Source organism: Eriocheir sinensis, unplaced genomic scaffold (assembly GCF_024679095.1).
Source record: "Eriocheir sinensis breed Jianghai 21 unplaced genomic scaffold, ASM2467909v1 Scaffold842, whole genome shotgun sequence".
In the NCBI taxonomy this organism is placed as follows: Eukaryota; Metazoa; Arthropoda; class Malacostraca; order Decapoda; family Varunidae; genus Eriocheir; species Eriocheir sinensis.
In genome coordinates, this window is record NW_026112211.1 from 64832 (window position 1) to 136920 (window position 72089).

General features: G+C 47.0%; 1 protein-coding gene and 1 long non-coding RNA gene across 2 annotated transcripts; one reads left to right on the top strand and one right to left on the bottom strand.

Moving 5' to 3' along the window:
- The first annotated feature begins 7582 nt into the window (after positions 1–7582).
- On the top strand, positions 7583–18821 carry LOC126994647 (uncharacterized). Its single transcript, XM_050853950.1, has 7 exons — positions 7583–8326; positions 8524–8622; positions 9217–9492; positions 12896–12963; positions 16398–16621; positions 17002–17520; positions 18663–18821. Exons 1-7 carry the CDS (start codon positions 7674–7676, stop codon positions 18819–18821), a joined length of 1998 nt encoding a protein of 665 aa, XP_050709907.1. The 5' UTR covers positions 7583–7673.
- A 5202-nt stretch (positions 18822–24023) lies between these two features.
- LOC126994649 (uncharacterized) lies at positions 24024–35563 on the bottom strand. The gene is made up of 3 exons (XR_007749376.1): positions 35246–35563; positions 25083–25362; positions 24024–24246 (listed from the first exon to the last, which is right to left on the bottom strand). It is a non-coding gene; the product is annotated as an uncharacterized LOC126994649 (long non-coding RNA).
- Between the last annotated feature and the right edge of the window lie 36526 nt (positions 35564–72089).

Sequence of the window (72089 nt, forward strand, 5' to 3'; positions counted from 1 at the left end):
TACCCAGCAAGTGTTAGAAATTGGAGCTGATGCTGATGTTGGCCTGGAGGGTGAGGGAGGCTGTGGGGCTTATTGGGCATGTCAGCCGTGATGGTAGGGGCTGAGGCTACTTGTAGTGTAGACTGTTTCTCCTGCTGACATTGGTGAGTTGAAGGCAAGAAGCAACACACACCTCTTGTTAGCTCATCAGGCATTGTTCTGTCCCTGCCCTCCCCTTACTTTACTGTCTCCTAGTGTTCATACTCCGTGGAGGGGACTCAGGGTCTACAGTGGGGCCCTGGCTCTAGTGATATTAAGAGGCTGAAAAATGTCCAACCATTTCAAATGGTCCGTTTGGGCGGTAGATTCCTGGGTCTTTCTCCCTCTGCTCTGCCACATCCCCAACACCTGTTTGTCCCTCTCCTATGTTACCTGTAGCTAACACATGAGAGGGAAAAACAGGTGTTGGGAGTGAGCGGCAGAGCAGAGGGGAGGAAAGGACCCAAGAAATCCGCCGTCCAAACAGACTATTTGAAATGGTTGGGTTTGGGTGAAAATTTTGAATAAAAAATAAAAACAGACAAGAACTCATTGGAAAATGCCTTTTTGTGCTCTGTCTCATGTGCTTTAAACAACCCAACCTACATTTATAGATGAACATAACCACCAATAAGGAAAGGCAACGAGAAAGCTCTGACTGTTTGTGCTCTATTGAATACAGATGTTGGGAGTGTTTGCTCACTGAAAGCCCAGACCTCTGCCACTGTGACCACTGCCACCCCCACCACCACACCCAGCGAGACACGGCAGCCCCTCTGGTGCTGCAGCAGCCCTGCCTCAGGCTGGCCTGTTGTTGTGCAGACGGGGCAGTGTTTGTACATAAGGCAGACGATGTAGTTATGTGAGTGGCCAGTGACACCTTTGCAGCACCTTCTACAAATGTTTCCTTTGACTGTGATTGTTGTTTTCAGTAAAGGGTCGCCTATAAGAGCTGCTGAGGGAACACTGTGATGGGGCTGCTGTGTGGAACGCTGTGTTTGGTGCGCCCAGCTGATCCAGTGTCAGTGTGTTTCACCCCACACCCACGGGGAGCTGTGTGACTCACCAGTGGACGGAATGCACCACTGCAGCGGTCAAGTCCTCTGGTCTAGCAGGCTGCTGCAGGGGCAATGTCACACACCAGCACTCAGTTGGCCTGAGCCGCATAGCTCCCCATGAGTGGGGCAGGCCAAGCGGGACACTGGATCACCTGAGAGCCACAAAGCTTCATTATGAGGTCACCAGGGCTTACCAGTAGGGGTCATCCTGGGTCACAATGTGCAGGATGTCCAGCTTGTTGAAGGGCAGCCCGGCTTCCTTGCAGGGAATGTGCTTGTTGTCCTCCTTGGGGTCATAGTGGAAGTAGGCGTGCACCCTCACCTTGCTCTCCCTGAGGTGCACCGAGCTGCTGGCCGGGAGCAGCCTGAAGGTCATGGTGCCCTCCGCCTGCACCTGGAAGGGGACAGGAGGTGGGCTGGTTACTTGTGGGCTCGGAAAAATAAATAATGATATTAATAATTGTAATGATAGCTTTATTTCATCCAGAGCAAGTATACAGGAAAAGCAAGGCAAAAGAGAGAATAAAATTTGACCAACAGTTATCTCTCTCTCTCTCTCTCTCTCTCTCTCTCTCTCTCTCTCTCTCTCTCTCTCTTCCTCCCTCTCCCTCCCTCCCTCACCAGCATCTTGTGGACATCCGCCGGTGTCTTGCCCTCCACATTGAAGGTGTTGACCCCTGCACCTCGTCGGCAGCATGGATGAGGCCGGAGCAGTCAGCCATGCATGATGCGGGTGATGATGATGGCTCCGGAGTGGTCGTCCTGCTTGATGGTGGCTCCCTGGGGGTAAGTAAGGAAGGGACGTGTTAATGTTGAAGACACTGCCATTGCCTCCACAATTTTTTTTTGTTTTCTGTTTATTGGGGGCAAAGGAGGGAGTTCAAAGGCAAGATAGACAGAGAGATAGAAGGAACAGAAGGCAGGGAAAGGAAGGGAGGAAAGAGAAAGAAAGAAAAAGAACAAGAGGAAGGAAGGAAAGAGTTTACCAGCAGAAGGGATGAAAGAATGAAGTTGCTGGTTAACTCTTGCATAAAGGGTTTGGACAGTATAGGGATGAGCAGGAGTGGAAATACAGACGAAGGAAATACAGACGAAGGGAGGCTGTTCCAGAGTTTACCAGCGAAAGGGATGAAAGAATGAAGATGCTGGTTGACTCTTGCATTAGGGATCTGGATAGTATAGGACTGAGCAAGAGTTGAGAGAGGAGGAGGTATGCAGGTGAAGGAGACAAGTAAGACACACACCCAGCCACTACATCTACACACAAATTCCACAAAACCAGTCTTTCTACTCCCCACAATAGGCTCTGCTCCCTTTCCCTCCTGTGGCAAGCACTGGGCAAACACCAACAAGGGTCAGGGAACTCAACACAGACTGAGGCACAGAAATACAGTGTCTTACATAATGATTCTTAAACTGGGTGGCCATGACTTCCATCTCGACCAAAGAAAAAATAAATAAAAAGAAGGAAATGCCAATCTTTTCAAGTGCACTGCCTCAGATGACTGTTGTGAGGTGCTGGCTGTCTCTTTAAAACACTGAATCAGCCTGTACTCGCCTAGAATATTTATTACATCAGAATATTGAGAAGCTAACCTAACCTAACCTAACAAAACCCCAAACAGTTACTATAGGTCTTGCCTCAGAAAATTCATACATGCTTCCTTACTAATGAGACTCTCTACAACAAAGTGAGGTCATCCTTAACGTGTCAGGCTCCCACCATGACTGTTTCCCAAGGCCACAGAAAAGACTAACCGGGTGTTCATTGGTGTTTTCCCCGCTCAAGATGCAAAAGCCATGTAAAGCCATCACCAGGATCACGAAACACTCCATCAAAGTCCCAGCAGCAACTTCTATGACAAGAGACTTTTCAAACAGGGTAAGTGAAGGGCAAATACATTTAAGATACAGACAGAGAGACAAGATTCCTACCATTGGCTCATTGCTCTTCACCCACTGCACAATCTTGACTGTCTCCTCATCCTCATCACCCTCGACGGGTGTTTCGGGCAGTGCAGTGTGAAGTCCTTGGCGGCAATGCTGGCGTGTGCCTGGAGAACTCCCTGCTGGATGAAGGAATGAAGATGCTGCTGCTCAACTCTTGCATAAGGGATCAGGATAGTATAGGGATGAGCAGGAGTAAAAATACAGACAAAGGGAGGCTATTGCTGTTTCAGAGTTTACCAGTGGAAGGGATAAAAGAATGAAGATGCTGGTAAACTCTTGTATAAGGAATTTGGACAGTACAGGGATGAAATAATGAAGATGCTGTTTGACTCTTGCATAAGGGATTTGGATAGAATAGGGATGAAAGAATGAAGATGGTGGTTAACCCTTGCATAAGGGATCTGGATAGCATAGGAATGAGCAAGAGTAGAGTCATGACAGTGAGGGGGACTTCAGGATGGCAAATATCAAGCTTGATGTACAAACAAACCTAAAATTAAGACACAGAACTGAGGAGAAAATGTACGGTTCCCCCCCAAGCCACGACCAACCTGGAGGTGTGGCGACTACAGGATGGCAATAGCTTGCTGGCGTCCGGTGAGGGTGTGGTGCGGTTGTGTGTCTCCCTCATGATAGGAATTCCGATCTCCTCCACACTGGACATCAGAGCCTGGCATGTCTTGCACGTGCGGTTGGTCTGAGAGGAGGAGGAAGAGGAGGAAGAAGGTTTAGTGTTGACTTCGGCAAAACCTAGTGATCTTATTTGTTACTGGGGGAGCTTTGGGGGTCTTGGCAAACCTGGCGTGTTCTCATTTTTTGTTGATTTTTAAGGTTAGGGGCAAGACAGAGCTAGTTTGTTGATTGTGACTTTGAAAACATTGTTCTAGACCCATCATCATCATCATCATCATTTCATCGACGCCTGCTCCTAGGAGCTCCCACCAGGGGATGGCCATGGCAGAAGAGCTTCCAACTTTCTCTATCCAGACACTCCCTCCTTGCCTGCTCAAAGTTTCTCAAAGATCTTTCCCCCCTCTCCCTAACGTACTCTTGCACCCTATCCCTCCATTTCACTGGAGGTCGTCCTCTAGCATTCCCTCCCTCTATCTCACTCACATACACCCTTCTGGTTATCTTACTCTCCTCCATTCGCTCCATGTGGCCAAACCACTTTAAAGTCTGTCGCTTCACTTCTTCCACCACTCCACACTTCTTCCCTTCACCCCTGTGACACATTCCAAAATGCTCGTACACACTTTCATTACTCATTCCATCCATTCTACTCACACCACAAGCACTCCTCAAATAACTCATTTCCACTGCCTGCACTCTAGACCTCTGACTTTCATTCCAGGCCCACGTTTCACTTGCATATGTGAGGGTTGGTACTATTATTGTATTTCTCAAATCCCTCTTTACCTCCATGCTCACACTTCTGCCATTCATGATTCGTCCCAAAGACCCTACCACCCTTCTTCCTTGCAATGCCCTTTCTCTTGTCTCTCCCTCCATACCACCATGCTTACACATAACTGATCCAAGGTACTTAAACTCATTGACCTCCTCCATTTCTTCACCATTCAAAATTATTTTGCATTCTTTTTCACATTCAATTCCCACTCTATATGGGCATACAAAATCTACAACCTCACTTCTACTTCACTCACAAACCATCACTTTACTTTTGTTGACATTTACTTTCAGCTTTCTCCTGTTACACTGACGGAACACCTTCCTCTGCAGGGACAGGGGCAGGCTGCTGTTACAGTGACCCAGGCAGTGTTTGCTGTGTACAAACACACACCCCTTAGAGAAGTGTTTAGTAGTACATATTTATGTTTGCACTATTAAACAATTACACTGGTGTCATTTCTGTCTTTTATTTACACATCATTACTCCAGGAGCATCAAGTGGGAAAGGTGAGCTATACTTTAAGACATAGAAGGAAGAAATTGGTACTGGCAAAAAATAATAATGAGGAATGCAACCTTTGAAAGAGTAGACACACACAGCAACCAGTGTGCTCCCTTGGTGGAGAGGTTGACGGCTAGCTATGAACACACCGGTCTGGGTTATAATGACGACCCACCCAGCTGTTCATCCTGCCTTTTGGGTTGGTCTATAAAAGGGAACCTGGGCAAGGCAGCTGTGGTGACCCAGATACTGTAGTGGCCATGTCCTGGGGCTGAAGGGTCCTTACCCGCTGCTGGCTCAGGGGCCAGAGGGATGGAGATGAGCACCACAGCCAGGCACACTTGTAACATGTGCCCCAAACTTTACCTAATTACTGCAAACCAGGCCTACAAAATGAATAAGAAATCAGGAGAGAAATGGAGTGGAACAATTTTGGTAAACATTGTATTATTATGACTATAAACCTGCCCCTCTCCCTGAGGAGAAGGGTGCAGTCTGTGCATATTCCCAGCCCTAAAATGTGCTTCATAAACTCTGCACCTCACACAAGATCCAGAGAGAAGTTAAGAAATGTGCCAAGCTGAATGGAGAAGAATGCCAGGCACAACATGGGGAGACAGGCCTTGAGTGTCCTGGACCAGGGAACAGACAAAGGTTAAAGGTGTCCTGGTGCCTATGAAAGGTGAGGCTTGGACTTGTGCACTTCATCTCATGCACCTCACAACAGCTGAGGAACCAAAGCACCCAGCCAGCGTGTAAGTCAGGGCAGACAGAGAAGCAGGACGTGAAATTAGAAGCTTTGTGGGGCAGGATGAAGTGTATTAACATCAGACACAGAGACAAATGGACTTTGTTTTCATTAAAGGAAGCAACTCCAGGGGGAAAAAAACACTAATCTCTGCTCCAATAAAATAAAGTATAGAGGAGCTGCCAAAAAGAGTTGTGAAAGACCTTCATCCTATAGCAGAGAAATAATGGGCTGTATAACTCAACATTTTGGCACCCAAGCACACATACTTGGCAAGGCTTTCATAGGCATTTTGGGCATTTCCAAGGACAGTTTTATGACCCTGGTGGTAGTTTGACCCTTCTTCTGTACCATGAACCTAAAAGAGCACTCATGAGAACCCAATTTATCTCCTGTTTGGCCTTTGGAAACAGTTGATGTGATGGACGAAAGCGTTTGATAATACCGACCAATATATGACAATGACGATGACGTGTGTACTGATGCAAAATTGAGTATATATAAGAGTGAGGAGACCTTAGTGAAGCCACAGTGAAGCCTGCCATTCCAGAGTCCCATCCAGAGGTGTTTGTGGTCCCTGGCCTGCAGGCTGGTGGTGGTGACCTGCCCGCGGTGCTTCAGGCCGCCGGCTTCCTTCAGGGAGGGCGTGAAGAGTGACTCAACAACCTCTGCAATAAGAACAGTCTCACCATTACCGGCATTTGTTGGGCTCGGATAACTTGAACAACTTTGTGGAGTGTGGACAGCCTCAGGATGTTTGTACATGTTTGTGTTGACTTTTGTAGTGACATGAAGAGGGGCTCAACAGCCTGTCTTAAGGAGAAATAACTACAGCATTACTTGTTTGGCAGACTCAGAAGAGCTGGACAAAATCAAGGCATCCTGACAGTCAAAACATATGTTTACACCTCCCTCCCTTCCCTATCACCCCCTTGTTCATCGCCGACACTTTTTATCATTCTTTTCACCCTTTCGTTTAAAGCCCTTCCCTCCACCTTCCCTGGCACACTGAGTCACCTTATTCCCCGTGACTGCCACAATCATCCCTTCTTCCTTCCCGTTTGTTCAGTGGCACAGTGACGGCCCTCCTCCAGTGTTCCGGCACCTCACCCTGCTCACAAGCTTGGCTATGTGAGGCGTTTGGTGTAAAAGTTGTGACAAACCAATTAAGGCAGTAGTACTGTTTTTGGCGGCATCTGGCACCTGAATTCTTGCTGCATTGTGTGGTGAAGCAAGTTTCAGAAAAAGCAGCCTTAAACCAGGTGATTCATAGGCCTACAGTTGTGTGACTTCTCCGTTGAAGTCCCCAATTTATCTCGACTTCTTTCAGAAAGCTTTTTGTTCTCTAAACAGTTTGTTGATGTCACTCTACCAAAATAGTCATATACTCTGTCTACTTTCCCTACTGTTCCTTAACTGTCTATTTTGTATCGTCTGTCCAGCATGCATTCCCTCCCTTCCTCTTCCACACACCTTGTGTCCCACTACGTCCCAGGCTGCCCTTGACACTGAACTCTTCACTGTTATCCTGGTAACATACAGTACCAGGTCTTTCTCTGCCTCTGTGGTGGATAGTGGAGTGTTTCCCATGTGGTATTGGTGTACTGGATATCCCTTCACTGTTATCCTGGTAACATACAGTACCAGGTCTTTCTCTGCCTCTGTGGTGGATAGTGGAGTGTTTCCCATGTGGTATTGGTGTGCTGGATATCCCTTCACTGTTATCCTGGTAACATACAGTACCAGGTCTTTCTCTGCCTCTGTGGTGGATAGTGGAGTGTTTCCCATGTGGTATTGGTGTGCTGGATATACCTTCACTGTTATCCTGGTAACATACAGTACCAGGTCTTTCTCTGCCTCTGTGGTGGATAGTGGAGTGTTTCCCATGTGGTATTGGTGTACTGGATATCCCTTCACTGTTATCCAGGTAACATACAGTACCAGGTCTTTCTCTGCCTCTGTGGTGGATAGTGGAGTGTTTCCCATGTGGTATTGGTGTACTGGATATCCCTTCACTGTTATCCTGGTAACATACAGTACCAGGTCTGTTTCTGCCTCTGTGGTGGATAGTGGAGTGTTTCCCATGTGGTATTGGTGTGCTGGATATCCCTTCACTGTTATCCTGGTAACATACAGTCCCAGGTCTTTCTCTGCCTCTGTGGTGGATAGTGGAGTGTTTCCCATGTGGTATTGGTGTACTGGATATCCCTTCACTGTTATCCTGGTAACATACAGTACCAGGTCTTTCTCTGCCTCTGTGGTGGATAGTGGAGTGTTTCCCATGTGGTATTGGTGTGCTGGATATCCCTTCACTGTTATCCTGGTAACATACAGTCCCAGGTCTTTCTCTGCCTCTGTGGTGGATAGTGGAGTGTTTCCCATGTGGTATTGGTGTGCTGGATATCCCTTCACTGTTATCCTGGTAACATACAGTCCCAGGTCTTTCTCTGCCTCTGTGGTGGATAGTGGAGCATTTCCCATGTGGTATTGGTGTACTGGATATCCCTTCACTGTTATCCTGGTAACATACAGTACCAGGTCTTTCTCTGCCTCTGTGGTGGATAGTGGAGTGTTTCCCATGTGGTATTGGTGTACTGGATATCCCTTCACTGTTATCCTGGTAACATACAGTCCCAGGTCTTTCTCTGCCTCTGTGGTGGATAGTGGAGCATTTCCCATGTGGTATTGGTGTACTGGATATCCCTTCACTGTTATCCTGGTAACATACAGTCCCAGGTCTTTCTCTGCCTCTGTGGTGGATAGTGGAGCATTTCCCATGTGGTATTGGTGTGCTGGATATCCTTCACTGTTATCCTGGTAACATACAGTCCCAGGTCTTTCTCTGCCTCTGTGGTGGATAGTGGAGCATTTCCCATGTGGTATTGGTGTGCTGGATATCCCTTCACTGTTATCCTGGTAACATACAGTACCAGGTCTTTCTCTGCCTCTGTGGTGGATAGTGGAGTGTTTCCCATGTGGTATTGGTGTGCTGGATTTCCCTTCACTGTTATCCTGGTAACATACAGTCCCAGGTCTTTCTCTGCCTCTGTGGTGGATAGTGGAGCATTTCCCATGTGGTATTGGTGTACTGGATATCCCTTCACTGTTATCCTGGTAACATACAGTCCCAGGTCTTTCTCTGCCTCTGTGGTGGATAGTGGAGCATTTCCCATGTGGTATTGGTGTACTGGATATCACTTCACTGTTATCCTGGTAACATACAGTCCCAGGTCTTTCTCTGCCTCTGTGGTGGATAGTGGAGCATTTCCCATGTGGTATTGGTGTGCTGGATATCCCTTCACTGTTATCCTGGTAACATACAGTCCCAGGTCTTTCTCTGCCTCTGTGGTGGATAGTGGAGCATTTCCCATGTGGTATTGGTGTGCTGGATATCCCTTCACTGTTATCCTGGTAACATACAGTCCCAGGTCTTTCTCTGCCTCTGTGGTGGATAGTGGAGCATTTCCCATGTGGTATTGGTGTACTGGATATCCCTTCACTGTTATCCTGGTAACATACAGTCCCAGGTCTTTCTCTGCCTCTGTGGTGGATAGTGGAGCATTTCCCATGTGGTATTGGTGTGCTGGATATCCCTTCACTGTTATCCTGGTAACATACAGTACCAGGTCTTTCTCTGCCTCTGTGGTGGATAGTGGAGCATTTCCCATGTGGTATTGGTGTGCTGGATTTCCCCTCCCAAGGTGCAGGACTTTACATTTTTCTTCACTGCATTGTAGCCGCCACTTTTTGCTCCCGTCCTGTAGCTTGGTGAGGTGTTCTGGCAGGAAATCTGCAGCCAAGGGGTTAAGACTCTCACATCCTCACTCACTCCAGCACTGTGTTTCACTCCTACTCTTGCTCTGCCAAATACTTCCCTCACCTTCCTTCTGTACCTCTGCTTGTACCAGTCTCTCACTTGACACTTCCTTCCTCACATTAGATCTCTTCCTATTCCCTTAAATTCCCACTCGTCTCTCATCCTTACATTTCCTAATACCAGACTGTTGTGCCTGTCTTCCAATCACTGCATCACAATTCCCACGTTCAGTTTCCCAGATATTTTGTGTGTACTTTATTTTGCCCTGGCAGGAGAGGCAAGATTTCAACCAATATCAGACACAGCTTCTATCTTACTCCCCTGTTGGTGGGAGAATTAGTCCAAGAAATCACGGTGACACTGCATACTAAATCACGGTGAATGGTCTGAGAGGTGGGATGAGTCTTGGCTGTGTGAAGTGTTGTAGTGAGGAGGGGAAGACTGAGGTGGTCTGGACAGGAGGAGAGAATGGGTGAGGGTGAGCGACACAGTAGATTATGGGTAGTGTTAATGGAGGCAGACCAAAGAAGACACAGGATGATACAGTACAGAAAGACCTACAGATCCTGGGTACACTGAGGTGCTTTGGCTGTATGGATGGAGAGGAGGAGTGAAGGGTGAGGGAGGCAGCAGGTGATGGGTAGTGTTGGTGGAGGCAGACCAAAGAAGACACAGGATGATACAGTACAGAAAGACCTACAGATCCTTGGTTACTGAGGTGCTTTGGCTGTATGGATGGAGAGGAGTGAAGGGTGTCAGGGTGAGGGAGGCAGCAGGTGATGGGTAGTGTTGGTGGAGGCAGACCAAAGAAGACACAGGATGATACAGTACAGAAAGACCTACAGATCCTGGGTACACTGAGGTGCTTTGGCTGTATGGATGGAGAGGAGGAGTGAAGGGTGTCAGGGTGAGGGTGAGGGAGGCAGCAGGTGATGGGTAGTGTTGGTGGAGGAAGATCACAGAAGACACAGGATGATACAGTACAGAAAGACCTACATACCCTTGGTTACTGAGGTGCTTTGGCTGTATGGATGGAGAGGAGTGAAGGGTGTCAGGGTGAGGGTGAGGGAGGCAGCAGGTGATGGGTAGTGTTGGTGGAGGAAGATCACAGAAGACACAGGATGATACAGTACAGAAAGACCTACATACCCTTGGTTACTGAGGTGCTTTGGCTGTATGGATGGAGAGGAGTGAAGGGTGTCAGGGTGAGGGTGAGAGAGGCCGTACAGTTTATCCTCATCTTACGCAGAGGGGGCTTCGTGGTGCAGTGGTTAGCACACTCGGCTCACAATTGAGAGCCCGGGTTCGATTCCCGGGCGGAGTGGAAAAATTTGGGCAGCTTTTCCGATACCCTACGCCCCTGTCCACCCAGCAGTGAATGGGTACCAGGTATTAATCTGGGGTTGTGTCCTGTCTCCTGGGATCTGTTCCCTTCTATAATTCCTTCCCCCTCCTGTCTCTCTTCGGCATATGACCACAGATGTTGCGCCGACTAAACAAAACTTTTCATCTTACGCAGTTTATTGTAACGGGAAATTCGTCTAACCCGGGCATGATTCCACGGTAGGGAACTCTAACTCAACCACAGAAAAATTACTGTAACGCTTGATGTCTCTCGCTCTCAGCCACTAACTAATCAGCACCCCGCTCCTCCTCGCCTCAGGCCGCCCCTTCCCCACCCTGCCGCCCCTCCCTGCTACTCCCAGGCCCCTTTTCTGGCAAACACTGCATTGTGGCTTCAGCTTCTGCTGCCCGAACCCTGCCTGGATGTGGTGTTGTGACGCTGGAGGAGGGGAGGGAGCTTGTGAGGGGATGACATTTCTGTTAACACCATTATGAAACAAGACAGGGAGGAAGAGGAAAGAAAACAAGAGGAGGAGGAGGAGGAGGAGGAGGAGGAGGTGGAGGCCAAGACTATGCTTCCTGCATCCCATTCTGAGTCATGTGGAGTGCCAGAAGGTGTTGATCACAGCCAACAACGCTTCCCAATGAGGTGGTGAGGCAGCTGGAAGAAGCAGTCTCAGTCTACACTTGCATGGACACAGACCAAGGAAACCAAGGCAGACAGGCACCTGCCACTTTGCACATTAACCCCTTGACTGGGGATTTCCTACCAGAAGACCTCACCAAGATACAGAAATGGAGCAAAAAGTGGCTGCTACAATTCAATGAAGAAAAATGTAAGGTCCTGCACCTTGGGAGGGGATGTCCAGCATACCAATACCACATGGGAAACACTCCACTATCCACCACAGAGCCAGAGAAAGACCTGGGTGTGTTACCAGGCTAACAGTGAAGGCAAAATCCGTGACAATCGCAGTGGACGGGTTAAGAGAAACATCCTGCAGCAGCAAGAAGAGGAGGCAATGCAGAACACTAGTAAGTTAATGAGATGTGTTGTGAGTTCCCTCAACTTGGAAGGTTTTTAGCCAGTCTCTCCCTCCCCTCAGGCTTGGTGTGTGCGCGCTTCTCTCTTGAGGTCAATAAAGTGTTGTTTTTCTCAAATTCCACTGTGCTCACATTGTATTTTTCTAACTTAGTGAACAGCAGCAGAGTGTATTTTCTAATTTCTATGTGGCTACGTAAGGGCACTCAGGAGTAAAGGGGAGAAAAAGAGGGGATTTAGGGAAGGGGCCAAAGAAAAAGTTTCCTCTAGTCCCTGCAACACAAACTTTCTCTAACAAGTTGGAGGCACAGATACAAAAACCTACATTAGACGAGGATACACTGCAGCTGAGGTGGAGGGTAACTAAGGCAGACATGATGACACAGTGCAGAATGGCCTACAGACCCTGGGCCTGACCAGAGGGGCTGCTGAAGCCTGAACAGTGCCTGCAGGCAGAGTGAGGCTGGCTGGACACACTCAGAGACTTGGAAAGGACTCTACTTTCTCTGAGAATGATGATGATGGTGATTTTTTTACGGCAGTGGAAGCCACAAAAATGAGACAGAAGACTATCAAGCACTGCTCCAGCTGAAGGAAGGCAGCACAGGAGGCCAAAAAGAGAGGGCCAGTTTCAATTGGAGAGGCATCTTGATACTCTTGATGCTGACGATGATGGTTATGATGATGATGACGATGATGGTGATGATGATGATGATGTAGATGATGGTGAAGATGATGATGATGATGATGATGACGATGATGATGATGATGATGACAATGATCTGTCTACCTAGGAAAAAGCAGGCTGTCGGGCTGCACATATACCCACCTTGAGGGGCAGTGGATGAGATTCTGTTCTGGGAAGTGTGAGAAGTGTGCCGGGAGGTTCCAGGGCAGCAAGGCGACCCTGCAGGGGAGGTCAAGCAGCATGCCCCCCAGGTAATGCCTGCAACAACACACAGGGTCACTTCCTCACACTCACATCAAATATCAATACATTCAGTTCTGTACAAGAGGAGGGAGAAGGTCTGCTTGCAGGATATGAACCAATGAATGACTTGGAGGAATCAGGTGACACAGACCTATTACTGGAAAGGGTAGGTGAAGATGACACAGACCTATTACTGGAAAGGGTAGGTGAAGATGACACAGACCTATTACTGGAAAGGGTAGGTGAAGATGACACAGACCTATTACTGGAAAGGGTAGGTGAAGATGACACAGACCTATTACTGGAAAGGGTAGGTGAAGATGACACAGACCTATTACTGGAAAGGGTAGGTGAAGGCACAGAGTCAGGAAGTCACAGGAAGGAGGCGGCAAAGAGTGTGAGGAAGCTTAAGGAAAAACTGAACAAATACAGACGTGGAGACAATAATTAAATAAGACAATAAGATACTAATTCCCTGCAAGGTACAGCCACTACAGTCTGAATGTATCTGTGAGCCACGGCACATTACCCAACACAGTTATTATTATTATTATTATTATTATTATTATTATTATTATTATTATTATTATTATTATTCACCGATGCCAGAGCCTGATAATAGGCCTTCCCCAGCCCTGAAGACTCCCCTACACCCGTACACCCTCATACCACCCCCTCCCCCAGCCAACTACCCTGTGTGTGTGTGTGTGTGTGTGTGTGTGTGTGTGTGTGTGTGTGTGTGTGTGTGTGTGTGTGTGTGTGTGTGTGTGTGTGTGTGTGTGTGTGTGTGTGTGTGTGTATGGCAATGTTGTCACATGTGGTGCAGGCTCCTTCATTACCTCCACAGCCTGCTGCACCTTCCCTGGATGTGGCAACATTAAGGTAATGCTTCCCTACAAACCTAAGGCCAGGCCCTGCCCTCCCTCACAGCTCTGCTCTGCTGGCTGGACAGACACACACTGATAGGCCTGGAAAACCTTGCTGAGTCACCCTAAGATGGGCCAGGACACCTCCCATCCACCATCCACCCATGCAATGGCAGGAAACAATGCGGGAAATAAATTGGTAAAGTTTACCCCCACACACAACGCCCCATTGGCCGGCACAAGTATGAGCACACTTTGCCCACACAACACTGTGCGGCTTAATCTACAGACTCCCCTCAACATTTTTATCTGTTCTTTCCTTTTGGCTAATGTGCAGACCACTGGTGTAGCCAGACACACTCACCACTTAGATCTGATGCGCTTTGTCCATTTTTTCCTTGGAAAGTACATTTCCTAATTTCTAAGGTACCGTGTGTCCCGCCACATAAGATGCACCGGAGTATAAGACACACCTATAATTTAGCAAGATGTATTTAGAAAAGTAAAGTCTGTGTGTCTGGAGGTGGTGATGTGACGCTGGAGGAGGGGATGGAGCTTGTGAGGTCACGGATGACATTTCTATCAACACCATTTTGCAACAAGACAGGGAGGAAGAGGAAAGAAACAACAGGAGGAGGAGGGCAAGACCCACAGCATGCTTAGTTATTTCATAGTTCAAAGAGTTAAGAATAACATCTAATTTAAGTGAACATTTTTTAAATAAACTTTGTACCATTCCTATATGTAGATTTCTACCCCCAAAGTTTGTCCGGGATTCTGGACGTCGCTACTACAGGCACGTGAGGCTAAAAACGCTTCTATTTCAGGGTAAGAATACTTAGTGTTGCAGAAAAATATTGGCAGTAGTTGAGGAAGTCTCTCTCTTACCCACAAATCCCTTCCTCGCGTGACCCTTGCCTGCAGGGAGGGACGCTGCCTCCTGAACGTGGTAAGCTGTTCGACCTACTAATATACTTGTCACAGGCTACGGTGCCAACACACCACCAAGGCTCCATCAACGCCAAGGCACCTCGTTTCCTTTCTGTTACTTGCTTGCAGTAAACTTTAGACGATGGAGAAAATTAGTGCAAAGTAATGACGGGGAGGTGGGAGGGGACACTGATCCCATTACTCGCCCTGCTGCTCTCTTGTGTTAACACACACACACACACACACACACACACATAACCCAGCCCCGTGACCCCTCCCCCAGCCCCCCTTCCATATCACACCGCTTTCTCACCCCCATCCCTAGACAACCCAACCCCATACCCTCCCAACCCCCCTCGATGCTTTTGACCAATCCCACAAGTATTACTAATAAATTTGAAGAGTTATGTCTGGTCGCTGAGCAAAAGGATCCCGATGTTATCACAATAAGTGAGACCTGGTTTTCAATCAATAAACCATCATTCATGTACGAACTTAGTAACTATGATTTGTTTCACAAACACCGAGGCAGCCGTGGTGGCGGCGTGTGTGTGTACGTAAGACAACCCATGAATGCTGTACAAGCACCAATCGCTGTTCCTCCACAGTTAGAGTGTTTATGGGTGCCTTTGAAAAGTGTTAGGAGAATAGGACAAATATTATTGTGTGTATTATACTACCCACCAGATTCCCCTGTCCATGACGGACTGACTAACCGTGTGGTGTCTAGTGTTGATTTATTCCGTTCAACGCACACTGATTGCAAGGTGGTTATTGCTGGTGATTTTAATGGTCTTGATAAGAACAGAGTGTGTGATGCTCTCCATATACGAAACCTAGTGACTCAGCCGACCCATGAAAACTCAGTGATAGACTTGATTTTAACAGACATGCACTCAGATTATTGTTCTCCCGAATATCTGCCCCTATTGGTCTTAGTAGACATAAATGTGTTTTGGTAAGACCTACGGCACTACCACCTCCCCCACAACATCGCACCCTCCAATACAGACCGTTCAAGGATTCGTCCGTGAGGAGCTTCGGATTCTGGATCACGGCAGTGGACTGGTCGTTCTTACAAATAATGCCAACCGTGGAACAACAAGAAAATGCACTGTTCGCCGTCCTGAAGCACCAGTATGAAACACATTTCCCCTTAAATCTTGGCGCAAACGAGATAATGACAAACCGTGGATGACCCCAGAGATAAAACGTCTGATAAACAAAAAGCGCCGTGCGTACAACCAACATCACACAGAGCGATATCGTGAACATAATTCTGCTTCAAAAAGGAAAATCAAACAAGCAAAGGTTGAATATTTTTGAGTCAGTGCAAAATGAAAGTGGTCTTAATAAATGTATCACAATGTTAACTGAACCTAAACGCATACCAGTGAATCTTTCGGCTTTTAACCTTGATGACCATCGACAAATTGCAAATATGATTAACGAACACTTCGCTGCCATATGTACAAACTACCCACCCATCGGCCCAGGTGTAGTACCGGCCCACCAGCCATCGCTTCCTCCGCCTCGTTATTCTAAACTACACATATAAAGACTTAAAGAAAATAAAAACAAGGAAAGACACTCCCCCGGTGAACTCCCGTTAAAACTAATAAAGGAGTTTGCGTATGAACTGTGTCAACCTTTGGAGATCATGTACAACAGCTGCTTACCATCTTGCCCTACGCGATGGAAGAGCTCGACAGTGACAGGACTCCCCAAAGCTCCAAATGTTACCAGCCTTGGACAACTACGGCCTGTGTCACTCACAGACACACTCGGAAAGACGTTGGAGGGCCACGCAGCAAACCTGGTTCTTGCAGACATTCTACACAAAATCGACCACCAGCAGTTTGGAAACTTGAAGGGGCGCTCCACCACGCTGTACATGGTGTACCTCTTGGACGCCATACTTAAAGGCTTGGAGCAAAGAGACACTGTAGCCCACCTGTGTCTCATTGACTTCAAAAAAGCATTTGATAACGTGGATCACAGTGTAGCAGTGACCCACCTACACCACCTCGGATGCAGAACTTCACTGCTGCTGTTCATAACATCCTTCCTTACTGACAGACAGCAGTGCACAAGATATTACGGCGAGACATCTGAGTGGCTGCCAACAACCTGTGGAGTGCCCCAGGGAACATGCATTGGGCCAGTCATTTCCCTAGCAGTTATCAACAGTCTTCTGCTTCAGTCATCGTGTAAAGCCAAGTTTGTTGATGACGTCACTGTATACGCAGTGACCAAAGCAACCGACCTGCAAAATAACCCAGTCCAAGAACAAATCACCACAGCTCATCTTCAGTGTGAGGAGCTTAAACTAATACCAAACCAAAGCAAATGCGAGATCATCAATATCAGCCTCCTCAAGAGGGACGTGGCGTTCCCAACGTTCTCATCGACACCAAGGAATACTTAAGCAAGATTGACAACATCCTCAGCGACACAACCAAGTTTAAGAAAATAACAAGAAACCCGACGGAAGCCCTCAAGAAAAGACTCAACAAACTAATAGCGAAAAATAACTCCACCTGCGACGTCAAGTTCGACCGACTCACCGGCGAATATGAGATGGGAAACTGCTATGGCAATGTCAAGACTCACAAGCCAGGCAACAAATTGAGACCAATAATATCTCAAATCCCAACCCCTACCTACAACATCGCAAAGAGATTGTGCGCCCTCCTTACACCGTACATCCCAACCACCTATTGCCTGCAGTCAGCAACAGACTTCATCGACATTCTCAAGAACAACAACGCGGGAGGAAGAGTTGCTTCACTAGACGCCGAATCCCTCTTTACGAATGTCCCCGTGGACCGCACCATCAACTACATCATCGACCTTGTTTATAAAAACAACTCTACACCTACCCTCGCCATCCCAGAAGCTGTACTTCGAGAACTACTGGAATGCTGTACAAAGGAAGCACCGTTCATCTGCCCCCGGGGAAACAAATACTGCCAGGTAGATGGCGTAGCCATGGGTTCTCCTCTTGGTGTACTCTTGGCAAATTTTTTCATGGGCTGCATCGAGGAGGAAGTTTTCAAGATAATAGAAAAGCCAGATATATACTGCCGGTATATTGACGATATATTCATCAAGACAAAGGATGCCACCGAAGCAGAACGCCTTAGACTCCACCTCCAAGAAACCTCCGGACTGAAATTCACCATGGAAAACAGCGAAGACGGAGCCATGCCTTTTCTAGACGTCCTCGTCCAACAAGAAGACGGAAGATTTACCACCAGCGTCTACACCAAACCAACGAACCCAGGATTTTGCTTAAACGGACGAAGTGAGTGCCCCACGAAGTACAAGGATTCCACCATCTGCGCCTATATCAGAAGAGCGCTCACACACTGCAGTACGTGGAAGCAAGTCCATCAAGAAATAGAGCGCTCAACTCAAGTTCTGATAAACAACGGCTTCAGCGAAAAGGACATCAGCCGCCTGACGAAGAAGATCATAGACGGCTGGCACAGCAAGAAGCAGAAAGAGGAGAAGAAAGAAGACATCAGCATTTTTTACAAAGCGACATTCTCTACCGCCTACAAAGAAGATGAGAGGGTCATTACACAAATAGTAAGAAGAAACGTCAAGCCATCCGACCCCAACAAACAAGTAAAGCTGGTCATATACTACAAGACCAAGAAAACCAGCCATCTCCTTCTGAAAAACACCCCCTCAAAAGAGATAGAGAGCCTACAAAAGTCGCATGTCATATATAGGTTCACGTGCAACCAAGGAAACTGTGAAGTCCTTCCCTCTACCTATGTTGGCATGACGACAACAAGACTCTCGCGACGACTGACATTCCACCTCGCGTCAGGAGCACCCAAGAAACACCTGAAGGAGCAGCATAGAATCAACATCACAAGAGAAATGCTGGAAAACAACACGGAGATCCTGACAACATGTCCTGACACAAGACGCCTCCCCATCCTAGAGGCACTCTACATCAAAACAACAAACCCGACATTAAACATGCAGGCAGAAGATCTACAAGCCCTACCAAGTGCGCGAAGAACAAGTTTGACGAGTACCCCCGCGCAGCCCGTAGTAACACCTGCCAGCCAATCAGAGACCAGGACGCGCAGTGGGACGACCAACACAGCGGTATAAATCCACCCCCGCTCCCCACACAAGCCATTCTCTCCGGTATCCTTACCAAGGAAAGACCTTGCTACTGAGGAAGGGTCTAGGACCCGAAATCGCGATCTAGCGAACATGACTAGCTTCGGCGAAGTCATACAGCCGATTAAGAAAGAGTTTAAGACTATCATAAGATATAAGGAGAATATCTTAAGAAAAATAATCAATGCTCAACTAGCTATCACATTCAATGATATATATATATATATATATATATATATATATATATATATATATATATATATATATATATATATATATATATATATATATATATATATATATTTATATATATATATATATATATATATATATATATATATATATATATATATATATATATATATATATATATATATATATATATATATATATATATATATATATATATATATATATATATATATATATATATATATATATATATATATATATATATATATATATATATATATATATATATATATATATATATATATATATATATATATATATATATATATATATATATATATATATATATATATATATATATATATATATATATATATATATATATATATATATATATGTATATGTACCACACACCATCCCACATTTGTAACAATATATCTATCTATCTATTCATATCTATCTATCTATATATCTATATATATATATATATATATATATATATATATATATATATATATATATATATATATATATATATATATATTTATATATATATATATATATATATATATATATATATATATATATATATATATATATATATATATATATGGGTGGCAAATGATCGGTATATGGGTGGCAAATGATCGGTATATGGGTGGCAAATGATCGGTATATGGGTGGCAAATGATCGGTATATGGGTGGCAAATGATCGGTATATGGGTGGCAAATGATCGGCATATGGGTGGCAAATGATCGGTATATGGGTGGCAAATGATCGGTATATGGGTGGCAAATGATCGGTATATGGGTGGCAAATGATCGGTATATGGGTGGCAAATGATCGGTATATGGGTGGCAAATGATCGGTATATGGGTGGCAAATGATCGGTATATGGGTGGCAAATGATCGGCATATGGGTGGCAAATGATCGGTATATGGGTGGCAAATGATCGGTATATGGGTGGCAAATGATCGGCATATGGGTGGCAAATGATCGGCATATGGGTGGCAAATGATCGGTATATGGGTGGCAAATGATCGGTATATGGGTGGCAAATGATCGGTATATGGGTGGCAAATGATCGGCATATGGGTGGCAAATGATCGGCATATGGGTGGCAAATGATCGGTATATGGGTGGCAAATGATCGGTATATGGGTGGCAAATGATCGGTATATGGGTGGCAAATGATCGGCATATGGGTGGCAAATGATCGGCATATGGGTGGCAAATGATCGGCATATGGGTGGCAAATGATCGGCATATGGGTGGCAAATGATCGGCATATGGGTGGCAAATGATCGGCATATGGGTGGCAAATGATCGGCATATGGGTGGCAAATGATCGGCATACTACGTTGGGCCTCCATTAAAACGATGACCATAAAGGACATCGGGCCGACGGAGTTTTGCACCGTCGGGCCGCTACAACAACACACGTCGGGCCGCTGGAGACCCGACGTACTTGTGTTTGCTGGGCAGGATGTAGCTAGGCAATAAATGTAGTCACTGTGCAATTCCAAGGAATTGTGAAAATAGTTCATCAGTGATTATTGTTCAATAACACTGAGTTTAATTCAATATTGAAATGCTTATTGTTGATGAAAAAATAATACAATAAAATACTAAGGCTATTTAAACATATTTCATTTTGTCTGAGGGTCAAAATAGGTTAAGAGATTATTAACTGTATAAAAATGTCTTCACCATATATAATGACATTGGTACCCAAGGAAATGAAGACTGTGCAGCCTTATCCATTAGGCTGTTAGATAAAGAGGGACTTGTAGCTCTACCTGGAGGAGCCTCTGGCTGAAGAGCCGTCACATGAGCAAGTAGTACCTAGCCCAGCACTCTCAAACACTAACTTTACCCGCATGTTAAAATCTCTGAAACGAGTAATAATAATGGAAACTGGTATCAGAGTAATGCTTAGTAAATATATCTAAAAAAAGAAAGTTTTAACCATTAGAGTGAGTTGGGTGTGATTCTGGAGTTTTACCAAGATGAATGGCATATCGGAAGTAACATCAATTCTTTTTATCCAAAAACTTGTAACACGTCCAGTCCGTGAGACTGCCATTTATGAGACTGTGAAATATCCATTATGGGTCTCAAGCCCTGTGGGAGAGATCACACCCAATAATATTGGACATATGGGCGACAGCTTCCCTCATCAGCAACCATGTCTGGACCTCTGGTGACAGTGAGGTGAACGATTGTTTCAGTCCTTGTAGCATTATCTCTCACAATAATCCCCATAGACAGTACACAGGGAGGGCAGTTATTATAGCAAAACACACACACTGCATATCTGGCATCAACCTGACCAACAAGATGGTGTCCTCCCGAGAAGACTGACTTTGTTGGCACAACTCTATCTTCTCAGCAGACTTGCTGGGAATTTATAAACTTTGTTTCCCCTCTCCAGCCTGTTACTACAGCAGCAAGCCTGGTGGAGAGGCATTGCTACATTAAAAAGCAGCCGTGTCCACTCCATAAATAGGAAAAAACTATGTCTCTGATACCTCAGTTCAAAGTTGGCGCCGTGCTCGAGGGGTTGGTTTGGGCACAGCCCGGCACAGGGTCAGCAGACCATTCGTGCCTAGTGCTCGAGGGGCCAATAATGGCGCCCAGCAGCCTCATACACAGGGCCACCTATGTACTCTCTCTGTCAAGGAACTCTAGCCTACCTTGAGGGTTAGTGGATGAGGTCCTGTTCTGGGAAGTGTGCCGTGAGGTTCCGGGTCAGGGGAGGTCAAGCAGCACGCCCACCGGGTAATGCCTGCACAAAACACAAAGGGTCACTTCCTTACACTCACATAAAATATCAATACATTCACTTCTATAAAAGGGGAGAGAAGGTCTGACTGCAGGATGTGAACCAGTGAGTGACTTGCAGGAGTCAGGTGATAAAGACCTATTACTGACAAGGGAAGGGAAGGCAGAGCTAGGAAGTCACAGGAAAAACATGAGGAAGGGAACATGTCATCATGATACTAAGGACTACAGCTTTCCAAGGAGAAACATAAACACTGGGAATGACTTAAGAGAAAAGGTGATGGAGGCAAAGAGCTTGTGGAAACTTAAGAAACCTGGATAAATATGGATATGGAGACAATAAATAAACAAATACAATAAGGTACCAAGTCCCTGCAAGGTGCAGCCACTCCAATCTCAGTTTAACCATAACCCACGGCACATTACCTAACAGTTATCATTACTATTATTATTCATTTTATTTATTATTATTATTATTTTTTTTTTTATGTGTCAGCCTATAGCGGCAGTAGGCTTTCTTGAGGGGCCTGGATGGTGGTTTGATTGGACCTCATTACTGGAGTGCCCATGAAGGTTTTGGGGCCGACTCTGATGAATGTGGTGCTCTGAGGATGACCATCTGGAAGCACCGGCGTATATAGGGGGGGGGCCACTCGGCCATGGCCCCCCCCTTTGGTTCAGTTTTTTTTTTTTTTTCATCCTGTTAAAATTTGGCGATTTTTTTATTTTTTATTGATATTGATTATTAGTTCTCCAAGTCTTCAACATCAGTAATGTGCCCTTCAGAGCCCCCTTCTTACATTAAACTCATATTTAGGCTGATGCGGACCTATTTATAATAGCTAAATTATTTAGCTATTATAAATAGAATAGATCCCCATAGAGCCCCTACAATTTTCCGTTCTCTTTCCTGCATTACTTCTCCATACGTTTTCTATCATAAGAAAACCAGCCCATAAAACAGTGTTCTCATTACATACTACATTAGTTAATTCCGTTCTTAAACTGATAGAAGAAAATAATAATAGACTGGAGAAATGTGTTTTCCTGATCTAAAAATGAGTGAAGAGAAGAGCGAAGAGGTGGGATCCGATGACAGTTTGCTGACATCGGCTGACTTTTATGAAAGCTCTAGTTTCTAGGAATGGAAGGCCTGGGGAGGAGCACGAGCCAATCAGAATTCAGAGATTACCAGATTTTCATGTTCCTATTGGCTGGTCGGTTTCAGGAGCGGGCCGCCGGAGGAGCTAAGTCAGTGTTGCCACGCGTAGGGGAAAATCCCTACGGTAGGGGATTTCAGGGCTTTGTAGGGAGTAGGGGGCACCTACGGTGAAAATCGTCTTTTCGTAGGGGAACGTAGGGGAAAAATTCAGAGACAGACAGACAGACAGACGGCTGACCATTGACGTCTGTAAAGACATTGGAATCAATTATCAAAACTTCTGAAAGCTTTCCCTCAACCTTTGATGTGACATCGTCTTAGGTTAAACATTATTCTTGTGCAAGGTCAAGATACTTTGCCAAATACTCAGAAAATGAAAGAAATGATGTTCTCGCAGATTAGACCCAAACATCCTTCTAGAAAGTCCAGTGGCAGTATCGTGAATGTAAGTATAATTTAATAACTTTTGTTCATTATATTGTAGTATATAATTCTATAGACTCTACTTTTACACACACACACACACACACACACACACACACACAATATATATATATATATATATATATATATATATATATATATATATATATATATATATATATATATATATATATATATATATATATATACTATGTATTTTATCAACTTTCAGTCTTTCATACATTTCTACCATACGTAGTTAAATATTGGAAACGTCTCTCTCTCTCTCTCTCTCTCTCTCTCTCTCTCTCTCTCTCTCTCTCTCTCTCTCTCTCTCTCTCTCTCAATTCCTTAATCAGGTGAAATTTAGTTTTATATATGAGCTGATTTAGCAACTGGAAACTTAATATAATCTCATCAGGATATAATATGAAGTTTCAATTGAGATTTTAGTGAAGGACAGTCCTAGGATGTCTAGGGTAGAGGAAGAAGACAGTTGTGTGTCATATATATATATATATATATATATATATATATATATATATATATATATATATATATATATATATATATATATATATATATATATATATTTTTTTTTTGTTTCCCCAAATACAAATTGTTCAAAAACTGTAATTCTTATTTTACCCGGTATGTATAGGTATACGTAAGCTTCTTTAAATTGGTTTACCATTAATATATATTAATTGTGCAATATACCGATCTTGAGACTACAAAGTAACCCTTAAAATGGTTCATTTTAAAAAATATTCACCAAACCCCCAACTCTAGGGCTCGTTTTGGTCGCTGCTCACACATTGAAAAATCCTAGATTTATTCCTATGGGCCGGGTGACTGTGGCCCCCCCCTCTCCATGGATCTATATACGCCACTGTCTGGAAGCACTGCCGCCAGTGCTGGAAACCACAGAAAAAATATAAACAAATAAATAAATAACCTTAACTTACCTAACAACCTAAAATAAAATAAATACTAACTAATCTAACCAGACCTAAATATACCTTGGTAAAAAACTGCCCCTTGAATATTAGAGTATATTTCATAACAACCTAAATATTCTTGATAAAAAAGCCCCCCCCAAGAAAATAGTACATTCTATAACCTCACTTAAATATACCTTGATAAAAAAAACAGCCCCATAAAAAAATACTGTACATTTTATGATCACCTAAGTCAACCTTGATAAAAACAGGCCCAACAAAACACCTTGATAAAAACAGCCCCATAAAAGATTACTGTACATTCTATAACCTCACTAAGTAAACCTTGATAAAAACAGCCCCATAAAAGATTACTGTACATTCTATAACCTCACTAAGTAAACCTTGATAAAAAACAGGCCCAAAAATACACCTTGATAAAAAAAAGCCCCATAAAAGATTACTGTACATTCTATAACCTCACTAAGTAAACCTTGATAAAAAACAGGCCCAACAAAACACCTTGATAAAAAAAGACCCCTAAAAGATTACTGTACATTCTATAACCTCACTAAGTAAACCTTGATAAAAACATCAAAAAAATATACATTGATAATAAAACAGTATATACAACGCCTAAATATACCTTGATAAAAAACAACCCATAAAGTATTGAGTACATTCTATAACCTCGCCTAAATATACCTTGATAATAAAACAGCCCCAAAATGTTACAGTACATCAGCTAAACATACCTTGGTAACAAAAACAAGCAATAAAGCATTAGAGTACATTCTATAGGCTCAGCTAACCTGGAGCACAGCATAATTACTGCTCAGGGAACAACACACCCGGCACAGCATCACCAGCTGGGGCGCCTCGTGGGTGAACACTGCCACGGACAGCACATCATCATTGCCCAGGGGGAGGCCGGCAGGTACCGCCCCCCTCCCTTGTTGTGCATTCATTCCTGCCATTGTGTCTTTATCGTTTCTTGGTACTGCCTCCACATGTATTACTAGTTGTATAATCACACTCTGTACTGCCTGGGGGTTGGGATGGCATGTTCCTCCCTTCTCCTTTGTTGTTTCCCTGCAACAATAAACTATCAATCAATCAATCAATCATTACCTTATAATAATTAGTAAAATTACAGAAGTACACCCACCGGGCCGACGACCACCTGAGACAACAACAAACAATGCAGCGACAAGCTAGCAATGTATTAATCATGAACAACTAATTAATCTAACCTGACTTAACCTAACCTAACATAACTTACCTCGATACAGTATATCCCATGCAAGATAATATTTATTTCTTTATCATAAACAATTAAACTAACCTAGCCTAAGCTGGCTCTACCTAACCTAAACCTGGCCCATGCCTCAATACAGCATATCCCCCCAAGATAATATTTATTTCTTTATCATTAAACTAACCTAACCTAAGCTGGCTCTACCTAACCTAAACCTGGCCCATGCCTCAATACAGCATATCCCCCCAAGATAATATTTATTTCTTTATCATAAACAATTAAACTAACTAAACATAGCCTGGTCTGTGCTCTGCTGCCAAAATTCAATAAGAGGAAATATATACCTCAATATATCCCCCAGACAATATTTATTTACCGTGGACAATCAAGCAATCTAACCTGACCGAATCCTAACATAGCCTGGCCTGTGCTCTGTTGCCAAAATTCAATATGAGGAAATAAATACCTCAATATATGCTCCCAGACAATATTTATTTATTTATCATGGACAATCAAGCAATCTAACCTGACCGAATCCAACTACAACTAACCTAACATAGCCTGGCCTGTGCTCGACACATGCCCCTCAGACCACATTTCACAGTACTAATATATAACGAACAAGTGACTTCCAACAGAGAGAAGCGCGGCCGTGTGTTGAGTGTGCACGAGGCAGCTGCTTCACACTGCAAAAAGGTGTCCCTTGCAGCGAGACGGCTCAACTCATGGAATATTACCACAATTTTGAATAATATTTCATTTATGGCAATTATTTTGAGAAAATTTAATACTGACACTGTTGCCTTTAGATCTCTGAGTGCAGTTCCTAGGGGGAACAAAAACCATAGCAGTGTAGGGCAGGGACAGAAGGGGAGGGAGGCAAGGGAGCATGGGAGGCGTCTGGGATGCCTAAATGTTAGGGGACGGGGAGTAGGGAAGTTAGAGGACATGGCTAAGGAATTGAGGGAGTGGGACTTCCATGTGGTGGGGGCTACCGAGACCCAGCTGAGGGAAAGACTAGAAGTCAGGTCAGGGGACTACAATTTTATAGCCAAGGGAAGGAGTACAAACCCAAGGAAAGGTGGGGGAGTAGGTTTATTTATAAAACAGGACTCGGGCTTAACTTTTGAGGAACTAGATGTGGGTAACAGTGAGGCAAGCGAGGATAATCAAGCAGTGAGAATAGGGTACAGGGACAAGGGTAGGTTGGAGCACCTAATCATAGTAGTGTGCTACATGACAGTGGAAGGGACGGGTGCAAGGGTAGAGAAGGAAAGGAAGTATGAGAGGGTAGGGAGGGTAATAGCAGAAAATAGACAGGAGCAAGTAATTGCCATGGGAGACATGAATGGACATATTGGTATCCTAGGAGAGGAGATAAACAGAAATGGGACTTTGTTATTAGAGTTTGTGGAGGAGCATGACTCAGAAATATTAAATTTAACCATAGCGGAGGGAAGGGTAGCCTGGGCAGAAAGGGGAAGGGAGTCAGCTATAGATTATATCCTTGTTAACGAGAAGGCTAGGAGGATGGTTAGGGATATGTGGATAGACGAGGAGGGGCTCACAAATATAGTAAGTGACCACAATATGATGGTCTTAAAATGTGTTAGGCAGGGCCAGAGGGAGGAGGGGGAAACAGGAATAAAGATTGCCACTGGAACATGAGAGGGGGTGACTGGGAGGCCTTCAGAAGAGACCTAACATGTGTAGAATGGGGAGCGGATGGTAGTGTGGATGAAACGAATGACAGGATGTGGAGGACAGTAAATGAGACAGCCAAGAGGAGGTTAGGAATACTAGAGATAGGAAGAGGTAGGAAACAGGGAAAGAGGTGGTGGAACGAAGACGTTGAAAAGGCAAGGAAAGAGAGAAAGGAGCTGAATAAGAGAACCAGGAGACTGAGGAAGGAAACAAACGGTGATGCAGGTAGAGTAGAATATGAAAACACGAGGCAGCAGTATAGGAACAAGCAAAGGGAGGTAAAGCAACTCATTAGGAAGGCGAGGGCAGAGACTGAGAGGGAGACAGTAGAGGAACTCAGGGAGAAGGGAGAGGAGGGGGGAAGAGACTGGTATGCCTTCCTGAGGGGGGAGGAAAATAGGTAACAGCCCAACGTAGAAGAAATAGTAGCGGGAAACAGAGTAGTGAAAGGGGAAGAAGAAATAATAAAGGAAATCAAAAACTTCTGGGAGGAGATAGCGGGGGTGAGTGAGCCTGCAGAGTTAGGGGAGGTGCACTTGGAATCTAGCAGGAAAATATTTGAGGATATGGGGGACTGCTTCAGTAGGGAAGAGATCAGGGAATATGTAAAGACACTCAAGGCTAGGAAAGCAACAGGGAGGGATGGGATTCCTAATGAATTCTATAAAAGGAGGGCCAGGTGTAATAGAGGGGCTGTATAGGCTGTTTAGAAAGATTTGGTTAGAGGGAAAAGTACCGGGGAAGTGGAACGAAGGTAGGGTGACTCTGCTACACAAAGGGGGCACAAGAGTAGGAAAGAGTTAAAAAACTACAGGCCCACAGCTGTCACAGACACAATAGGAAAGATTTTCAGTGGTCTACTTAGTGATAGGATGAGTAAATGCTGTGAAAGAAACAGGGTAATGGGGGAGGAACAGAATGGTTTTGGTAAGGACAGAAGGGGGAGGACAACATGTTTGTAGTTAACAAGGTATACCTTGCTTTCCTTGACATAGAAAAAGCGTATGATAGGGTAAATAGGGGTTTGTTAAGTCGATTGTTGACTAGAATAGGAGTGAGTGAGAGGGTAGTAGGGATAATAGATAGTATGTATGAGAACACACGGGCAGTATACAACCTAGGGGATATAGAGACAGGGTGGGTCAACAGTCATAGAGGGGTTAGGCAAGGGTGTGTGCTGCCCCCGCTACTGTTTGGGCTGTACACAGAGGAGCTGGCAGAGTGGTTGAGGGCATCGGGGTATGGGATAAGGGTGGGGAGTGAACGGCTAGGATGTCTCATGCATGCAGATGACATTGTGCTCATGAGTGCGAATGAGAATAGTGAGGAATTACAACAAATGTTGGATGTAGTAGCACAGTATGGGAGGGACTTTGATATGAAGTTTAGTAGTGAGAAGAGTCAGGTAGTAGTAGTAAATGCTGAGGCTACGGACGAGGGAAGGACCTGGGCGCTAGGAGAGATGAACATAGGCCGTACAAGTTCATACAAGTACCTAGGGATCATAGTTGACGAGAATGGAACCGATAGGACCAAACAGAATAGAATTTCTAGGGCAAATCAGTGGGTAGGAAGGCTAGGAAGTGTGGCTAGATGTAGAGCTAACAGGTATGAGGTAGTTAGGGGGATATGGAAGGGCATGGCAGTACCAGGCCTCATGTGTGGCCTAGAATGCATGAGGTGGACAGTCAAGGAGCTAGATAAGCTGGAGGTAGTACAGAACAGAGTAGGCAGGCTGGCTCTGGGTGCCAGTAGGTATGCGGCGGTAGATGCAGTGCGAGGGGAAGTAGGCTGGAGCACCTTTGAGGAAAGAATAGGTAAAGCAGTTTTAGGGTACAAAGTCAGGCTAAGAAAGATGAGTGAGAATAGATGGGCGCGCAAGGTATATGAGTGGGCGGGACAGGGGACGAAGTGGAACAAGTCTAGCATACGCTGGGACAAGAGATGTGGGCTGGAGGGCTTCACACTCTCGGAGATGACGCTAGGGGGGGAGGTGAAGGAAGTGAAGCGTACAGTGAATGACAGAGTTCAGGAGAGGGGCAAGATAGACTGGAGCCAAAGGGTGGGGGCAAAGAGTTCTCTAGAATGGTACAAGTTGAAGGCCAAACCCAAGTGTGAAGCCTTCTACAATGGTAGCCGGGGTGTGTGTTGCTCTTCAAGGCCAGGACTAAATCCTTAGAGGTGAATAATAGGACATATAGGTGGGCAAATGGGGGAAGCAAGGTATGCCGTATGTGTGAAGGGGGGGTTGACGAGACAGTGGAACATATGCTACTAGAGTGTCCTAGGTATGATAGGGTTAGGCAGAGTTTGGTAGAAATAATAACACAGGAATTAGGAACAGAAGTATGGAACAGGATGCTAGAGGGGGATGTAGAAAGGGTGATAGAATTCTTGCTAGGTCTGAGTACACTGCAGACAATGACCAGAAGAACAATAGAAGGGGTTAAGGCATTCCTAGAGAGAGCCTTTGCGGAGCGCACCGGATAGGGTGGACTCCTGTAGATGTCCCCATCTGTGCCTCTACGGGCTCTTTCAGACGGTTATATTTTATTTTTGGATTTTCAGGGAGTTGGCCCCGAGGGAGTAGGCCGTTATGAAGGCTGTAGTTGGATCCGAAAGGGACAACTACCTCCCGAACCAAGACCAAGACCAGGGCAGCAAATAATAACTTTTGGAAAACTAAAGAAAATTCAATAGTTGTGTTAGAGGTTAATGAACACAGCCTGACACACTGCATTTTGGGCAGGGGGTGAAGCAAGTTAGGACGGAAACAGTCAGGGGGACTATTGAGGAGAGGGCAGCCTAATAATGTTGAGACACCGACTGCTTGTTTCTGAACAAAATACAATTCTCTTCATTGTTTTTTTTCTCCAGAAATCACTAAATAAAATCATTAAATCCCACGCTGGGTATTTCCGTCAGCCGACACCGCTTGCCCAACTAGTTCAAACCAACCTAACCTAATTCAACCTTACATAACCTACCTAGCGGGGGGCGTCACCCCCTTTCTATTTTCCGGAGGTCATTTGTTATTGTACTGCATTCAGGGATGACAAAAGAATCCATGTTGTATTAACTTTGCTAGAGGTGGCTGCCCTCACTTCAACATTATCCATAGTTGGGTTTGATCAGGTTAGATTTGTTAAGGTTATTTGTTTAGGATAAATATGAAATATGCTTCACCATTGTTATCACTGGCAGTGGTGTGACCAAAGGTAATCTACACAGTCCCAATAACTTCCTAAATATTAATCTGGCAGGGAATTACACACACCAGACGTCACAGGCCAGTGTTGAGAAGGCACGGCAAGGCTCAGAGTATTCACCTATTTTGAGTGACCCATAACAAAATCATAGCAAGTATTGTTAGGCCTGGCCATGGGGGCACCGGGTGTAATACTAGACAAACACCCCATCTGTAGCCCTTGCACCACCCCCGTGAAACACCCTAAAGACAGTGGTCATGTTCTTAAGCACTTCATCGTCCAAGTGCACACATTTGACAAGGCTTTCATAGGAGTTGTGGGAGTTTTCAAGAGTAGCTTCATGACCCTGGTGGTGGTGTGACCCTTCCTCTGTTCCATGAACCTACAATAACACTCATTAGAATCTGATTTATCTCCTTATTGGCCTTTGGGAAGAGTTGAGGGGTGGAAAAGTCTTACACTTCAAACCAGACTGGGCATTGGGTGCACCGGGTGTAATACTAGACAAACACCCCCACCCATCTGTGGCCTTGTGTAAGAAATTAGAATTGAGCCTCTTTTGTCTATTTGTGAGACCTTGGATTGAAGGTGAGGTCGGTATCATAAGACACTTTTGGTTCTCACATCAGCTGTTTCTAAAGGTCAAAGGGGGGTCAGGCGTGCTCTAATGAGTGTTTCTTCAGGTTTACGGTGCAGAAGGGTCACACCACCACCAGGGTCAAGCCTGGATATGCCCACAACTCCTAGGAAAGCCTTGCCAGATAGGAGAAGAAGAAAGAAGAAGGTAAAAGGTAAACAGTCCCCAAGGCAGTGCTGAGAACAAGCCTCCCTCCCTCCCCGGCCTGCCAACAATGACAGTATCACACACCCGTGGAGACTAACACGTGATAAAGACAGAATAAGCCATTGACACAGGCACGAAGGAGAGGAGGAGAAGAAGAAAGAAGGTAATAGCCAGTCTCCAAGGTAACGCTGAGAACCAGGCCGCCCCCTCCCTGCCTGCCCGAACAGTATCACACAGCCGTGGAGACTTACCTGGTTCTTACCTGGTTGGGCTCCCTTGGAGGGAACCCCACAGTGGCTAGCACGCCAGTCTTGTGTATTAGAGAACAACAGAAATCCAAGACAAAGAAAGATAAGACTGGAAAGTGTGCTAAAAGCCTGTTTAGAATGTTAATAAGTAGATTGAGCTCAGTAATGAAATAAAGTGTCTCCCAGGAACTCAGCAAGTCCCTTCTTGAAAGAGTTTAGGTTGGTTGACTCTGCTACCTCTGGGGGGAGTGAGTTCCACAGCCTCACCACACGAACTGAGAAAAATCTATGTCTGGCTTCGCAAGTGCTGTGAGGAACAAAAATTTTGAACTTGTGCCCTCTAGTAATATCCCTTGTTGGTGCCATGGTGAATAGATCTGTAGGTGATATAGCTGACATACCATTGAAGATCTTCCAACATTTAATAATATCTGCACGCAATAGTCTTCCTTTCACAGAGTAAAGATCTAAAGTTTTAAGTCGCTGATCATAAGACATAGTCTCACAACCTGTGATAAGCTTAGTCCATCGACACTGAACTGATTCTAGAAGAGATAAGTCAGTAATATAACCTGTGTTCCATACTGGGGATGCAAATTCAAGAAGTGGACGTACATGTGTAATGAATAGTTTAACCATAAAGGAAGGTGAGCGACACAAGGTTGACTTAAGAAAGGAATATGACAAACCAGCAGCCTTTGACACTACAGATTGGATATGGTGATGGAATCTTAATGACGGATCAGTGGTTATGCCAAGATCTACTGCAGCAAAACTGAAACTTAGGGGATTGCCTTTAACAGTATAAAATGAATACGGGCCCAAATCATAAGACTGACGGAGGTCGGTGCCAAAGCTCATGAGTTTAGTTTTGTCAGTATTAATCTTTAAGTCCCAAGATTCTGCAACTTTAATTAAAGAATCAATATCTCTTTGGACAATACTAATGCCCTCCAACACTGTATTAAGGCTCTGAGGCTTTATCAGAAGATAAAGTTTAAGATCATCAGCAAATAATTTTATGTTTGATACTAAAGTATTGGAGATGTGATTTATGTAAATAAGGAAAAGAGTAGGACCTAACACAGAACCCTGTGGCACACCGCTAATTACTGGAAATGAAGAACTGATCTGTCCGCCCACTACAACTTCCATAGTCCTATGGGATAGAAATGTCTTGATCCAAGATAGAATAGCACCATTAATGCCCACTGAATTAAGTTTAGTAAATAGAATCTGGTGATTAACAGTGTCGAAGGCTTTTGAAAAATCAAAGAGAATAAGATCAACCATATTGCCCGTGTCCATCCACTCAGAGACTGCATCATACGTAAGTAAGAGCTGATCCTCCACAGACTTGCCAGAGCGAAAACCAAACTGGTTGACATTCAGTATTGAATTGGCTTCCAAATAATTATGCAGTGCAGCAACAATTATTCTCTCTAAAATTTTACAGCTAACAGAAGTGAGGCTTACTGGGCGATAGTTAAGAGGATCACTTCGTTTACCTTTCTTGAAAATAGGTACTACTGAAGATTTTTCCAAATTTCAGGAATCTCCCAAATTTATAGATGAAACGAATATTTTAAACAGAGGATATGCTAAATTAGTGGAGCAATGTTTTAGTAATACTGGATGAACAGAGTCAGGTCCCATTGCAGTGGAAGGGTTAATAGCACCGAGTTCCCTAGCAACATCATGAACTGTGAAGTGTATCTGGTGAAAGGAGCCATCATGTACTTGGTGTGGTGACTGTGGAAGACCAGAGGGTATGGTAAACACTGAGGAAAAAGCACCACCTAAGAGCTGAGCCATCTCTTTAGGGTCGGATACTAAGTTTTCTGCATCACCGAGAGGACCAACGGAAGGACAGCCTACTTTTTTCCCGCGTATGTACGAGTGAAATAATTTGGGCTTAACTGAGTAATTATTAAGGATGTCCTCCTCATAAGAAATCTGTTTCTGAGTGGAATAGTTCCTGTACTGGTAATTTACATCCAGAAATGTTTGCAAAGCTTCAAAAGCAAGTACAGAGTTTCTAGCATGTACTGCTCTCATCTGTTTGTAATGGTTCCAACTATTCTTTCGGATGTTTATAAGAGCTCTAGGAGGTTTGTATTCCCATGGTTTGTAAGGGGCACTTGATGAGGAGCGAAGAGTTTTTTGTGGAGCACATGTTCTTCCAAGATAGTTTATATAGGACAAAAATTTATTGTATGAATCATTAGAGTTCATATTCTGGAATTCAAAGTCCCAGTCTACAGTGGACAAGAATTGATTAATTTGCTTAAAATTGGCTTTAGGCCAGAAAGGGATGCAGCTGACATTTGACTTCACAGGTTTGTACTGGAAAATATAGCCACAAAGTATAACACAGTGATCACAGTTGGGAAATGGGGGAAATACATTAGAGGAGACTACTCGATCAGTTTCAGTAGTGAGAAATAGATCTAAAGTATTGCCTGCCCTGATGTTTGTTGGCTCATCAATCCACTGAGTGAGGCCTAATGAGGTGAAACAGTCTAGAAAAAGTTTATCAGTATTAGCAGTTACATTATTTACACCGCCTAGTAACCAAGAGATAGAAGGAAGGTTAAAATCACCAATCACTATTACTTCCCTGTTAGTACAAAAATCTGTTAGAAAATCTATGAGTTTATTATTGTCTTGAAGAGAGTAAGAGGGAGGTCTATAAACAACTACAATAAATATTTTGTAATCTGGAAGAAAGACTGAGCAGACGTTAGGTATTTTGATGTTCATGTTGAGACATCTGTAAGAATTATGTACATAAATGCCAACTCCATGTTTATGAACTGAACCAGAAACGTCATTTCTGAATAAGTTATAATTAGTAATTGAAACTGCAGCATCTGGAATAGTACTAATTAACCAAGTCTCAGTAACCCCTAATACATGTGCATTATTTGAAAATAAGAAGTGCTTAACAAATGCAACCTTATTGATAAGACTATTTACATTACACAAACTAACATTTAGTTGGGTAGTAAAGGGGCAGTTGAGCCAAGAGAATCAGAACTGGCAGGCTGGGCTACAGGCTGAGCTGAGGCACCAGCTAGCCTGTTCCTTTGTCGCCTCTCATACATTTCTTTTCTTTGTTTGAATGTTAAATCCCTATTAACATAAATGCCATTGAACTCGTGGTTGTTTCTAAGATTTTTTGCTTCCATCACTAGCTTCCTACGCGAGTCATCATCGGCAATTTTAACTCTGTAAAGACCCTTGATTCTATCAATACAAAATAAATCAGACACAGATGGAGTGGTATTCAGAAGATAGCGAGTGATGTTTGCAATGCTAGTCCTTGCATCTTCATTAGACTCGACCTTTACACCCCTGAATATGACTGATTCTTTCCTATTTCTTCTCTCGTCCATCTCTACTATTTCCTCCCGAATAGACATTCTCAAATCATCCCCAGAGGCAACCTGAGTCGGAGAGGCAGAAGATGAATGCGAGGCAAGAGAGTCCTCAAGTGAAAACCATCGTGCACAACAGCTTCACCCACACTGGAGCACGCCTATTCAATGCAGTGCCTCCCAGCATAAGGAACCTGACTGCAGTAGCACCCGACACCTTCAAGTACCACCTGGACAAGTGGCTGTCAACAGTACCTGACCAGCCACCAGCGCCAGGTTATCCAAGTGGCAACGGAAATCGTCTTGGTAAAGATTCGTTTTAGGTCCGTGCCAGTATCTCATAATCTACTTTATGAAACATCACTATCTCTTCATATATCTTTTCTACAAACCTTCAGCAAGAGGAGAGGAGCCAGTGGGAAGCAGCGGAGGTCCACCTCAGCTGTGTCCGTAGTCGACGAGATTCAACAAAGTAAATAACCTTGGCATCACCATAGTCTGCTTCACTAAGCCTCTCCCTCCCCCAGCCTCTTAGCACTGACAACAACACAGCCATAGAACAACACATTACAGGGCAACACAAGAATCTTTGTCTTCATTTTATGCGGTAAATATGGAGGAACACACCTTGCAATGAACGCTGCTCACCAACACACACACACACACACACACGTCAACACGCCCCGCCAGGCACTACTCGGCCTTGGTCTGGGGCTCGGGTCTCCCTTCCTCCCTCTCCACCATTACCAAAACAGAATAACGATTTCAGTCATAACTACAAGGGAATCTCATTATTGGGGCACGTGCGGCTGGGTGTTGTGTGGTGGTGGAAGGTGCAGCTATATGTTTAGCGTCCGTGGCTATATATATAAAAAATTATAGGTACTGTACCGCTGTACCGCTACACTGCTTTCACAAGTGTGTGTGTGTGTGTGTGTGTGTGTATTTAGCTATTTGTAGTCTAGGTGGCCCGAGCTAAGCTCTAATAGTCCCGTCTCCATAAATACATTCATCCAGCCTTTCCTTCATTAGGTGGACACTGCTCGCCTCCACCACCTCTTCCTGCAAGCTGTTCCATGTGTTAACACTTCTGTGTGGAAAACTATAACCTACTTTTTCAAGTCACAAACAGGTTCCTTTATTAAGTTTCTTTCCATGTCCTCTCAGCCCCTGTGTTCTCACAGTTGAGAAGAGATCATCTCTATCCACCTCATCAAACTTATTTACCAACTTATACAGCGTGATCACATCTCCTCTCTCCCTTCTTTGTTCCAGTGTCGTCAAGTCCATCTCCTTCAATCTGTGTGTGTGTGTGTGTGTGTGTGTTTACCTGGTTGTATTTACCATGTCTTTATCTGCTGTCCAATTAAATAAAGCAAAATAGAACGTGCAAAACAGTCAAGCAATGTTTCATATCCATTATTATTATTAATAATATTATTATCATTAGTAGTAGTAGTAGTAGTAGTAGTGTAGTGACACGACTTGCCTGATGGGCGAGCCTCCCATAACCCACTTAGCCGACTGGTAAAGGAGCGGCTCTCCCGTTACGCTGGTCGCGGGTTCGATCCCCGGCGCCGGCAAAACTTCCCTTGTCTGGATTAATTTCTCGTGTGTTTCGTTACACGCAGTGGTCGTGTGGGAGTATAGTAAAGAGAAAAATTCAGGCATTTCAGTAGTAGTAGTAGTAGTGGTACAATTAGCATATACCCAGATAGAAGGAGAAAGTATATATTGAACAAAAGACATGTATGAGCTAGGAGAAGGAGGAGGAAGAGGAGGATTGGAGGAGGAAGAAAAGAGGAAAAGAGAAAGAGAAGAAAGACAAGATGAGAGGAGATGGAGGAGGAGGAAACAATAAGAGAAGATAGAGAGAGAGATGGAGATAAAAAGAAAAGATGAAAGGAGGAGGAGGAGGAGGAGGAAATAATAAGAGAAGGTAGAGGGAGAGATGGAGATAAAAAGAAAAAATGAAACGAGGAGGAGGAGGAGGAAACAATAAGAGAAGATAGAGGGAGAGATGGAGATAAAAAGAAAAGATGAAACAAGGAGGAGGAGGAGGAGTAGGAGGAGAGGGCAGAATGAAGAGAATATATAAATAGCTAGACAGACAGATAGATTTACACAGGTTATTGCATGATAACAGATAATAAACCAATAGATACTGAGGTTATTGCACAGGGATAGATAGATATATAGGCAGAGATATAGATAAATAGACAAACAGATAAACGGATATAGATAAGTAGATAGATAGACAGATAGACAGACAGACAGACGGGCAAATACACAAGAAATGGTCAATAGATAGAAAGAGGTCATTGCAGTGGTAGTTAGACAGATAGACATACAGATAGGTAAATAGATACATAGATATAGACTCAATATAGCCGTAGAAACACTCCTATGTTAATTTTCCCTCCCTTGATAACGTAACTCCTCCTTTTCCTCCGGGTCTCAAGGTCAAAAGGTCAACCCCAAAACGCAACCCCGATGTAATTTTTGGAATGTTTAAGTTTCCATTATCGCGTATTGAGGCGACAGGAGTTATATTGAGGTTGATTTATAGGCCTACAGCACCCCTAGAATCCAGTATAGGCCTCACCGGGAGTGGCTTTACGCCCGATGCGGCCAGGTGCCATTCATTCTGCCTGGTTGATTGAAAAAATGTGGAGGGTGCCGTCCAAGGGTATATTTCTCCCTTTTTCAGGCCATGGCGGGGACTCTAGTGTGTTTTGTCCATGTCTTCCTGGTACAATAGGCTTAGTTATGTAATATTCCCCGCACTGTGCAGGTATATACGCCCTCGTAGGCCTGTGAGAGCGTTACCTGTGTTGAAAAGTGTTGCCGTTTGGCCGAGTCGACTTGCATATTTTGGGTACGAATCGTGTGTTGCGGCGTGAGGGTGCCATGTGAGGATATATTTAACCCTATTTTTAGGCCATAGCGGTTATTGCAGTGTTGTTCCTGCATATCAAAGTGGTTAGTTATCTTGTTCAGTCTGTTGTTAAGCACACTGAGGGATAGCAAAGCCCCGTACAAGCCTGTATATGTGATGGGAGGTGTTGCCGTGGGCCCAAAGTCTTGTTGAATAATTTCCTTTTTGCCGCGTGAGGTGCCATAAGCCGATATATTTAATCCTGCTTTTAGGCAATACCGATCATTGTGTTGTTGTTCTTCAGTATTGCAGTGGTCAAATATCTTCACTAGTACACTGTTAGCCACGCTGCGTGATAACAAAGCACGGTATAAGCCTGTATACATGGTAGGAGGTGTTGCCGTTTCCCACAAGTTGACCATTTTTTCCTTATGTGTGTATATGAGCATTTGACGCTTCAATATGTCTTTCTATGCTAAACAAAGCCTAGGTATTGCAACAGACGTGTTTTGTACCAGTGTGGGAGCCCCTGAAGCCGTCTATCATTGAGTTAAGTGACCTAGTTTTGGGGTCATTGAGGTCGCCAGCTGATGGCAGTCGCTATCAGATTTAAGTATTCCCGGTGTCTTTCTATGCTAAATGAAAGCCTAGGTATTGTAATGGACGAGTTTTGTACTAGTTTATGAGCCCCTGAAGCTGTCTATCACTGTGTTACGTGGTGCGAGTTACGGGTCATTGGGGTCGCCAGCTGACGGTCGATCGAGTAGTTGTCATATTATTTCTCCACGTTCTGAGGCTTTACCGGCCATGCTAGTGTTGCTAATGTTTGTTTTGGTGATGAGATATGTTAATCAACGTTCTGATTATCATACTGTGTGTTCTGTTTATCATACAGTTATTGCCTCTTCGAGCTTAATTTTGGAAGTATGGAAGCTGTAGGGTGTTGCCATTCCTCACTACCGGATACATTTCTCCATATGTTAAGGCTGTACCGGTCCTTATTATGTTGTGTAGGGTTGTTTTAGTGCTGAGATATGTTCAGTAATCTTCTATTTATCGTGTCATTCAACCTCACAGTGTCTGAGCCCTCACAGTGTCATTCAACCTCACAGTGTCTGTCAACCTCACAGTGTCTGAACCCTCACAGTGTCATTCAACCTCACAGTGTCTGTCAACCTCACAGTGTCTGAACCCTCACAGTGTCATTCAACCTCACAGTGTCTGTCAACCTCACAGTGTCTGAACCCTCACAGTGTCATTCAACCTCACAGTGTCTGTCAACCTCACAGTGTCTGAACCCTCACAGTGTCATTCAACCTCACAGTGTCTGTCAACCTCACAGTGCCTGAACCCTCACAGTGTCATTCAACCTCACAGTGTCTGTCAACCTCATAGTGTCTGAACCCTCACAGTGTCATTCAACCTCACAGTGTCTGTCAACCTCACAGTGTCTGTCAACCTCACAGTGTCATTCAACCTCACAGTGGGTCAACCATGGCGTCTGTCAACCTCACAGTGTCTGAACCCTCACAATGTCATTCAACCTCACAGTGTCTCAACCTCACAGTGTCTGTCAACCTCACTGTGTCAACCTCACAGGGTCTGTCAACCTTAGCGTCTGTCAACCTCACAGTGTCTCAACCTCATATTGTCTGTCAACTTCGCTGTGTCAACCTCACAGTGTCTCAACCTCATATTGTCTGTCAACTTCGCTGTGTCAACCTCACAGGGTCTGTCAACCTTAGTGTCTGTCATCCTCACAGTGTCATTCAACCTTACAGTGTGTCAAGGAGAAGGGTAGGAGGGAGGGGTGGGAGTAGGGGAAGCCAGGGGCGGACCATCGCTGTTTAAGACACTTGAGGGAGGGGTGTGTTGGGGTCAAGTGGGGTTGTAGGGGTTGGCAAGGGCTTATATATGTGGTTGTGGTGGGTTGGGGAGGGGTTACGTGGGGTTGTGGGGGAGTTATGTGGGTTTGAAAGTGGGTTACAATAGGTTTAGGGAAATTTCACCGCAAAACACCCCCGCTCCTAGCATGAAAATTGCTCTGGTCTCGTTAGTAAAACATAACCATAACAATGTGCGTATGTGGGTTTTGTGGGGTTATGTGGGGATTTTGGGGGCTATGTGTGGTTGCCGAGGGGCTATGAGGGGTTGGGAATGGTTACAGTGGCGACTCCTGGCAACTATAGGGTGCCATTTCTATGCCCTCATAGTCACTCTATTAGCTTATGTCAAAAGTATAAGGATCCTCTGAAAAAGTATAAACATGCCCCGCTATGTGCTGCCCCCTTTTGGCAAGCATGCGCTGTATAAGGGTATTATGTCATCGCTATGAGGGTAACCACGTCTACTATTTCTAAAGGTCTAATAGGAGCTTATTCAGGTTCTGTTGACTGTTTTCTTTGGTTCAGAGTAAAGAAGAAAGGTTAATCTATCACCAGGGTTGCTAAGCTACTCTTGGAAACGCCCACAACGCCCACGAAAGCCTTGTCAAATGGGAGTAGTTGGGCGACGTAAGGTTCAGGAACAGGTCACTGGGTCCATGCGAGGAGAGACACGGCCGGCGGGGTGACCACGTCGAGTATTTCTAAAGGTTAAATAGGAGGTCAATCGGGTTCTCGTTAGTATTTTTGCACATTCAGGGTAAACAAAAAAGGTTAAACTACCACCAGGGTCACCAAACTACACCTGGAAACGCCCACAACGCCCACGAAAGCCTTGCCAAATGTGCATACGTGGGTGCCAACGGGTTCAGGAAGAGACACAAAGACGTCGCGGGTGACCACGTCGACTATTTCTAAATGCTAAAAATGAGCCCAATCGCGTTCTCATGACTGTGTTCTCAGGTTCATGGTAAAGAAGAAAGGTTAAACTATCACCAGGGTTATCAAACTACGCCTGGAAACGCCTACAATGCCCACGAAAGCCTTGTCAAATGGGCGTATATGGCCGACCGGCAGGTCCTTGGGTACAGACGAGAAGACAGGGACGGTGGAGGTGACCAGGTCGACTATTTCTAAAGCTCAACTAGGAGGTCAATCGGGTTTGCATGAGTGTTTTTGCACATTCAGGGTAAGGAAGAAAGGTTAAATCACCACCAGGGTCATCAAACTACCCATGGAAACGCCCACAACGCTCAAGAAAAGCTTGTCAAATGTGCTTATGTGGGGGCCGAGCTCGACATGACAGAAAGACGGCGGGCCGCGGGGCGAACATATCCACTATTTCCAAAGGCTAAAAATGAGTCTAATCGCACTCTATGGACTGTTTTCTTAGGCTCATGGTAACGAAGAAAGGTTAGTCTTCCACCAGGGTCATTAAGTTACCCCAGGACACGCCCACAACGCCCACGAAAGCCTTGTCAATAGGGCGTTCTTGAGCTCCGAAAGGTTAGCCAGAGGTCACGGAGTACGCTGTGAGGTGGCTGGTGACCGCTTCATCTATTTCCCTTGTGGGTGGTTTTGTGGATTTTCTGCTGCGTTTTATTCGTTTTGGGCGTGATAGAGTTGTTTTCTTAGACATAGGGAAGCTGTGTGCCTAAGAGAGCAAGTAATTGGTCTTCCCGTAGCCATAGAATAAATAGGTTGAGTAATATATGAATGGGTGATGCACTCTTGCAAGATGCCCCGCCCATCCGCCTCCCTGCAGGGCTCAGACGCCTCCGCCTCGCAAAATAACTATTTTCAAAGGCCAAAAAGTAGATTAACGGGTTCTCATGACTGTTTACTTAGTCTCAGGGTGAAGAAGAAGGGTAAGACTACAACCAGACTCATTAACTACCCCTGGAAACGCCCACAACGCCCACGAAAGCCTTGTCAGATATGTTTCCTCAGACGCCTCCGCCCCTCACATTAACTATTCTCAAAGGCCAGAAAAGAGGTCAATCGGTATCTATTGACCATTTTTTAAAGTTCACAGTAAAGTGGAAAGGTCAAACTACCACCAAGGTCATAAAACTACCCCTGGTAACGCCCACAACGCCCATGAAAGCCTTGTCAAATACGTATTCGCACATCACCTATTTCTTAAGGCCTAATAACATCTTTTTCCTTATTTTCCCTCCATGAATCATAGTAATAACATCAATAATAATTAAAAATAATTATAACTTTTTCTATAGTAATCCCGTGGACTCGGCGTACAGAACCATCGGCGGCTCAGTCCCCATCAGTTCCCGCGCGTCGTCCCTGGTGGTGGTCGCGTGACCCGTGATATTAAATCCTTTTTATCGTTTTCCGACAAATTACGCGGTGCCAGCGAACCACAGTGCCAGGGAAAAGAAAGAAGAGGTGCCAGAGATTACACAGTGTCAATCCCATCCCTGGAAAAGCTTACATCATGCGGAAAGTTGGGTGAGAAGTGGAGGGGAGGGAGAGTGCCACCCCGGGGAAATTTCAACCTTGTATTTGTACATTTTTAGGCGAATTACGTGTTCCCGGAATGTTGTGGTGCCATAGAAAGGAAGAAGTGGTGCCAGTGGTTATACTGTGCCATTTCTAACCCCCTGGAAGGCTGAAATAAGATTGAAATAAGATAAAAAATAAGGGAAAAGTGAAAATGGCGGGGTGTCATGTCTGACACCCCTCTTCAGCACCATATATATTTTTTTTTCATTTTTAAAGTAAATTGCGTTTCCTCAAAGTGCCGCAGTGCCATGCAAAGAAAGAAGAGGTGGCATAGATCATACAGTGCCAATCTTAACGCGTGGGAATGCTAAAATAAGGTTGAAAAAAGAGAAGAGCGGAGGGTGGAGGGCAAGACAGCGGGGAAGTCGTGTGTTGAAAAGGAAAATTAACGAAAAAAAAGAAGAAAATGATAGTAAGGAAAAGACAAGGTGAAGAGCGTGTGGAAATGCTTAGAAAATAATAATAAAGTAAGATTCGTGTGAAAATTAGTGAGAAATAGCCTAGAAAATAATAGTAAGGTAAAGTCATGTGAAAATTAGAAAATGCATAGAAAATAATAGAAAGGAAAAATAAGGTCAAAGATATAAAGTGATACTCAAATAATGAGAAAAAGCTTGGATATTAATAATAAGGAAACATTAGTTAAAAATAATGTGAAAGTAAGTAAGAAAATGCCTAGAAAATTTGAAAAAAAATAAAATAAGGTAAAATAATGTGAAATTATGTAAGGAAATCCTTAGAAAATTACAATAAATTAAATTAAAGCAAAATGATGTGATATTTTGTTCGAAAATGCTTAGAAAATTATAAAAAAGGAAAAATGAGGTAAAATAATGTGCAAATAAGTTAGAAATATCTTAGAAAATAATAATAATTATAACTGATAATAATAATAATGATAATGATGATGATGATGATGAAAATAATAATAATAGATAATGGTGATAGTAAAAGTGTCTGTGCGTTTGTGTGTGCGTGCGATTATATCAAGTTAATATTTTGTCACGAATTTAATTATATAGGTATATGTTGCAAGAACAGGAAGAAGAAGAAAAAGAACATCTACATCATGGGTTAGGTGAGTGTTATTATTATCATTATTATTATTATTTTTCTCAACTCCTCTACTTCCTCTTTTTCTTCTTTTTCTATTTCTTCCCCTTTTTTTTTCTCTTCCTCTCCCTCTTTTTACTTTTCTACCTACTTTTTTCTTCTTGCTATTCTTGTCCTTCTTTTCTTTTACTTTTTTCTATTGTTATTATTATTATTATTATTATTATTATTATTATTATTATTATTATTATTATAATTAGATGATGATGGTGTGTCCTTTTCAGCTGACTGAGAAGGGGAGAAGGGGGGACAGCTGACTCACACTCTCTCTCTCTCTCTCTCTCTCTCTCTCTCTCTCTCTCTCTCTCTCTCTCTCTCTCTCTCTCTCTCTCTCTCTCTCTCTCCTTTCCTTCTCTTTTCATTCGCCTTATTTTCATTCTATCTTTTATAATTTCTTCTATTTCATTCTTTCTTCCTTTACTTCCTTGTTTTATTTCAGAGAGAGAGAGAGAGAGAGAGGAGGAAGGAAGAAGAGGGAGTGTGTGGGGGATGTACTACCTCCTCTTTCCCCTCGTGGCGGCTACTCCTCCTCCTCCTCCTCCATTCTTCCCCATCCCTTCTTCCCTCCTTCTCTCCTTCATTCATTCTCTTTATGATATCTTGTTATTTGATTCATATTTCTCCTCTTCCTTCCTCTTTCTTCTTTCTCTCTTCTTTCGTTCTCTTTCCTTTCTTCCTTCCTTCCTTCTACGTTAGTTTGCTATAAAATTACTTATGAATTGCAGACTTGCAGATTGCAGACTCCTATGTTTTTATGTTCTTATGTTCTTATGAATTGTTCTAAATAAAACTTGGTCTTGATGGCTAAACTGAAGGAAATATACTACTACTACTACTACTACTACTACTACTACTACTACTACTACTACTACTACATAAATGATACCTCCGCCTATGTTTATTTTCCCGACACATAATCATGGAGGGCTCCATAGCTTGGAGGTTATTAGCCCCAACTCTGTTCGCTAATGACTGTGGCATCCAACCATATCACTAATACTACCTGACACTAAATCACCTATCATCTATTACGTCTAGATCCCTTCCCTACTCGTCACTCCCGACCCACCCTAATGTCACTCTCCACCACTGTGGCTTCATAGTCCATATTGGAGATGCTGGTGGCTTTTGGGCCAGAGTGTCTGGTGCCCCTGAGACATAGGATGGCCGACCTGAGCAGGGAGAACGAGAGGCGACACCTCATCCAGGCGACAACGTGACTCCTTGGGTGATGCTTCTTTTCTGAGATTAGTTCCGCGAGGCGTGCGTAGAAACATTGGGCCCTGGGACCCATCACGCCGGATGTGGTGAAGACGAGGGGGGTGAAGCTGCCCTGATCTACATGTTGGATTCTTTCACCGTATGCCCTTGTCTTCTCCTGCTCGTTCCTGTGGTGGGCGGCTTGCAGGGGCAGCTCACGGTGACAGGCAGCCATCGGGTCGAATATGCGGATGACCATGAAGCCCGTTGTCCGCGCACCCAGAATCCGCGGGCACTTACATCAACCCGTGCCTCCTGTGAGGTATTGGCTGTCCTGTACCGAGGGTGTTCGCCGTCCAGGGGAAGCAGTGCCGGCTCGGTAGTGACGTCTTGGCATACCTCCCCGAGCATGCTGGCTGTCAGATCCCTCACTTCATCGTGTCGAATACAGACGAAGCCTCCTTTTTTACATGTCATGGTGTGGGTGACATCACTACTACTACTACTACTACTACTACCGTTCTACTATTACTAATAACATTATTATTATTATTATTATTATTATTATTATTATTATTATTATTATTAATACTATTATTATTATTAATATTATTATTATTATTATTATTATTATTATTATTATTATATTTATTATTATTATTATTATTATTATTATTATTATTATTATTATTATTACTACTACTACTACTACTACTACTACTACGGATGCTACTACTACTACTACTACTACTACTACGGGTGCTACTACTACTACTACTACTACTACTATTACTACTACTACTATTACTTCTACGACTACTATTACTGCTATTACTACTACTACGGTACTACTTTATATATATATATATATATATATATATATATATATATATATATATATATATATATATATATATATATATATATATATATATATATATATATATATATATATATATATATATATATATATATACGGGCCTCCATCCATTAGAGTTGCGTTGTGAGCGGTATATTCTCTCATATCCTTTCACAAAGCAATTCATTGGCCCCACCCCGCAAATGACTGTGGCCGACAACCATCTTTACTTAATATTACAAACCTTACTAAACATATTATTTTTAAGCTAACAGAGCTTGTGGTTGATACGACTATCAACCACCGTCGCCTCAAAGTCCAGGTCGGCAATGCGGGTGGTTTTGGGTGCAGGTGACCTGGTTCCTCTCAGGCAGACCAAGGCTGACCTCAGGAGGGAGAAGGACAGCCTGCATCTCATCCAGGCGACCACACTACTTCTTGGCTGTTGTTTCTTATCCGCCAGTGTTTCGGCGAGTCTTGCGTAGAAGCTCTGCGCCCTTGGTCCCATCCCTCCTGCCGTCGTGAATACTACCGGGGTGAAGGAGAAGGTATTCTTTCTTCATATGCTCTGTTCTTCTCTTGTTCATTTCTTCTGTGGGCAGCATCAAGGGTCAGGTCTCTGTGGCATTGGGCCATGGGATCAAAGATCCTTATGTCAAAATATGCCCTTTGTCCACGAGTCCAAAACCCTCTGGCGCTAACATCCACTCGTGCCTCGTTCGGAACGTTAGCGGTGCGTCTGGCGAGGTGTTCGCCTTGCAGAGGGAGCAGCATGGGTTGCACAGTCACGTCGTGGCAGACTTCTTTCAGCATTTGAGCTGTTACGTCTCTTACTTCATCATGTCTCATGCAGACGAAACCTTCTCTCTTGCATGTCATGGCATGATTTTGGTTGAAGGGTGAGCCACAGTTGCACATGTTTGGGAGCCCATCCACTGGCCAGCCATACCTGAGGGCAAGGGCATCAGTGAAATCTTTTTTGTTTAAGTTGAAGCCTTTTGCCCTGATGGGTAGTGTGGTTAGCCAGTTTGAAGCGCCCACTTCCTGTGCAATATCTGTCCTCCTCCTTGTGTCTTCTGGGAGTTCTCTCATTAGGTCACTCAGAGTGTCTCTCTGTTTTTCTGCTCTGTTTATGGAGATTTCATTCCTTAGTGACCTAATATCTTGAGGGTTGTCTTCTCCCCTTTCATTTTGATTGATAATATATCCGGTCAAGGAGGCTGTGATTCGGATTGAGTTCCCGAATTCAGACTCAGCCAGATTTTGCGGGTTGGTGATGCCGAGCCCACCCATTCTTGGCGGCAACTCCAGCAATCTTCTCTCCTGGTCACTGGGACATCTCCCATTTGCTATCGCCGGTATGAAGGTGTTTCTGATAGCATCTTCCAGAGGTTTTAGTAACGGAGCAACATCAGGAACTGTCCTCATGAGGTAGTTCCATTTATGCTTGACACCGTACGTAAATGCTGCGTAGGCTGCCTGCGGTTCTGTTTTGGCGATCTCGCTCAGCCTCTGCAGTTCGGACTCCCAGCGCTTTACAGCTGTTTTCACATATTCGGTTCTGTATTCAATTGTTCCAATGACTGCCCCGAGGTGTCTTTCGCCAGTCACTGACAGTTTCACGTTACTGCCCTGGAATGCTGTTTTGGCCCGATCGTATGCCTCTGGTTTTGCAATCACCACAGACTTCGTGGCGTTGGGACGGTACCCTATTTTAGGGCTGTGTTCATTGACGAGGTCCCACCATTTCCTGAGGTCTGCAGACTTTCCTACCCCGGTGAGGTCATCCGCATACACCACCTGTTTGACGTTGGTGTTTTCATGGCGGATGATGTCCTGCAGCTCCATCATTCCCAGGGCAAACATCGCCATGGTCACTGGGTCCCCCTGGGTGGTGCCCTCTGAGGCTTGTATGGCCACCGGGTCTCCAAGTCGTTGGTCATTATGACTGCTGATGAACAGTCTGGCAGGTTCCTTGTATGTATTTTCAATATATTGGGCGAATATAGGGCACTTGATTTTGATGTTGTGCAGTGCTGTTTCCATATTGATGTTGTTGAACGCATTTGCAGCGTCCACCATCAGCACCGCCTCGCATTCTGGGTCTTCGAACATTTTCCTGACGGCGTGAATGGCCGCTTCACACCCAGCCTGCTGACCCGCACACACTTGGAGGTTTCCCACCGCCTTCCTCACGTCGCCCTTCACCACCTCCATGACAGCCTTGCCTATGATCCTCCTGAGCACCTCCCCCATCCCGATGGGGCGACAGCCTGGTTTTTTATCCAGCGGAATGAGCCGGCAGGCCATCAAAGGCTCGAGGTGTTGGCAATTCTCTGACGCCAATTTTCTTGCTAGGGCGGCTATTGCGTCGCGAAGATCCACAGCTGGATTACCAAAGATGTTCTTACTGAGAAGGTGTTTCCACCCCGTGGCATCCAGGCCTGATGGTCCAGCCGCTCCCTGCGTGTGAAGGGCGTGCTTCCAGATCACGTCACCGCTGATATGGTCGAAGACAACTCGATGCGGTGGGGTGTAGTCCCCAAGGAACTTCATTTCTGGGTGTGCAGGTCTAGCATCTGGATGCTTGTCCTTAAGGATCTGGCGTGTCTCTTCCATCATGGGAAGGACTCCCGCTGCCTCATCTATTGACAGTGATCTAGTTGCCATGGCCACTTTGCCTTGTCTCATCTTGTCAGCAAAGTTTCTAGCCCTGTCGTTACTGTCCTTCTTGCGAATGTTACGTCTGCCTAGTCTCTCCTGCAGTGTTTTAGCCTCGTCAAGTAGCTTCCGGACGTCCCCTTTCCTCCACAGCTCCATTCTTCTTTGTACCGCCTTCACGTCCTCAGCTTACTACTACTACTACTACTACTACTCCTACGACTACTGTTACTGCTATTACTACTACTACTACTACTGCTACTGCTACTACTACTACTACTACTACTACTACTACTACTACTACTACTACTACTACTACTACTACTACTACTACTACTACTACTACTACTACTACTGATGCTACTACTACTACTACTACTACTACTACTACTACTACTACTACTACTACTACTACTACTACTACTACCACCGTACTACTACTACTATTACCACCACCACCACCACCACTACTACTACCACTACTACTACTACTACTACTACTACTACTACTACTACTACTACTACTACTACCGTTCTACTATTACTAATAACATTATTATTATTATTATTATTATTTTATTATTATTATTATTATTATTATTATTATTACTACTACTACTACTATGTATTCTTCGGATTCTACTACTACTACTACTACTACTACTACTACTACTACTACTACTACTACTACTACTACTACTACTACTACTACTACTACTACTACTACTACTACTACTACTACTACTACTACTAGTATTATTATTATTATTATTATTATTATTATTATTATTATTATTACTACTACTACTACTACTACTACTACTACTATGGATGCTACGGATGCTACTACTACTACTACTACTACTACTACTACTACTACTACTACTACTACTACTACTACTACTACTACTACTACTACTGCTACTACTACTACTACTACTACTACTACTACTACTACTACTACTACTACTACTACTACTACTACTACTACTACTACTGCTACTACTACTACTACTACTACTACTACTACTACTACTACTACTACTACTACTACTACTACTACTACTACTACTACTACTACTACTACTACTACTACTACTACTACCGTACTACTACTACTACTACTACTACTACTACTACTACTACTACTACTACTACTACTACTACTACTACTACTACTACTACTACTACTACTACTACTACTACTACTACTACTACTACTACTACTACTACTACTACTACTACTACTACTACTACTACTACTACTACTACTACTACTACTACTACTACTACTACTACTACTACTACTACTACTACTACTACTACTACTACTACTACTGCTACTACTACTACTACTACTACTATTATTATTATTATTATTATTATTATTATTATTATTATTATTATTATACTACTACTACTACTACTACTACTACTACTACTACTACTACTGCTACTATTACAACTACTACTACTGCTACTACTACTACCACAATTTTTCTTCTCTTCCCTCTTCTTCTTCTTCTTCTTCTTCTTCTTCTTCTTCTTCTTCTTCTTCTTCTTCTTCTTCTTCTTCTTCTTCTTCTTTTACTTCCCTTGATATCGACCACGCATTAAGTGAATTATTATTAGAAACAAGTAGCAGTTGCGAGGCAGTAAATGTTGGGGACTTTAACTTGCCAGTGAAAAGATGGGGTGAACCGTTGAACTGTCATACAGGGCTTGACCTGTACACAAATTTACTAGAAAGTGATTTACATCAACACGTTCAAGAACCGACTCGGGAAAATAATATACTTGACCTTCTTTTCAACGACAGCTGATCTAGTTAACGAAGTAAATGTTGGTCCAATTTTTAGTTCCAGCGATCACCGAACAATCACATTCAGCATCAATATGAAAGAAAGTAAAGTAACTCCTAGTAAAGAAAAGGTGCCTGATTATCAGAGAGCGAATTTCGTAAGACTCCGATCAATTCTAAATAATTCTGACTGGACTGAAATCTCGGCGGAAACAGATATTGATAAATCTTGGGGGGCCTTCACCACAATATTGAACAATGCCATAAGCATATGCGTACCCTATCGTAACAGACGTTCAGCTTTTAAGAAGAAACCCAAATGGTGGAATAACGAAATTCAAAATAGCCTATCTCTTAAAAAACGCGTATACAGTAGGTACATATCATCTCAGAGCGAGGCTGACAAACTAGATTTGGACAGAATTCGCCGCGAAACCAAGAAATTAAGAAAACGAAGCAAGAAAAATCTTGAAGAATTTATAGCGGAAACGAGTAAATCTAATCCTAAAGAATTTTTGTAAATAATAAAAAGTCACTCACTTGTGGTATCGTACTGCTTGCTAATGAAAATGGTAACCACACGAACGATGAAAATGAAATGGCTACAATCCTAAATAACTTTTTCGCATCCGTTTTTACCGACGAAGATTGTTTATCACCTCAACCACCGGAGGTTAGAAGGGTCGAAAAGATGTTAAGTGGCGTGCTCATCGTAGAAAGTGACATTTTACGCACAATTGAAAAGATTAAAGTAAGCAAAGCTCCTGGTCCAGACAAAATTACCCCTAGGGTCTTAAAAGAAATCAAACATCAAATTTCTAAACCGCTCTCCATCATATTCAATAAATTTTTAACAGCTGGAAAAGTTCCGTCGGATTGGAAACTTGCAAATGTCACACCAATTTTCAAAAAGGGGGACATGTCTCATCCAGGAAACTATCGACCAATTAGGCTGACATCGATTGTTTGTAAGTTAATGGAGACTATCATTCGCGACAATATGGTGAAATTTTTCGAAGAAAGTAATATGATAAATAATTCGCAACATGGCTTCCGTAGTAAACGTTCGTGTTTAACTAACTTACTTGATTTTTTTCATTATATTTTTGAGGTGTTCGATGAAAGCAGATCAGTAGATATCATATATCTGGATTTTCAAAAGGCATTTGATAAGGTCCCCCACCAACGATTGTTCAGCAAACTATTGGCGCACGGTATCTCGGGTAACATTCACAATTGGCTTGTGGACTGGCTCTCTGAGCGGAAACAGAGATTAGTTCTAAACGGTGTTACATGTAACTGGCTCGACGTCAGAAGCGGCGTACCTCAAGGATCAGTGCTTGGCCCCATGCTCTTCTTAATTTATGTTAATGATATCGATGATGGGCTCACTTGCAAAGTATCAAAATTTGCTGATGACAAAAAAAATGCTATTAAAGTAACTGCGACACTCGACGAAGAAGCTTTACAATCAGATCTAGATCGACTTGCACGTTGGGCCAATCAATGGCAAATGAAATTTAACGTTGAGAAATGTAAAGTGTTGCACATCGGAAAAAATAACAATCGCGTTCGGTACATAATGAATGGCCAACAACTTTCTGCAGTAAGTAAAGAAAAGGATCTTGGAATCACTATATCAAGCGATTTAAAGCCCGGTCAGCATTGTTCAGAGGTAGTTAAAACTGAAAACAAATTGGTTGGCTTCATCGGACGAGTCTTTAATAATAAATCGGAAAAAATAGTATTAAAACTGTATAATTCGTTGGTTCGACCCCGTCTAGAGTACTGTGTACAGTTTTGGTCTCCCTACTACAGAAAAGACATAGAAAAGTTGGAACGGGTCCAACGAAGAGTAACAAAGATGATTCCTAGGTTGAGAAATTTGTCATATGAACAAAGGCTTAAAAAAGTAAATTTATTCAGCCTATCAAAACGAAGAATGCGAGGCGATCTAATAGAAGTGTTTAAAATGTTTAAAGGATTCAGTGATATTAATGCGGAAGATTACTTTACAATTGATCGATCAAATAGAACAAGAAGAAATCACAATTTGAAGATAAGTGGTAAAAGATTCTCGTCGCACGAAGCTAAACACTTCTTCTTCAATCGAGTTGTTAATGTTTGGAACTCTCTACCTTGTGATGTCATTGATAGTACAACAGTTACGGCCTTCAAGAATAGATTAGACAAGTGTTTTGAATCCAACCAGCAACTAAGATATTACTCATTGTCGTAATAACGTTAAGTTCTTTGGAATACTGGTGTCCTTGTCCGCCTCCTCCAGTCATTCGCTCGCCACCCCCACCACCGCCTAATTCTATCCCTCGCACGCCACCCCCGCTACAGCCTCCTTCTCTCCCTCGCACGCCACTCCCGCCACCGCTTCCTCCTGTCCCTCCCACGCCAACCTCGCCACCGCCTCCTACTGTCCATCGCACGCCACCCCCGCCACCGCCTCCTCCTATCTATCGAACGCAACCCCCGCCACCGCCTCCTCCTGTCCCTCGCACGCCTACAGGCTACAACCTCCTCCTGTCCCTCGCACGCCAGCCCGACCACCGCCTCCTCCTTTTCCTCCCACGCCACTCCCGCCACCGTTTCCTCCTGTCCCTCCCACGCCTTCCCCGTAACCGCCCCTTCCTTTCCCTCGCACGCCACCCCCTCCACCGCCTCCTCCTGTCACTCGCACTCCAACCCCGCCACCGCCTCCTCCTGTCTTTCGAAAGTCACCACCGCTACCGCCTCCTCCTGTTTTCGCACGTTAACCCCGCCACCGCATCATTCTGTTCCTCGCACGCAACCCCCGCCACCGCTTCCTCCTGTCCCTCCCACGCAACCAACACCACCACATCCTCCTGTCCCTCGCACGCCACCCCCGCCACCGCCTCTTCCAGTCTCTCCCACGCCAGCCCCGCCAACGCCTCCTACTGTCCCTCGCACGCCACCCCCGAGACCGCCTCTTCCAGTCATTCGCTCGCCACCCCCGCCACCGCTTCCTCCTGTCACTCGAACGTCACACCCGCCACCGCCTCCTACTGTCCCTCGAACTTTACCCCCGGCAAAGCCTCTTACTGTCCCTCGCACGCCACCCCCGCCACTGCTTCCTCCTGTCAATCGCACGCCACCCCCGCCACCGACTCCTACTGCCGCTCGAACGCAACCCCGCCACCGCCCCTTCCTGTCCCTCCAACGCCACCCCCGCAACCGCTTCCTACTGTCCCTTGCACGCCACCGCCGCCACCTCCTCTTCATGTGCCTCCCACGGCAGCCCCGCCACCGCCTCCTCCTGTCCCTCGCACTCAACCCCCTCACCGCCTCCTCATGTCCCTCGCACTCCACCCCAGCCACCGCCTGCTCCTGTGTTTCGAACGTCACCCCCGCCACCGCCTCCTCCTGTTTTCTCACGCTAACCCCGCCACCGCCTCATTCTGTTCCTCGCACGCCATCTCCGCCACCGCCTCCTCCTGTTTTCTCACGCTAACCCCGCCACCGCCACATTCTGTTCCTCGCACGCCATCTCCGCCACCGCCTCCTCCTGTTCCTCGCACGCCACCCCCGCCACCGCCTCCTCCAGTCATTCGCTCCCACCCCCGCCACCGCCTCCTCCAGTCATTCGCTCCCACCCCCGCCACCGCCTACTCCTTTCTCTCGCACGTCATCCCCGCCACCGCCTCCTCCAGTCACTCTCTTGCCACCCCTGCCACCGCCTCCTCCTGTCCCTTGCACGCCGCCCCGGCCACCGCCTCCTCCTCTCCCTCCCACGCCATCCTCGGCACCACCTCTTCCTCTCCCCTGCACTTCATCCCCGCCACCGACTCCTCCAGTCTTTCAAACGCCCCCCCCGCCACCGCCACCTCCTGTCTCCCGCACGCCATCCCCGCCAACGCCTCCTCCTGTCCCTCACATGCCAACCCAGCCACCGCCTTCTCCTATCCTTCGCACGCCATCTACGCCAACGCCTCCTCCTGTCCGTCGAACGCCACCCCCGCCAGCCCCACCAACGCCTCCTACTGTCCCTCGCACGCCACCCCCGCCACCGAATCTTCCTGTCTCTCCCACGCCAGCCCCGCCACCGCCTCTTCCTGTCTCTCCCACGCCAGCCCCGCCACCGCCTCTTCTTGTCTCTCTCACGCCAGCCCCGCCACCGCCTCTTCCTGTCTCTCCCACGGCAGCCCCGCCACCGCCTCTTCCTGTCTCTCCCACGCCAGCCCCGCCACCGCCTCTTCTTGTCTCTCCACCGGCACCCCCTCCACCGCCTCTTCCTGTCTCTCCCACGCCAGCCCCGCCACCGCCTCTTCCTGTCTCTCCCACGCCAGCCCCGCCACCGCCTCTTCCTGTCTCTCCCACGCCAGCCCCGCCACCGCCTCTTCCTGTCTCTCCCACGCCAGCCCCGCCACCGCCTCTTCCTGTCTCTCCCACGCCACCCCCGCCACCGCCTCCTCCTGTCTCTCGCACGCCACCCCCGCAACCGCGTCGTCCTGTCCCTCCCACGCCAACCCCGAAACCGCCTCCTTCTGTCCCTCGCACGCCACCCCCGCCACCGCCTCCTCCTGTCCCTCGAACGTCACACACGCCTCCGCCGACTACTGTATCGTCGAACGTCACCCCTGGCAAAGACTCCTACTGTCCCTCGCACGCCACTCCCACCACAGCCTCCTCCAGTCCCTCGCACGCCACCCCCGCCACCGCCTCCTACTGTCTCTCAAACGTCACCCCCGCCACCGCCTCCTCCTGTCCCTCGCACGCCAACCCGGACATCGCCTCCTATCTATCGAACGCCATCCCAGCCACCGCCTCCTTCAGTCCCTCCCTCGCCACCCCCGCCACTGCCTCCTACTGTCCCTCGAACGTCAACCCCGCCACCGCCTCCGCCTTGCATTCGCACGCCACACCCGCCACCGCCTCCTACTGTCCCTCGAACGTCAACCCCGCCACCGCCTCCGCCTTGCATTCGCACGACACCCCCGCCACCGCCTCCTACTGTCCTTCGAACGTCACCCCCGCTACAGCCTCCTACTGTCCCTCGAACGTCACCCCCGCTACAGCCTCCTACTGTCCCTCGAACGTCACCCCCGCTACAGCCTCCTACTGTCCCTCGAACGCCACCCCCGCCACCGCCTCCTACTGTCCCTCGAACGTCACCCCCGCTACAGCCTCCTACTGTCCCTCGAACGTCACCCCCGCTACAGCCTCCTACTGTCCCTCGAACGTCACCCCGCCATCGCCTCCTACTGTCCCTCGAACGCCACCCCGCCACCGCCTCCTACTGTCCTTCGAACGTCACCCCGCTACAGCCTCCTACTGTCCCTCGAACGCCACCCCCGCCACCGCCTCCTACTGTCCTTCGAACGGCACCCCCGCTACAGCCTCCTACTGTCCCTCGACCGCCACCCCCGCCATCGCCTCCTACTGTCCCTCGAACGCCACCCCGCCATCGCCTCCTACTGTCCCTCGAACGCCACCCCGCCATCGCCTCCTACTGTCCCTCGAACGTCACCCCATGTCCCTCGAACGTCACCCCGCCTCAGCCACCGACTGTCACTCGAACGCCACCCCCGCCACAGCCTCCTACTGTCCCTCGAACGCCACCCCCGGAACAGCCTCCTACTGTCCCTCGAACGCCACCCCCGCTACAGCCTCCCTACTGTCCCTCGAACGCCACCCCCGCTACAGCCTCCTACTGTCCCTCGAACGCCACCCCACCGCCGCCTACTGTCCCTCGCACGTCACCCCGCTACAGCCTCCTGTCCTCGAACGTCAGCCACCGCCTCCTCCTGTCCCTCACACACCAACCCGACCACCGAATCCTCCTGTTCCTTCCACGACACCCCCGCCAACGCTTCCTCCTATCCCTTCCACGCCACCCCCGCCACCGTCCCTTCCTGTCCCTCGCACTCCACCCCCGCCACTGCTTCTTCCTGTCCATCCCACGCCACACCCGCCACCGCACCTTCCTGTCCCTCGCACTCCACCCCCGCCACTGCCTCTTCCTGCCCCTCGCACGCCAACCCAGCCACCGCCTCTTCCTGTCCCTCCCACGCAACCAACACCACCACATCCTCCTGTCCCTCGCACGCCACCCCCGCCACCGCCTCTTCCAGTCTCTCCCATGCCAGCCCCGCCAACGCCTCCTACTGTCCCTCGCACGCCACCCCCGCCACCGAATCTTCCTGTCTCTCCCACGCCAGCCCCGCCACCGCCTCTTCCTGTCTCTCCCACGCCAGCCCCGCCACCGCCTCTTCTTGTCTCTCCCACGGCAGCCCAGCCACCGCCTCTTCCTGTCTCTCCCACGCCAGCCCCGCCACCGCCTCTTCCTGTCTCTCCCACGCCAGCCCCGCCACCGCCTCTTCCTGTCTCTCCCACGCCAGCCCCGCCACCGCCTCTTCCTGTCTCTCCCACGCCAGCCCCGCCACCGCCTCTTCCTGTCTCTCCCACGCCAGCCCCGCCACCGCCTCCTACTGTCCCTCGCACGCCACCCCCGCCACCGCCTCTTCCTGTCTCTCCCACGCCACCCACGCCACAGCCTCTTCCTGTCTCTCCCACGCCAGCCCCGCCACCACCTCCTACTGTCCCTCGCACGCCACCCCCGCCACCGCCTTTTCCTGTCCCTCGCACGCTACCCCCGCCACCGACTCCTCCTGTCCCTTGCACGCCCTCACCGCCACTGACTCCTCCTGTCCCTCGCACGCCAGCCGCGCCACCGCCTCTTCCTGTCCCTTGCACGCCACCCCCGCCACCGAATCCTCCTGTCCCTCGCACGCCACCCCCGCCACCGCCTCTTCCTGTCCCTCGCACGGCACCCCCGCCACCGCCTCCTCTTGTCCCTCGCACGCCACTCCCGACAACGCCTCCTCCTCTCCCTCGCACACCACCCCCGCCACCGCCTCCTCCTGTCTCTCGCACGCCATCCCCGCAACCGCCTCCTCCTGTCCCTCGCACGCCACCTCCGCGACCGACTTTCGAACGCCATCCACGCGGCCACCTCCTCCTGTCCCTCGCACGCCACCTCCGCGACCGACTCCTTCTGTCTTTCGAACGCCATCCACGCGGCCACCTCCTCCTGTCCCTCGCACGCTAACCCCGCCATCGCCCCGTCCTATCCCTCGCAAGCCACCCCCGCCATCGCCTCCTCCTGTCAATCCCACGCCACCCCCGCCACCGTCTCCAACTGTTCCTCGAATGTCACACCCGCCACCGTCTCCACCTGTTCCTCGAATGTCACACCCGCCACCGTCTCCACCTGTTCCTCGAATGTCACACCCGCCACCGTCTCCACCTGTCCCTCGAACGTCACACCCGCCACCGTCTCCACCTGTTCCTCGAATGTCACACCCGCCACCGTCTCCACCTGTCCCTCAGCATCACACCGCCACCGTCTCCACCTGTCCCTCGAACGTCCACACCGCCACCGTCTCCACCTGTCCCTCGAACGTCACACCACCACCGTCTCCACCTGTCCCTCGAACGTCACACCGCCACCGTCTCCACCTGTTCCTCCAGATGTCACACCGCCACCGTCTCCACCTGTACCTCGAACGTCACAACCGACACCGTCTCCACCTGTCCCTCGAACGTCACACACGCCACCGTCTCCACCTGTCCCTCAGACATCACCCGCCACCGTCTCCACCTGTCCCTCGCACGTCACACCCGCCACCGTCTCCACCTGTCCCTCGAACGTCACACCCGCCACCGTCTCCACCTGTCCCTCGAACGTCACACCCGCCACCGTCTCCACCTGTCCCTCGAACGTCACACCCGCCACCGTCTCCACCTGTCCCTCAGACGTCACACCCGCCACCGTCTCCACCTGTCCCTCAGACGTCACACCCGCCACCGTCTCCACCTGTCCCTCGAACGTCCACCGCCACCGTCTCCACCTGTCCCTCGAACATCCACACCGCCACCGTCTCCACCTGTCCCTCGAACGTCACACCCGCCACTGTCTCCAACTGTCCCTCGAACGTCACAACCGCCACCGTCTCCACCTGTCCCTCGAACGTCACCCGCCACCGTCTCCACCTGTCCCTCAGATGTCACACCCGCCACCGTCTCCACCTGTCCCTCGAGACGTCACACCGCCACCGTCTCCACCTGTTCCTCAGATGTCACACCGCCACCGTCTCCACCTGTTCCTCGAACATCACACCGCCACCGTCTCCACCTGTCCCTCGAACGTCACCCGCCACCGTCTCCACCTGTTCCTCGAATGTCACACCGCCACCGTCTCCACCTGTCCCTCGAACGTCACACCCGCCACCGTCTCCACCTGTTCCTCGAATGTCACACCCGCCACCGTCTCCACCTGTTCCTCGAATGTCACACCCGCCACCGTCTCCACCTGTCCCTCGAACGTCACACCCGCCACCGTCTCCACCTGTACCTCGAATGTCACAACCGCCACCGTCTCCACCTGTCCCTCGAAAGTCCCACCCGCCCCCGTCTCCACCTGTCCCTCGAACGTCACACACGCCACCTTCTCCACCTGTGCCTCGAACGTCCACCGCCACCGTCTCCACCTGTCCCTCGAACGTCACACCCGCCACCGTCTCCACCTGTTCCTCGAATGTCACACCCGCCACCGTCTCCACCTGTCCCTCGAATGTCACACCTGCCACCGTCTCCACCTGTTCCTCGAATGTCACACCCGCCACCGTCTCCACCTGTTCCTCGAATGTCACACCCGCCACCGTCTCCACCTGTTCCTCGAATGTCACACCCGCCACCGTCTCCACCTGTCCCTCGAACGTCACACCCGCCACCGTCTCCACCTGTCCCTCGAACGTCACACCCGCCACCGTCTCCACCTGTTCCTCGAACGTCACACCCGCCACCGTCTCCACCTGTTCCTCGAATGTCACACCCGCCACCGTCTCCACCTGTTCCTCGAATGTCACACCCGCCACCGTCTCCAACTGTTCCTCGAATGTCACACCCGCCACCGTCTCCACCTGTTCCTCGAATGTCACACCCGCCACCGTCTCCAACTGTTCCTCGAATGTCACACCCGCCACCGTCTCCAACTGTTCCTCGAACGTCACCCCGCCAAGGCCTCTTACTGTCCCTCGCACGCAACCCCCGCCACCGCCTCCTCATATCTATCGAAATCCGCCACCGCCTTCTAATGTCCTTCGCACGCTACCCCCGCCAGCGCTGCCTGAAGTCCCTCCCACGCCAGCCCTGCCACCGCTTCCCCCTGTCCCTCGCACGCCTCCAGCGCCACCGCCTCCTACTGTCCCTCGCACGCCAACCCGGACATCGCCTACTCTTGTCCCTCGCACGCCATCCCAGCCACCACCTCCTTCTGTACCTCCCACGCCACCCCCGTTACTACCTCCTACTGTCCCTCGAACGTCAACCCCGCCACCGCTCCCGCCTTGCATTCGCACGCCACCCACGCCACCGCCTCCTACTGTCCCTCGAACACCACTCCCGCCACCGCCTCCTCCTGTCCCTCGCACGCCAACCCGGCCACCGCCTCCTCCTGTCCCTCGCACGCCAACCCGACCACCGCCTCCTCCTTTTCCTCCCACGCCTCCCTCGCCACCGCCTCCTACTTTCCCTCGCACGCCACCCCCGACACCGCCTCCTCCTTTCCCTCGCACGCCACCCCCGCCAACGCCTCCTCCTTTCCCTTGCACGCCATTTCCGCCACCGCCTCCTCCTTTCCCTCGCACGACACCCCCGCCACCGCCTCTTCCTTTCCCTCGCACACCATCCCAGCCTCTACCACCTCCTTCCCCTTGAACGCCACCCCACCACCACCTCCTCCTTTCCCTCGCACGCCACCCCCGCCACTGCCTTCTTTCCCTCGCACGCCACCCCCGCCACTGCCTCCTCCTTTCCCTCGCACGCCACCCCCGCCACCGCCTCCTCCTGTCTCTAGAACGCCTACCCTGCCACCGCCTCCTCCTGTCCCTCGCACGCCAACCCGGCCACAGCCTCTTCCTGTCCCTCTCACGCCAACCCCGCCACAGCCTCCTCCAGTCAATTGCAAGCCACCCCCGCCACCGCCTCCTCCTGTCCCTCGCACGCCACCCCCGCCAACGCCTCCTCCTGTCATTCGCACGCCACCCCGCCGCCGCCTCTTCCTTCCCCTCGCACGCCACCCCCGCCAGCGCCTCCTCCTTCCCCTCGCACGCCACCACCGCCACCGCCTCTTCCCTTCCCTCGCACGCCACCCCCGCCAGCGCCTCCTCCGTCCCCTTGCACGCCACCCCCGCCAGCGCCTCCTCCTTCCCCTCGCACGCCACCACCGCCACCGCCTCTTCCCTTCCCTCGCACGCCACCCCCGCCTCCGCCTCCTCCTTCCCCTCGCCGCCACCCCGCCTCCGCCTCCTTCCCCTCGCACGCCACCCCCGCACCCGCCTCCTCCTGTCCATCGCACCCCCGCCACCGCCTGCTCTTGTCCCTCGCACGCCAACCCCGCCACCGCCTCATCCTGTTCTTCGCACGCCACCCCCGCCACCGCCTGCTCTTGTCCCTCGCACGCCAACCCCGCCACCGCCTCATCCTGTTCTTCGCACGCCACCCCCGCCACCGCCTCCTCCTGTCCCTCGCACGCCAACCCCGCCACCGCCTCATCCTGTTCTTCGCACGCCACCCCCGCCTCCGCCTCCTCCTTCCCCTCGCACGCCACCCCCGCCTCCGCCTCCTCCTTCCCCTCGCACGCCAACCCCGCCACCGCCTCCTCCTGTCCCTCGCACGCCAACCCCGCCACCGCCTCATCCTGTTCTTCGCCCGCCCCCCTGCCTGCTCTTGTCCCTCGCACGCCACCCCCGCCACCGCCTGCTCTTGTCCCTCGCACGCTAACCCCGCCACCGCCTGCTCTTGTCCCTCGCACGCCAACCCCGCCACCGCCTGCTCTTGTCCCTCGCACGCCACCCCCGCCACCGCCTGCTCTTGTCCCTCGCACGCCAACCCCCCCACCGCCTGCTCTTGTCCCTCGCACGCCAGCCCGCCACCGCCTGCTCTTGTCCCTCGCACGCCACCCCCGCCACCGCCTCCTCCTGTCCCTCGCACGCCAACCCCGCCACCGCCTCATCCTGTTCTTCGCACGCCACCCCCGCCACCGCCTGCTCTTGTCCCGCGCACCCCACCCACCTACTCTTACGCCCCCTCCTTTCAACCCTGCACCACCTGCTCTGTCCCTCCTTGCACCCCGCCACCGCCTGCTCTTCTCCCGCGCACGCCAACCCCGCCACCGCCTCATCCTGTCCTTCGCACGCCACCCCCGCCACCGCCTGCTCTTGTCCCTCGCACGCCAACCCCGCCACCGCCTGCTCTTGTCCCTCGCACGCCCCCCCCGCCACCGCCTCCTCCTGTCCCTCGCACGCCAACCCCGCCACCGCCTCATCCTGTCCCTCGCACGCCACCCTCGCCACCGCCTGCTCGTGTCCGTCGCACGCCAACCCCGCCGCCGCCTCCTCTTGTTCCTCGCACGCCACCCCCGCCACCGCCTGCTCCTGTCCCTCGCACGCCACCCCCGCCACCGCCTGCTCGTGTCCCTCGCACGCCACCCCCGCCACCGCCTGCTCTTGTCGCTCGCACGCCAACCCCGCCACCGCCTGCTCTTGTCCCTCGCACGCCACCCCCGCCACCGCCTGCTCCTGTCCTTCGCACGCCACCCCCGCCACCGCCTGCTCTTGTCCCTCGCACGCCACCCCCGCCACCGCCTGCTCTTGTCCCTCAGGCGCCAACCCCGCCACCGCCTGCTCTTGTCCCTCGCACACCCCGCCACCGCCTGCTCTTGTCCCTCGCACGCCACCCCCGCCACCGCCTGCTCTTGTCCCTCGCACGCCAACCCCGCCACCGCCTCATCCTGTTCTTCTTTTGACACCCCCGCCACCGCCTGCTCTTGTCCCTCGCACGCCATCCCCGCCACCGCCTCCTCCTGTCCCTCGCACGCCACCCCCGCCACCGCCTGCTCTTGTCCCTCGCACGCCACCCCCGCCACCGCCTCCTCTTGTCCCTCGCACGCCAACCCCGCCACCGCCTCCTCCTGTCCCTCGCACGCCAACCCCGCCACCGCCTCCTACTGTCCATCTCACGCCACCCCCGCCACCGCATCCTCCTGTCCCTCTCACGCCACCCCCGCCACCGCCTCCTCCTGTCCCTCGCACGCCACCCCCGCCACCGCCTCCTCCTGTCCCCTTTCCACGCCATCCCTTCTGCCACCGCCTCCTCCTTTCCCTCGAACGCCACCCCCGCCACCGCCTCCTCCTGTCACTCGCACGCCAACCCTATCGCCACCGCCTCCCTGTCCCTCGCACGCCACCCAGCCACCGCCTCCTCCTGTCCCTCACGCCACCCCAGCCACCGCCTCCTCCCCTCGCTCAGAGGCCACCCCCGCCACCGCCTCCTCCTGTCCCTCACGCCACCCCCACCGCCTCCTCCTATCTATCGACGCCACCCCGCCACCGCCTCCTCCTGTCCCTCGCACGCCAACCCGGCCACCGCCTCCTCCTGTCCATCGCACGCCATCCCCGCCACCGCCTCCTCCTTTCCCTCGCACGCCATCCCCGCAACCGCCTCCTCCTTCCTCGCACGCCATCCCCGCCACCGCCTCCTCCTTTCCCTCGCACGCCATTCTCGCCACCGCCTCCTCCTTTCCCTCGCAAGCCATTCCCCACCGCCTCCTCCCTTTCCCTCGCACGCCATTCCCGCCACCGCCTCCTCCTTTCCCTCGCACGCCATTCCCGCCACCGCCTCCTCCTTTCCCTCGCACGCCATCCCCGCTACCACCTCCTCCTTTCCCTCGCACGCCATTCCCGCCACCGCCTCCTCCTTTCCCTCGCACGCCATCCTCTCTTTCTCCGCCACCGCCTCCTCCTTTCCCTCGCACGCCATTCCCGCCACCGCCTCCTCCTTTCCCTCGCACGCCATCCCCGCCACCGCCTCCTCCTTTCCCTCGCACGCCATTCACCACCGCCTCCTCCTTTCCCTCGCACGCCATTCCGCCACCGCCTCCTCCTTTCCCTCGCACGCCATCCCACCACCACCTCCTCCTTTCCCTCGCACGCCAGGCCCGCCACCGCCTCCTCCTTTCCCTCGCACGCCATTCCCGCCACCGCCTCCTCCTTTCCCTCGCACGCCATCCCCGCCACCGCCTCCTCCTTTCCCTCGCACGCCATTCCCGCCACCGCCTCCTCCTTTCCCTCGCACGCCATACCCGCCACCGCCTCCTCCTTTCCCTCGCACGCCATACCCGCCACCGCCTCCTCCTACTTCCCCTCGCACGCCATCCCCGCCACCGCCTCCTCCTTTCCCTCGCACGCCATCCCGCCACCGCCTCCTCCTTTCCCCTCGCACGCCATCCCGCCACCGCCTCCTCCTTTCCCTCGCACGCCAGCCCCACCACCTCCTCATTTACCTCGCACGCCATCCCCGCCACCGCCTCCTCCTTTCCCTCGCACGCCATCCCCGCCACCGCCTCCTCCTTTCCCTCGCACGCCATCCCATCCACCGCCTCCTCCTTTCCCTCGCACGCCATGCCCGCAAACGCCTCCTCATTTCCGTCGCTCGCAATTCCAGCCACCGCCTCCTCCTTTCCCTCGCACGCCATTCCCGCCACCGCCTCCTCCTTTCCCTCGCACGCCATTCCCGCCACCTCCCTCCTTTCCCTCGCACGCCATCCCGCCACCGCCTCCTACTTTCCCTCGCATGCCGCCACCGCCTCCTCCTTTCCCTCGCACGCCATCCCCGCCACCGCCTCCTCCTTTCCCTCGCACGCCATCCCCCACCACCGCCTCCTCCTCACCCTCGCACGCCATCCCCGCCACCGCCTCATCCTTCCCTCGCACGCCATCCCCCACCACCGCGTCTTCCTTTCCCTCGCACGCCATCCCCGCCACCGCCTCCTCCTTTCGCCTCTTTTCGCCATCCACGCCTCCTCCTTTTCCCTCGCACGCCATCCCCACCGCCTCCTCCTTTCCCTCGCATCGCCATCCCTCCTCCTTTCCCTCGCACGCCATCCTACCACCTCCTCCTTTTCCTCGCACGCCATCCCCTTCTACCTCCTCCTTTCCTCGCACGCCATCCCCGCACTCCTCCTTTCCCCTCGCAGAGAGAGAGAGAGAGAGAGAGAGAGAGAGAGAGTATGATAATCAGGTGCTCTTAGTCAACAACAACTTTTGCAAATTAATGTTTCAAAACTTTTTAGGCCAAACATTTAACGTTTTATGTTTTTTTTAGCCCAGTGCAAAACCTGTGTGTGTGTGTGTGTGTGTGTGTGTGTGTGTGTGTGTGTGTGTGTGTGTGTCTGTGTCTGTGTCTGTGTCTGTCTGTCTGTCTGTCTGTCTTACTGTCTGTCTGTCTGTCAGTCTGTCTGTATGTATGTATGTTGGTTAGTCAATCTATTTTTCCATCTTTTTGTGTGTTTGTATGTGTTTTTATGCATTTTGTCCTTGTGTCTGTTTTTTCTGTGTCTGTCTGTCTGTTAGTTTGTCTATTTGTTTATATTTCTGTTAGCGTTTTTGTATCATTTTCTCTGTCCGTTTTTCTGTTAATCTGTCTGTTTGTTGGTCACTGCCTGTCTGTCTGTCTGTCTGTCTGTCTGTCTGTGTGTGTGTATACAAGCATCCATGAACACGTATTGCATTCACTCACCAACATTCATTCATGCATACATAAATATTCGTGTGTAATAACCTTCATGTGTTTACTGATTTATCTATCCATATCTATCTCTCAGTCTGCCTCCATCTGTTTATCAAGCTATCATTTTTGTATTGAATTTATGGATAGATTAGCCTGTTAATTTTCGTTTATGTATCTATCTAGTTTGCTTTTATTAACCTTTATCCTCTTTATATTCGTTTATTTGACTCTCTATTTATATACTTTTCCAATCACGTTTTTATCTACCTTCATTTATTTTTCATGCAGTTCATTTTTCATTCACTTAAGTTTTCATTCACTTCATTTTAATTCATTTTTCATTTTCCATTCATTTTTTCATTTTTATTCATTTTCTGTATTTTCATTAATTTTCTCACTTTCATTAATTGTTTTATTTTCATGCACTTCATTTCTCATTTTTCATTTTCATTCATTTTTTAATTTTTCATTCATTTTCACTTACTTTATTCTCATTTCTTTTTATATTTTTCATTCTTTTTTTTCATTCAGATCATTTTCACATTTTAATTTTTCATCTAGTCCATTATTCATTCACTGCATTTTTCTTTTCTTTTCATTCAGTTCACTTCGTTTTCATTTTTCATTTCTTTCTTTTTCATTTTGTTTCCATTCATTTTCATTTTCATTCAGTTCACACCTGTAATCTACGTGTTCATTTATCTGTTTACATTCATCTAGTTATCTATCTATCTGTGTAACCCTTATCAGCTTTTCTATTCATCTATCCAACTATCTATCTACCTATACATTTCTTCAGTCACGTATCTATCTGCTCATTCTACTCTTTTATCATCATTCTAATTCATTCTCATTTTACTATTCATTTTACAATCCAAATCCTCTATGTATCTTTTCCTCTCCTTCTTCACTCTTTCTACCTCATATTCCACTATCCAAATCTCGTTATTTATTTTCTCTTCATCCTCCTAGTTTATCTTTGTGCTGCCCAAATCTCTTTTTCTATCATTCTCTTCATTTCCTTCCTTTTTCTCCTACTCATTCTAACATCCAAATCTCTTATCTATCTTTTTCTTTACCTTTTTCCTTCTTTCTACTTTTCATCAACTATCTTACCTATCTCTTTCTCTACTAACTTTCTCTCTACTATTTTACCTTTCCAATACCTGGTTCTTCATCTACCTACATATCTACCTTTCCACCCAATCTTCACCTTTCTTAAACAAGGGAGGAGGAGGATGCGAATCACTTGTCATTTTACTATCCAAATCTCTAATCTACCATTCATTTACCTTCTTCCTTACCTTTCCCTACCTTTCCTTCCACTCAGTTCTCTCCATCTTTCTTGAACGAGGGAGGAGGAAGAAGAGGAGGAGGAGGAGAAGGCAAAAGGTAGGAAGGTTCAGGCAGTAGAAATTTCCCGGGCCCAAAATAATCTTACCTCATTTTCCTATCCAAATCTCTTATCTATCTCTAAGGCTGAACTCTTCTCTCAAACTTTTTCTAAAACTCCACTCTGGACGATTCTGGGCATATTCCTCCTACTCATCCCCCCTCTGACTCCTTTATGCCTGTTATAAAGATTCTTCAAAATGATGTTTTCTATGCCCTCTCTGGCCTCAATCCTCAGAAGGCTTATGGACCTGATGGAGTGCCTCCTATTGTCCTTAAAACATGTGCCTCCGTGCTGTCACCCTGCCTGGTCAAACTCTTTCTCCTCTGCCTATCAACATCTACCTTTCCATCCTCCTAGAAGTACGCCTACATACTGCCTGTTCCTAAAAAGGGTGACCGTTCCAATCATCAAACTACCATCCTATATCATTACTTTCCTGTCTTTTTAAAGCTTTTGAATCAATCCTTAACCTCTTAAGATTCATAAGCATCTATCCACTTCTGACCTTCTATGTGATCGGCAGTATGGGTTCCGCAAGTAGCATTCTACTGGTGATCTTGCTTTCTTAACAGACTCCTGGTCATCCTTTCTTAACCTTTTCGGTGAAACTTTCACAGTTGCGCTAGACATATTGAAACCTTTCGATAGAGTCTGGCACAACTCTTTGCATTCTAAACTACCCTCCTACGGATTCTGTACTTCTCTTAGCACCTTTATCTCCAGTTTCCTCTCTCTCCGTTCTATCTCTGCTATGGTAGACGGTTGCTCTTCTTCCCTTAAACCTATCAACAATTGTGTCCCACAGGGCTGTCCTGTCTCCCTCTTTTCTGTTGTTCATTGATGATCTTCTTTCCAAAATGAACTGTCCTATCCATTCCTACGCCGATGATTCCTCTGCATTATTCAACTTCTTTTAATAGAAGACCCACCTTCAGGAACTTAACGACTCAAGGCTGGAGTCTGCAGAACGATAAGCCTCAGACCTTACAATTATTTACGATTGGGGCAATAAGAACCTGGTGTCCTTCAACGCCTCAAAACACAGTTTCTCCACCTATCCACTCGACACAATCTTCCAAACAGCTATCCCTATTCTTTGGCAACACCCAGCTATCACCTTCCTCAACACTAAACATCCTCGGTCTATCCTTAACTCAAAATCTTAACTGGAAACTTCATATCTCATCTCTTACTAAATCAGCTTCCTCGAGGCTGGGCGTTCTGTACCGTCTCCGTCAGTTCTTCTCCCCTGCACAGTTGCTGTCCATATACAAGGGCCTTGTCCGCCCTCGTATGGAGTATGCATCTCATGTGTGGGGGCTCCACCACACAGCTCTTCTGGACAGAGTGGAGGCAAGGCCTTCGTCTCATCAGCTCTCCTCCTCATACTGATAGTCTTCTACCTCTTAAATTCCGCCGCAATGTTGCCTCTCTTTCTATCTTCTATCGATATTTCCACGCTGACTGCTCTTCTGAACTTGCTAACTGCATGCCTCCCCCCCTCCCGCGGCCCCGCTGCACTCGACTTTCTACTCATGCTCATCCCTATACTATCCAAACCCCTTATGCAAGAGTTAACCAGCATCTTCACTCTTTCATCCCTCACGCTGGTACACTCTGGAACAATCTTCCTTCATCTGTATTTCCTCCTGCCTACGACTTGAACTCTTTCAAGAGGAGGGTATCAGGACACCTCTCCTCCCGAAATTGACCTCTGATTTTGGACACTCCTTTAACCTCTGTTCGGGAGCAGTGAGTAGCGGGCCTTTTTTTCTTTTTTTTCTTTACGCCCTTGAGCTGTCTCCTTAGCTGTAAAAAAAAAAAAAAAAAAAATCTATTCACCTTCCTCCTCATCCACGCATCTTACCATCTGGCTCTTAACCTTTCTCAAACAAGGGAGGAAGAGGAAGAGGAGGCAAGGAGGAGGAGGAGGTGGAGGCAAGGAGTAGGAAGGGAAGGGTTAGTAGGAGGAATTTCTCACCCTCAACATAATCAGACTTCATTCTACATTCCAAATCTCTTATCTGCCTTTCTCTTTACCCTCTTCCTCGCCTCCTCATCTACGCACCTACCTTTCCACCCAATCTTCTCCACCTTTCTTAAACGAGGAAGGAAGAGGAAGAGGAGGAGGAGGAGGAGGAGGAGGCAAAGGAGTAAAAAGGGAGGGGTTAGAGGAATTTCCCAGCGCCACATAATCACAGCTTGTCACTCGCCACCTGTTATTGCAATTACTTTCGTCCGGAGCCAAGAAACTCATTTAAACTTGAGGTGACGTGGCGCGACCCCTCCTGGCCTGGCTTTTTCACCGTGCCAGGAGTGAGGGAGAGGGAGGAGGAGGGAGAACGAGAAAAGAGAACGAGAAAAGAGAAAAGAGAGAAAGAAAAGGAAAAAGAGAACGAGAAAAAGAGAACGAGAAAAAGAGAACGAGAAAAAGAGAACGAGAAAAAGAGAACGAGAAAAAGAGAACGAGAAAAAGAGAACGAGAAAAAGAGAACGAGAAAAAGAGAACGAGAAAAAGAGAACGAGAAAAAGAGAGAGAGAGAGAGAGAGAGAGAGAGAGAAGACGGGAAAGGAGAAAGAAAGAATACTAAAGGAATGAGGAAGTAGGAAAAGAAAGAACAAGCAGGGAAGGAAGGAAGGAAGACGAAACAAGAGGGGAAAAGAAAAGAAAGGAGAGGAAAGGAAAGGAAATAAGAGGAGGAGGAGAAAGAAAAGGAGAGAAAACGAGGTGAAGGAGAGGAAAAGGAAAGAAAAATAAAGGAAATAAGAGGAGAGGAAACGTAGTGGAAGAGAAGAAAAGGAAGGGAAAGGAAAGGAAATAATAAAAAAAAACAAGCAAACAGAAGAAGAGAAAATGAGAGAAAGAGGAGAGGAAAGGAGGAAGGGAAGTGAGGCATGAGGAGTAAATGATAAAAAAGAAATAGAAAAGGAAGAAAGACGAGAAGGAGAAACGGAAGAGGAAATGAAATGAAGGAGGAAAGACATAGAGGACAGTAAAGAGAGGAAGAAGATTGATTGATTGATTGATTGATTGATTTATTGGCCTCAAGGTAGTTACATAGATTATTTTACACATTGTCTTTAAAAGCCACTAGTCCATTGAGCCATAGCTCTCTTATGGACTGCATGTTATATATATTTGTATATAAGTGAGCATAACAGGTGCGACAAGGTCTCACAAAAATATATTAAAGATTGCAAAAAAATTAAGTATGGCTAACTCAGAATGCATACTATATACATGTGCACCCCAATACAAAATTAATGAAAATAGGCTTTTGTTCCTGATTAACAGAACAAAGTGATAATACTAATACTAATAATAACAATAGCAACAAAAATGCTACTAACAGTAATAATAGTTTCATAACAATATTACTAATAATAATGATAATGACAATAAAAAAAATAATAATAATAATGACAGACATGATAATAATGAGACATGATAATAATGAGACATGATAATAATGAGACATGATAATAATGATAGACATGATAATAATGATAGACATGATAATGATAGACATGATAATAATGATAGACATGATAATGATAGACATGATAATAATGACAGACATGATAATAATGATAGACATGATAATAATGATAGACATAATAATGATAGACATGATAATAATGATAGACATGATAATGATAGACATGATAATAATGACAGACATGATAATAATGATAGACATGATAATAATGATAGACATGATAATAATGATAGACATGATAATAATGATAGACATGATAATAGTGACAGTAGTTAAGAATAATAATAATAATAATAATAATAATAATAATAATAATAATAATAGTGATAATAATAATAATAATAATAATAATAATAGTAATAATAAAATTATAATAGTGATACTGATCCTGAACATTACTATTACATATTCTAGTAGTAGTAGTAGTAGTAGTAGTAGTAGTAGTAGTAGTAGCAGTGGTAGTAGTAGCAGTAGTAGTAGCAGTAGAGAAGGGAGGGAAAGGGGGAAGGAGAAGGCTAGGGGGAAAGCATAGCAAGCACTCTTTAACACGCCTTAATGTGAGCTAGTTAAGGTATATATTTCACTGAAAAATATTAAGTATAATTACCATGTAACAATGAAAATAACTTTCTTTTAAATGAGACTAGACTATCATTATTTAGAAGGGACTGAGGCAAGTTATTCCAGCTTTTTGATCCCCGTGACAGAACACTCTGCTGGGCGTGTGTGCTCCTGCATAACGGTGGACGCAATCGATGAGTTCTACGGGGCACAGAGTGGGGCATCACAGTAAAGCCAGGGTATACAGGGAAAGAGTGAAGAGCTTTGTGTACAAATAGGTTAGTTTGAAGGTATATAATATCGGGAAGCTTTAACAACCTAGAATCTCTAAAAATACAGCTTGTATGAGCATACCGATCTTTAAAGAACATAACACGTAAGAGTTTTTTTTTGCGAAATAATCAGGCTGTCGATGAAGGTGTTATAGGCGCCTCCCCATATGGCACAACAGTATAGAAGGTGCGGATATATTAGAGAGAATCTCTTAATCTGTATATTACGCCCGTTAGCAGGGCTACCTTTGATTTTACCATGTCAATGTGTCGTTTCCATTTTAATTTATTATCGATAGTTATACCTAAAAATTTAAAATCAGTAACGACATTTAATGCAAAATTATTAATTTTTATTGATGTATGAACTGGCTGAGTCGTGAGTGGACTAGAAATCATGAACTTAGTTATGTTAATATTTAATGTTAATTTATTACTCATGATCCAATTTGATACATTGATAAGCTCAGTATTTAAAGCGTCTGTTATATCTTCAAGATCATGTCCTTGAATGAAAATTGTGGTATCGTCGGCAAATAAAAGGAATTTTAGCTTATTGCTGCTATGAATTATGTCTTTGATATAAATTAAGAAAAGAATCGGGCCAAGAATTGATCCCTGGGGCACACCACATGCAGTATCTGTATATGGCGATGACACATTGTTAAACGATGTACATTGTTTCCTGTGTGCTAAGTAACTTTTGAACCAATTATGCGCATTGCCACGAATTCCATAAACAAACAATTTATCTAGTAGACTGTTATGAGAAATGGTGTCAAAAGCTTTAGTGAGATCACAGAACACAGTTATCTGGAACATTTTTGCATCCAAAGCATTGTAAATATTTTGACAAAGATGGTGAAGTGCTAATTCAGTAGAATACTTAGGACGGAAGCCATCCTGAACGGAGGTGAGGAGTGACTGTTTGGACAGGTAGTTCATTAGTCTTACTGACATCATTTTTTCAAAAATTTTGCTAAAGCTGGGTAAGATGGAAATAGGTCTGTAATTAAGTGGTAATGAAGAGTCTCCCTTCTTAAAGATTGGAACAACACGTGCCATCTGCAGGTGACTTGAAAAAGAGCCTTCTTTAAAAGATGTATTAATTATATAAACTAAAAAGGGAGAAACTAGGTCACAACATTCCTTAATTATTTTAATACTAATGTCATCATGTCCCGGGGAAGAGACTTTTATATTAAGAATGACAGACTTAACTTCTGGTAGTGTAGTGGGTCGTAAGTAGAAAGAAAATGGAACCGATTCGGGGAGTTAAGTGGTAAAAGGTGTTTGGGTCTCTGGGATGTTCGTGGCTAACGTGTTGCCAATATTACTGAAATAGTTATTGAAAGCGTTCGCTACATTAAAAGAATATGTTACGGTATCACCATTGAATAAAAAAGATGAAGGAAGTTTCACTTTTTTTTTACCGAGTAGACTATTTATAGTGGACCAGGTCTTTTTGGAGTCCCCTGCTTCACTTGACAACTTGTTTTTATAGTAATTTGCTTTGGCAGTTCTTATGGTCGTTGTTAATTTATTTCTATAGGATTTAAAGGCGTTTTCATAAGTAAGGGGCCACTTGCATTCATGTTTTGAAGTTTGTTACGATGTTTAATTGAATTCTTAATGGCAGAAGTGATATAAGGTTTGCCTATATGCTTTTCTTTAATTGTTAATGTCTCCAACGGGAAGTGCTTATTATACAGGTCAGTAAATTTCGTTATGTACCAGTCAAACAAATAATTTACTCCATAATCACAGGCATTTGAATTCCAGTTAATGTTAATTAAATCAGCTTTAGATGCACTTATGTTTTCATTGGAAAGATTTCTTCTGGTTATAGTATTAACAGTACTAGGTGAGTAGACAGTGTTGTTTAATGAAAATGAACTAACAATAGGGAAACGATCACTAATTGAGTTATACATAATACCGCTTGTTAAATAATAATCAAAATTGTTGGTCCTGATGTGATCAATTAT

Bases quoted from the DNA above. Each gene is read 5' to 3' on its own strand.
- LOC126994647 (XM_050853950.1), top strand. From the start codon at position 7,674: ATGTGGTATTGGTGTACTGGATATCCCTTCACTGTTATCCTGGTAACA. The intron at 8,327-8,523 runs GTCTTTCTCTGC...ATACAGTCCCAG, and splicing joins CTGGTAACATACAGTCCCAG to GTCTTTCTCTGCCTCTGTGG. The intron at 17,521-18,662 runs GTACTTCGAGAA...GCGAAGAACAAG, and splicing joins CCCTCGCCATCCCAGAAGCT to TTTGACGAGTACCCCCGCGC.